The 72,089-nt window shown below is 34.2% G+C and overlaps 3 protein-coding genes across 7 annotated transcripts; 1 reads left to right on the forward strand and 2 right to left on the reverse strand.

The window, feature by feature from the left end:
• Positions 1 to 19,805: 19,805 nt before the first annotated feature.
• LOC139809594 (short-chain dehydrogenase/reductase family 16C member 6-like) lies at positions 19,806 to 29,974 on the reverse strand. 2 transcript variants are annotated; one of them, XM_071772579.1, is made up of 9 exons: positions 29,834 to 29,974; positions 29,507 to 29,636; positions 24,633 to 24,776; positions 24,110 to 24,252; positions 23,531 to 23,708; positions 21,748 to 21,877; positions 21,477 to 21,603; positions 21,231 to 21,356; positions 19,806 to 20,134 (listed from the first exon to the last, which is right to left on the reverse strand). In XM_071772579.1, the coding sequence occupies exons 2-9, from the start codon at positions 29,543 to 29,545 to the stop codon at positions 20,068 to 20,070; spliced, it is 954 nt and encodes a 317-aa protein (XP_071628680.1). In that variant the 5' UTR covers positions 29,546 to 29,636; positions 29,834 to 29,974; the 3' UTR covers positions 19,806 to 20,067. The 2 variants fall into 2 exon arrangements, with proteins under 2 accessions (XP_071628680.1, XP_071628689.1); XM_071772588.1 differs by lacking the exons at positions 29,507 to 29,636; positions 29,834 to 29,974 and adding an exon at positions 26,985 to 27,751.
• Positions 29,975 to 35,553: 5,579 nt separating this feature from the next.
• LOC139809587 (sodium- and chloride-dependent glycine transporter 1) lies at positions 35,554 to 54,098 on the reverse strand. Of its 2 annotated transcripts, XM_071772559.1 has the most exons (10): positions 53,877 to 54,086; positions 52,828 to 52,996; positions 49,839 to 50,117; positions 48,798 to 49,011; positions 48,460 to 48,653; positions 45,922 to 46,102; positions 44,729 to 44,966; positions 42,170 to 42,508; positions 39,369 to 39,524; positions 35,554 to 35,881 (listed from the first exon to the last, which is right to left on the reverse strand). In XM_071772559.1, exons 1-10 carry the CDS (start codon positions 53,901 to 53,903, stop codon positions 35,756 to 35,758), a joined length of 1,923 nt encoding a protein of 640 aa, XP_071628660.1. In that variant the 5' UTR covers positions 53,904 to 54,086; the 3' UTR covers positions 35,554 to 35,755. The 2 variants fall into 2 exon arrangements, with proteins under 2 accessions (XP_071628660.1, XP_071628666.1); XM_071772565.1 differs by lacking the exon at positions 42,170 to 42,508 and having other exon boundaries at positions 53,877 to 54,098.
• An 11,989-nt stretch (positions 54,099 to 66,087) lies between these two features.
• Positions 66,088 to 69,668, forward strand: LOC139811660 (retinol dehydrogenase 12-like). Of its 3 annotated transcripts, XM_071775992.1 has the most exons (7): positions 66,088 to 66,365; positions 66,672 to 66,753; positions 66,914 to 67,221; positions 67,326 to 67,445; positions 67,649 to 67,734; positions 67,826 to 67,862; positions 67,950 to 69,668. In XM_071775992.1, the coding sequence occupies exons 1-7, from the start codon at positions 66,248 to 66,250 to the stop codon at positions 68,069 to 68,071; spliced, it is 873 nt and encodes a 290-aa protein (XP_071632093.1). In that variant the 5' UTR covers positions 66,088 to 66,247; the 3' UTR covers positions 68,072 to 69,668. The 3 variants fall into 3 exon arrangements, with proteins under 3 accessions (XP_071632093.1, XP_071632087.1, XP_071632102.1); XM_071775986.1 differs by having other exon boundaries at positions 66,092 to 66,365; positions 67,649 to 67,862; positions 67,950 to 69,666; XM_071776001.1 differs by having other exon boundaries at positions 66,096 to 66,365; positions 66,697 to 66,753; positions 67,649 to 67,862; positions 67,950 to 69,667.
• Positions 69,669 to 72,089: the final 2,421 nt, after the last annotated feature.

Genomic DNA, 72,089 nt, shown 5'->3' on the forward strand with positions numbered 1-72,089 from the left:
GTAGGTGAACCCGCATTCTCGCTGAAAAACGTCGCGCTCGAAATCGATCGGACATTTAAATCAAATACAATATATCGATAAAAGAAACTGTTTGTTGACCAACGTAATTTATAATTTATAATATTATATATTTTTCATTTTCTTTTTTCTTTTATTTGTTATAAAAAAATGGCTCGGTAAAATCATGGCGCAACCGAGAAAGAAGTGAGTTTTATGAAAAAGTAAATAAAAAATATACAATAACATTATTTTAGCTTTGTTTTTGAGAAAAATAACTTTAAACAATAAAACATTAATAGTATTGTTATATTGTTAATATTATATAACATTATTTTGTTATTTTATATAATTAATATCATATAATGTTATTTTATATCTTAAGCTTGAATGACTTTTAATAAGTCACTCAAGTTTAAAAAATGTTATTATATGTTATCGAATTTATCAGTATAATATTCTATTACAAAATAAAAATAACCTTAATACGTTACGAAACTTTTTTACTAATTGAGATTATTTTAAATTATTTTATTCAATGTAATTTTGCAGTGTTTTATTTATCTCTATATTACTGTAAAGCACATGTCAATTTTTAACACACACATGATTAATTATCTAATTTTCCTCGAAAGCGTTTTTCTTGAAAAGAGAGAAATCTCGTATAGAATTTTATTTTATAATTTTGACTTATTTTCTTTTGTAAAGAATCACGATCTTCATAAAAAAAATCAATCTTTTTGATTATATCAAAATACGTAGTATGTGTATGTGTCTAAAATAAGATGTTGCGGACTGTCTTGACTGTTATAAATATAATATATACGTCAAATGTTAGTAATCAATGGATAATATGCACATACTAAATACAAATGCCACATAACGACAACTTCGAACGTTTCGATCTATGTACAATAGACGCACGCAATCATAGAGGATTATTGCACACATCGGTTGTTTTATCATTAGGCAGAAATATACGACCGGCGGGCGCCGCGGGCGGGTAGGAAAGACCGGATGTCGTGTGCGACCGAGTCCAGCTACGAGCTTCCGTCTCTGCTCCCCCGTGTTTGATTCTATGCACCACGGCACAGTTTACGCTACGTAATGCGAAACCTTTGAATTGTTCCAGGAGGATGTGCCACACGCGCGCGGTGGTCTGCTTGCACGCATACATTATGACGGGGGCTAAAATTTAACAGTAATAACCACAAACAGTAGTTACGTATGCATGGTTTACCAGCAGAATGAATCGATACTCGAGTCCCGGCAGAGCCGCGCGCCTCGCTCCCGCGCCAACTCCTCGCGTGAAAGTGGAGGCACAGAGAGTGAGTGAGTGAGTGAGTGAGTGAGTGAGAGAGAGAGAGAGAGAGAGAGAGAGAGAGAGCCGTAGAGCGCGCGCGGAATAACCACGCGAAAGTTTAGCACAGGTGATTATTTGCGCGGGATGAAAGTAATCGAATATTAATTACTTTCGGACGACCACGTCGCCGGCCGGCACCCTCGAGATAAAGCAGCGGCCTTGCCTTGATATTTACATGATTCTCGATACACAAACAACATAGGAATTTCAATGTACACAGTCTGACGCGCGGCCACCTCCTATTTTCCGTAGTGGCCGTTATTAAATTTTACTCTAGATAGTCCGAAATGCAAAACTATTTTGGTATATGAAAGCAATATGGAGCTTAAAAAAAAAGGTAAAAAAGAGTCGAACGCGCGCAGTCGAACCTGGCTACAATATTAATTCTTTACTGTAGAATTTTTCACTTTTCTTTTTGCGCAATCCCTTTATATCGGATTCGTTTATGAATAGTGATGCCTACGAATACGTCCTTTTATTTTGGGGAGCGCAAGAAAGGACAGCGAAACGCGCAGTTTAAATATCAGTACGATATAATTTTTATCGCCGTCTGATTGCCCGGCTCCGCGTACCGATTTTTCATTCGCGGCCCGATCGCTCGCGAGTTTTTTTTCCTTGATCCAGCCAGAAATTACATGGACTCGCGAATAAAAGTCGAGCGTACTCCCACAATTTTTCGCGGTGCATAAACGACGCAGCGCTAGTCGCAACAAAAATGGCATTCATAGGCGCCCCGAGCATACGCTGGCGTTTTTGCGTTCTCCACATCTTTTTTTATTTTTCACAGGTGTACACGTCACGTTCTCGTAGCCATAAAGATAGTCAATGAGAAAGAAAACGTTACAAATCTGACGGTGATTACGAAATGGGGACGAACGACCGCATGCAAGCGACAGCTATTTCCAAGCTGAAAATTACTGATTCTTTGATAAAAACTTAACACACACTGTTGAATAATAAACGATTGCTAAAACACAAAATCTTTCCATGCCTGTGTGCATCAAAGGTGCATTGACAGTAAAATCGACGACAAGACGACTAATTAATTTTTTGTATCAACGACACTTATCGTCTTGATTATCTGAAAAACATTATGCGCAAAAGTAATTAAACATAGTTTGCAAGTAAGAAACTAATTAATTTGTACATGTAATAGTTAAGGTATTTGGGTCATCTAAAATGTAGAGATTGTATTCGAAAACGTAGCTCTCGGATGAGAATTCTCGAACCAAGAAGTACGACCAAGCTGCGTCACAGTTTCATGCCTCTGTGACTGACTGACGTTATTTGACGATGCCATTTAACTAGTTTAGATAGGGCTGGTTCGACTTGCCTCGGCAAGAACGTAACAACGCGAGAAATTATTTAATACTCTCGGGGATGAACGCTACTCTCGCTAGGAGCGACTTTTAAAAGCGAAGAGAGTGGGAGACTTAACGCTTCTTGATTTTATCATGTAAAGTGAAATCTATTATGCTAGAATCATTTAAATTTCAAGATATTAATTGAAAGTTTGCTTAAAATATACATCCGCTTAGCGCAGATGTGCGATAAATATTTCCCCACAATTCGATGGACACACATTTGTAATGTGATTTTAAAATAAATTAGAGTACATTATATACATTATAAAATTCTTTATTCTCTAATTGATTAAAATTTTATTTGCGTGTACTTGATTAGTGAGTAAACATTTAAGTGATCAATAGTTTTTTATTTATAAACAGTTATAAGCGAAGTGCAAAATTTTAGTTTCAGAATAACAGATACTTTATTCAAACAAAGTTTCAAGTTTCAGTATAATATGTATACTCAAGATAACTATCAAGATTAAGAAGCAAATAATAATTGAGCACAACGACAGAAATGTTTTCAAAGTAAGTAATCAGACTAGGTCACACACGATCGCAACCCTTGAGCATTTTCTTAGTTTTAGTTCAAAAAGACTTAAAGGGAATGGCTTACGTTATTTGAGTCGTACTCAATCTGCAAGTAATTATTCAGCTCTCAATTACCTATTCAGCATGAGTACTCTAAGCGTTACATCGGTTGCGGAATTGCGAGTTATGGCCGGTCGACTGGATTGCGATGAGCACGACGGACTGGATACATAAAAATTTCATTATCTTGACCCTCTCGGACCCGTCGCGCATTACTTAAACTTACGATCCCCTGCGGTGGGTTTCCAGAACCCATGTCAAAGATTTCAGCGTGCATGTTTCCATCTACGGCGTTGCTTTGTTTATCGCATTTCTGCATCATATTTGCCGTACAAAGCTACCGGAGGGTACTATTACAACGAATGTATAATACCTGCGCGCACCTGCGGGCCTTGACGGATTTTTACGTATTTATTCAGTTCTAAGCGCAAATTCCGTCTCTTTGTGCATATGGCACTCGCATCTCCTCGCGGCGACGGAACCCAATTACTCTACCATTTTTTTCTGTTGTGTTAATTAATCACAGTGGTAAGCCGTAGAATTTTGTTTCGCAAATGCAAGAAAAATACATCGGAACAAGTACGGAACATACGATAAAACTTGATCCAATTGTTTTTGCTAATTAAAGAACTAAAATTGGATAAAATTAAATAACATGTAGAAGAAATTAAAGATTTCTTATGAGGATATCAAAACACCATGATAATAGTATTAACGATCCTTGTGAACGTTTATTCTGCAAATGCGTAAAGAGTACGCCATAAATTCTTTTCAAGGAAATAAATTTAATAGAAAATAGAAAATTTATGAAACTACTTTTATATTTTTGCTTAATTTTGTATATACCTATTTATTGTAAAGTAATTTCATCGATTTGACCCAGAATATTCTAACGAAGACTAAGTACTTAAGTCGAAACGATTGTTATTCTCGCTTAATAAATTTTATATTAAACCAACATCTATTGTTGTTTTGCTCGGAAATTGGCTGTGTAATCTTTATATTAATAGAAAATCTTAATGTTGGAGAATAAAAAGGTCTATCTTTAATATAAGAAATATTCCGGGCTAATGATGACGTTATTGAGCTCTTTGCAATGAATATATCCATAGAAGTAGCTAATTCTTCAACTAGCTGTTTTGACACTATTAAGTTCACGACGCGAATCCACTTCACTCTCACGATGCATAAAAGGAAACCAAACTAAGGTGTATCAGTTAGTATGCGTATGTAAGTATATCATATCATCAAAGACTTTCTGTATAAACGTATCGCGACTCTTATTGATATAATTTATACATAATTGAGACAGATCTTTTTCTACAGAAGATAAATTCGTGCGACGAAGGCGACTGATAAATAATTATTAATTCAGCGGGCGAAAATATCAGCGTAAATTAGAATTACTATTAAATCCATGTTAAATGATTTATTATTTGCATTAGCTGATTTCAGAATAGAATTCTATAATTTTATGTTTGTAATTCCATCTTGAAATTTAACACAAATTATAGATTTAAAATTTAATCATTATTCTAATCTACATTCTAATTACATTCTAATCGACACTCTAATTACATTCTAATCTATATAGATATATGTATATGTATATAGTCGTTCCGCATAAAAATATGAAAGTAAGATTATCAAAAAATTTATATTTTACGAGATATTTTACACCTTATTCTGGCGTATTTGGGCCACGAAATATAAAATATTTCAAAAAATATATTAATTTTTATATTAAGAAGGAAAAATGCACAGAAAAATGAGATGAATCGCCTAAAGCGGATTTCAAAACTGAGTTGTTGAATTTTTATTATTTGATTTAATGGAAATTTTAATAAAAAAGTTATAAAGTAAATTTATTTTTAGTAGAATTCGCGCTCATGTTGAAAAGCAGTTGATTTATTACGTTAAATAGCTTCACACCGAAAATAAAAGAACGATTTTTTGCATAAAATGATGATGGATAATATATATGGGTTAATAAATAATATGTACTTTTTCTTTTTTCTCTCTCTTTCTCTCTCTCTTCCATCTATGAATTTTTTTTATTACATATATAAATAACGCATCTGTGACGATGAGTTGTCTTCTTTTTCGTCAATATCAGGATATAGTATTCATATAAAAGAAAATTGGATTTCGCCTCGAGGAGCAGCATGAATGCAGAAGTTAAATCGCCACGTTGTGAATATGTTACTCTTCTCTGACGTCGATCGAAAGGAAAGGATTAATAAGGCGCGATGATTTCAGCGAGCAAACATTTGTACAATTCTAACATTATAGGTAAATATTACTTCGTCTGACGCTGCGGGGAACGTTCATTCTCTTTCATTGTTCCTCTTAAGTGATACAACTAAATATGTATAAGCGCACGTAAGTACGCACGATATGTGTATTTGGAGAGCGTCGGAGCTACCATCCGTGCCAGAAGTACCGCCCACACACATGGATCTCGCTTTGCGTGTATTACCTCTTTACGGAACAGTATTTGTCGCGCGTTTCTAGAATTTCACAGGAGGAAGGAGAAGGATCGCCAAGAACGGGGGGGGGGGGGCGGGTGAAACGCTCTACCGCAGACGAATAAACGACGTTCTCTCGGCGTTGGTCTAACTTTAGTATATCCTTCGGATGATTCCTGCGCTACGTGTGTTTGTGAAAAGCAGAACAATGTAAGTGCAAAAACTCATTTCTTTCCAGAAGAAACTTGCAGAGAGAAAGAGAGAGAGAAACAGAGAGAGAGAGAGAGAGAGAGAGAGAGAGAGAGAGAGAGAGAGAGAGAGAGGGACGGAGAGAGAGTTAGAACCGCGAATGTCCTATAAGATAAATTTCATTCTCACAATAAAATTGCAACAGCCAATGATTCAGGTTTTTCTAAAAATTTAAAAATTATTCTCATTGAAGAACAGAGAGGTGAATATATAATTTCCTGCCAGTAATACAGATATGTAATTGTAAATCAGGACCGCAGGAATATTATTATTAATTTTTAATGTAAATGTACTCTTCTGTCACATTTCCCGCAAATGGCACTCCATATTCCGGTTTTACGCTGTTCATTGCGAATGGGAAATCGTTTTGCGCGAGCGTGCATTTCGTCGCGTCTAACTAAACCGGCAAATACGAAGCTGGAAACTCATACGAGGAGGGTTGAAATCTCGACAATAATGGCCGTAGAACACAAGTGGTCGCACACGTATTTGGACGCCATTATTGTCGAGTTCTGTACACAACTGCGACTTAGACGGCGCATTCTCGTATGGTTGCCTCGTTCCACGCTCATCGTCCCGACTACGCAGAGGGATTTTCGACATTAGATGGAACGATCTGAGGAGAGGAGGAGCACGGTGGAAGAAGGGAAGCAAAGAACAAACGCAGAGGAGAGACTTACCCCAGTCGCATATGTATCCGAGCGACATATCGCTCCTTTGGGGATCACAACGAATGCTCAAATATCAATGCCATAGGAGAACAGGAATCTCGAAACGGAATGCCTCATGGCTAATTATATGTCAAAGTCCAGACGATGTCGTTATACGTACGGGCACTGTAAAGAGATCGGTCGGAACTTCCTCTCGGGGATATTTTCCTGAGATCTCTCCGCTTTTCTTAGTTCCATCGGTTCTGTCCTTCCCCCTTTCCGCCCCATCATGATATACGTAAAAGATAGGCCAAGCTGACGCACACTAAAGCGAAACGTTTGCTACTCTCGTATAGATAAGTCGACGTTAGTCCGTACTCGATGATCGCCCCTTAAACGGAGTATCCAAAATACGGATCCGGCCAACCTTCCCACTACTGACCGTCGTATTTGCGACTGTATTTGCCCAGTGGACAGTGGCGATCGTACAGGCTGATGAAATTACCAGCGGAGAGGGAGTTTGCCCTTTCCGGACTCAAATTAGCTCAGGAGAGAGTAATTGCGAAGCTTACTTTTGAACTATCTAAGATTTACTTAAGAAGAAAGAAAATATTTAAAATAACGGATTATAATTATCTGACGATGTAGATATATCGTTAAGGAGTATCGTTAAAGAGCGAGTTATACTACTTACGTTGAAATAACCTCGTTTAAAAAATTGAATTTAACTCATTTCTCATTATGAAACTTATTTTTCTAATTGCAATAATGTAAGAACATTAAAATTGATAATTTTAAAATTATTCATTTCTGTTGAATACAAACGGGCACAAACATATAGAAGACACCAAGGAAGACACATGTATACAAATAATATATGAATAAGAAAAAATGTATGCATAAAATAAAATTATTGCACGATCGAAAGCAAAATTTTACTCGTCATTGTTATCCGGAGATAATCTGTTCAATTATACTAGTTATTGCGAAATCTAGTTTTACACAAATCTATCGGACTTGATTTAGCCAAACCGACTGAATTAATTCCTTTTTTCCGTTTGTTATTGCCGCTCTAATTGTCCGTTAACCGCTGTTCCGATATTTGTAACCGGCATGATAGAATTTATTGATCCCCAGTATATTCCACTCGGCGCGCGGCGCGCGGCAGAGTGATTCTAGACACTCGTTTGGATTTTGCGTTAATTAAAAGTAATTAATTAAACTGTCCGTCAACCGGCGTCGGTAGTGAATCGATAAAAACTAAATTTTGTTATGCATTTACCGATCGTTGAATCAGTTCTTCCATCCCCTCACCCCCCCTCCCGCCCTGCCTTACTCCCCGCGTGCACGGATGCGTAGCGTGGTGTGTACACGGGGGGATGCTGTATCATCTCCTATGTATCGTATATGTTATAGTATATATACGGCGCGCGTATATATCGCGGCATACGACCGCCTTCCCAAGTCACATCGAACTCAATTATAGCTCGGAGTTTACTCTGTGCTCCCGTCACTCACCCGAACCTGTCTCGAGAAATCGATGGTGAACGATGGCTTCTTTCCTTCTTCCTCTCCCTCACCTGAGTTCCCGTCGGTCCCCCTCTCCTCCCCTTCTTCCCTCGTCCACCGTGTTCCCCCGTTTCACTTAACTATTTCATTTTCGTCTTCAACTTTATACTCGGCGTATATAAGCGTGACTTGCGCGATAACCGGCCGCGACTGTGTGTCCGATACGGCGGCGATGGGACGCCGATCCGTATAAATCCGAGAATGATGGAACAGGAGTCAGAATTCCCGATAAATGTTCAATACAGGCCATTTCGCCGATCTTCTTGAAAACTCACATATTTTATATGTTCTGAAGCGTAGAACATCAAATTTGTTTGAAAAAATTGTCACCCTCCTATATTTATATATTTTTGTATATTCTATTTTTCATATTTTAAACGCAATAATTTTAATAATAATTTCTAACTGCCATAATTATTTCTAAATATTAATAAAATACTACATTACCATATCAGGATTTATAAAGCATTCATAATTAAGCAAAACAAATGCTACATAAATTCTAAAACGGAGAATAATTTGTAGCTTATAAACAATACAAAAGTGAAATTTTGTTTTTAAGTACAATTACGTCAAAAAATACGTCGAGAGAAACAACTTTTTGAGGGAATTTAATTTTCTGCCTCAAAATATATAAAATATGGATTTAGAAAAAGTTTTACAAGACATACACTTATCATTAACAATATTGTACGCATAGGATTACTATGATTAAATACGATTATATAAAAACGCTACAAAAATAACAATTTTTTCGAGCAGATTCAATTTCTATCCTTCAAAAATATGTATAAAATACTTATGTCTCAAAAAATTCAATGCAGTAATTTTTTTTATATTTATCGAATATTTACCGAGTTCTTTTCTTGATGAAATGCTTCTCTGTTTTTATATTACAGATGTGGATCGTATATGCATTTGTTTATATTCATCTGTCTTTATTAATCTATTTATTCGATGAGCACGCGATAGCACGAAAAATATTACAGAAGCGAAAAATACGAGAAACAAAGTATACGTATGTGAAAAAAGTGTTTATGTAATTGATGTGCAATTCATTTCAACGTGTTGTTTATACCAAATTGCTTACTTCGTTATATCATGCCTCATTTCGTTCTTTGGTGCATCGCTAAAAGAGCTTGAAAAAAAAGAACAGTTTGAATGAACAAATATAATAAATGGGAAAGAGAGAAAAAAAAAAATATTCTGTAATAGTCGATATTCCTCTAAAAACAGGAACGCGTTATACGCGACGTTATATTATACTGAAAACAAAATTATGAATTAATTATTTAACTAATTTTTAGTTGACAAACTTTTGCTAGCAAGAATCTTTTCCTAGCTTTTTAATTCCCAATATGAAATGTTTCCGCGTCTTTAATTAAAATCCTATTAAAATTGCTTTTTACTTCTGAAGTAAAATTTTCTGTCTGCGTCGCTAAAGCTTAATTCTTGGAAAACTTATTTTCAGATATTTATAAATCGGAAGCTATTACTACCTCGACATTCAAGAAGAGATTAAGTGGTCACAGAATTAATTATTCATTTCATATATGTATAAGCTAAAAAGACACAGGTAATGATAAGATATTCTATACTAACTTGGCGACACAATGAATTAATAAAATTTTCTATATCCACGTTTAACAAATAGGACGTTAACCATTTTCTGAAAATATATAAAGATCTAAATTGGAAAAAGAAGAAAGAGACATATACTATTAGGTGCATAATACTATATATATAAGCTATACTGACTTGGCGAATCAATGAACTATATAAAATTTTCTATATCCACGTTTAACAAATAGAACGTTAACTATTTTCTGAAAAAATATATATTAAAGATCTAAATCGGAAAAAGAAGAAAGAGATATACTGTTAGATGTACAATACCTACTACATATATAAGCTAAAGAAACGTGAGTAATGATCAGACATTCTATACTAAGTTGGCGAATCAATGAGTTATATAAAATTTTCTATATCCATGTCTAACAAATAGGACGTTAATTAGGTATTTTCTGAAAATACATAAAAATCTAGATCAAAAAAAGGAGAAAAAGGTATATTGCCTCAACATCGGGCGTGAAGGATGAAGAAGAGAAAAGCACGGAAAGCAACTTCGACGTGGAAATTTGAGTATCTCTATTCGAGTACCTCTATATTCGAACGTACGCACGTGCGAGAAGAAAAGAAGAGTAGAGAGTAGAGAGAGAGAGAGAGAGAGAGAGAGAGAGAGAGAGAGAGAGAGAGAGAGAGAGAGAGAGAGAGAGAGAGAAAGGAAGGAAGAGAAAGATACGGAGCGATAAAACAACTCCGGTCGCCTCGTTGTGATTTCGTTTCCGCGCGTTGCGTTCGCGCAGGAAGCTACCATTAATTAAAATATGGACGGGAGAGAAAAAGGGCAGCGGAAACGGCGTACATAGAATGTATAAAAGGTTCTCGTTTAACCGAAGCTCGCGCGCGAACATTGCGAAATAACCGCGACACAGTCGAGTTTCTGACAATGGCCGTGTATTCGGGGCGAATGGATTTTCTACCGCCGCCGCCGCCGTTTGCCGTTCGTATTCTCCCGCCCTTACATGCCTCCTTTCTCCTTTCTTTTCTTCCTCCTTTTTCTCTTTGTTCTAAATGCCGGTGTCTCCAGGATGTTTTCCACTCCTGTGTTTTACACACAGCGTAAGGCGAATTTGAATTCAATGTATACCGTCCTATTCTTAGAAGTTCTAGCTGCAGACCTAAAAATTAAACCCTAAAAGTTAATATGCTTCGTAAACCAATCCCTTATCTTACTTAATCTCACCAACTTGTACCTATTTGAAGGTACCTATTTGCATACAATTGTTCCAGTTGCTGTTCGTCGCTGTTCGACAAATCAGTGTCGAATTCACCGTTGCTGCAGATGCGAGAAGCTCCGGAACGCTCCGTCGCTCCCGTTCGAGGGGGGACCGGAAGGAAGGGACTCCATATACCCGCTCCTTCTGTTAATATATACCGATATTGCGCTCCTGGCGTAATATGCAGTCGGCAGGAAAAATGTGAGGGAGACGCGCGGCCGCGACGAGACACGACTGATGCGGCCGACAGGGCGAAGGGTGGAAGGAAGGGTCTAAGGGGCGAGGGGTGGAGAACGGCGCGGAGATCATCGATGCGGAGTGCGCGATCGTGGATGAGGTGCACGCTCAGCCGAGAAGCGCTTCTGCGCTCGATGTAACCCGAATGCACGTGCCAGTCGCTCATTAACAACAGCCCCGCCCGTCCTAAACTCATTTGCATAATTAGTGCGTGTCGGTTGCAGCGTAACGCGTGACTGCCACTGCCGGGAGAGAGCGTCAGGCTCAAGCGCGATATCGTCACTAATGCGAGAGCAATAGGATGAGGGCCGGCGTCGCGCCGCGTCGCGTTTGGTCGAACCGCATACCGAACTGACAATTGTGAGTGGCATTCGTTAACTTTAGGGAGCATTGTCGTAGATCGCTGACTCGCTGACCCCTTTGACCCTCCATCGAATCGCCCCGAATTATTTGCGAACGATTCTCATGCGCACCCTCTTTTCAGCGGACATTGAAACTAAATTTTCTGATCTTCTTCAGTTTTATCGATTATCAGAAAACTATTCTCATTGTTTGTTTTACCAATTATTATCAGAAACGACAGAAACTATAATTATTCTGCAGTTGCAATTTTGCCAAACATTTAAATAAAAGTCGTGTCTGCCCTTATTTTGCTTGATCCTGATATTGGTGCGGAGTGTGAAGGTAATTTTATTAGATTAAAGACGGACGGAGCGAAATTTGATTGGATTTTTTTTTACAATTTATTTGTGAATCATTACCATTTTACGCCACCGCGTATGATGAAATATATCTTTTTTCCGCCAATATCGAGAGGGCATTTGTATAATATACCCTGATAATAATTCAATTTGTTTAATTAAGTGGAAAGTTATTGATAATTCCAATAAATATGAACGGAATGGCGGAAATGTGTCCTCAATATTGAGCCATTGAGATGTAAATTGTAACTCTGTTCGACAACTCCCGGGTTAATGAAAATTTCATCGAGAGCATTATTTTTCAGAATGTTCATAATTTTAAAATTATTTTATATTATTAGTATAAATTTGATGTAGATATGTGTTTAATGTCAAATACATTTTAAACAATTTAAACTTAGAAATAATATTTGCTGCAGTTTAGTTGAATTATTAGTTGACTTTATTTCGAATTTAATTTAATTGCAGAGAATTTGTCTAGCTATTTGTGTGAATTTATTTTAATACATAGTAAAAACTAAATTTAAGATATAAATATAAGTAATAGAAATTGCTGTCTTGCATTCTTATAACTATTACTATATGTGCATGCAGAAAGAACTAAAACGTTTAACCTTTGACCTTTTCGCATTAATTATTTTTATAAATTTGAATTCCATGAGGCTTAACTAAGTCTTAAAAAGATTACTTGGAAATGTAATTAAATTATGAAACTTTCTGATCGATTTTTACTAGTTCTTCATAGTAATCTAACTTCAGACTTAACTGTTCGACGAATCATTAATATTAAAAATTTGACACAAACAATAATCTCCCGCAAAGTTTTTGTCCAAAAAAATAAATTTTGTAAACATGAGAAATGAATTTAAAGATATATTTCATGTCGAAAGACATACGGATAAAAGAAGTTGGGTGATTCTGGGAAAACACCCCGTGTATACGTTATGAAAGCCAATAGATGATTTTTATGATAGAGCACGCGCTCGTATAACTTATGACATATCAGTTAATCACGCCTGATTGTTGAAGTGGCGATGGCATTGTGCCGAGGCCAAAAACAAGAGCAAATTGGAGCAAAGTTTGCGACGTTGTTTTGGAAAAACCACGAGCAATAAGCAGAGATGGCGAGCGGAGTCGCTGTTGATCCGTCACGGCGCGACGCCCGGCATCGCCTCATATCGATCCTATATTGGTATTTCCGTGGTATTCGTATTCCTGGAGAAAGCAAGAAGAAAGTAATCGAGAAACGGGCCCCAAAACATCCCGTATAGCTTCCCCCGCGACAATAATTGGCGAAGCCCGGACGGAGAGCACGCGTTCAGCGTGCTCTCATGAATTTCATGTTCCGCCCGTCACGCCTCTGCTCGCCCCGTTCCGGCCAAAAATTGCCGGAAGCGGAGGCACGCGAGCAGGAGAATGCAAATGCTACGGCGACTTTAATAGCACGGATTATAAAACAGATCCGAACACCCGGATCTCCGTCCGCGCCCGCGCGCGCGCGCGTGCGTTACGCTATACGCTTGAAAATTTAAATCCGCTCCACGGATCCATATAATTCCATTATGCCTGCATTTGTAGCGTGGAGCGGGTGAGCTTGTTTTTACCGAGCCTGGCCCCGGTGCGACGCGTGTTTGCGCAGAGTTCACGACAAAAAAGGGACAGTCTGTAAACTTCTATTACGTGGACAAAGATGATTGAAACCTGATGTTAAATTTCTTTCAGTCTATACCGGCTGCGATATTCGCAGCTTCTCCTTGGACGTAGATAAATGCGCGTACGTATGTAAATAAGAAATTTTTATTTGTATAAGGAACGATTAAGGACAAATATCGCGCTAAGATAAACAGTGTATTTATTAGTCAGTATACGGTAAACCAATTTTTAATAAAATTCTATCTTTTTAATCTTAATAAATTTATGAAAAATTTTATGTCGCTCAAGAATGCAATAACGATTGTTTGGAAACAGGGATATTAAAGATATTTAGTAACCAGGATTCTCAGCGCACTAATCTAAGATTATCAGAAAATAAGAACGAAACACTAAGTTTAAAACTTTTAATATTTTCATTTAGATTCTTCAACGGATTAACATTTCTTTGAGTTGTCGCGTTTCAGAAACTCCCAGCGAGCAATCGCATGCAAGTTGGCTCGTCGACTTATTACTCGATTTAAAGGGAGAAATAAGCTCGGAGAACATTTAGCAGCAATTCCGAGAGAGTAAACGTGTATAAAAAGAAAAGGACTATGGAGCGCGTATTGTTAGCGTGGTTGCCGGTATAATGAGGCTCGTTCATTGCCGACGGGAACGTCGTTCTATATCCTGACGTAATTGTTCCGCCGAATCTATCTCTGCGCCCCCTGCCATTATTCCTAGCCGATAATTATCTGATCCGAGCGGTGATATTCTTAATCAAGAGACACGGTAGTGTCTCGCGCCAAGTATACGCGGAGCGAGACCGACCGTGACTCTTTTACGCGACGCGACGCGACGGGTTGCGAGTACTCGAGATGTTGAGATCTCATATAACGAGTGAACGGATCAAGTTCTAAGTAGGCTTGATCGATAGCTTTGAGTCGACTTGGGAGGGGGGTATCTCTTATAATATTTTCCGCTACGTGCCCTACGAGCGGAGATATTGCGACGCAAAGTCGAAATGTGAAAATTGTATTTTAAGATACTTCTTCTTCTTCTTCTACTAACGCTCTCATGCCATATGCCATCATTTCATTGGCTGGAGTCGCGTCCTTTTCACTTTTTTGACACTGGCGGTGCTAGTATCGCCAGTTTCGATATGTACATATGTATTACAAAATTGTTACTTTATTCAATCCAAGTGATATCTACCTCAAAAAAACTTAAATAACAAGTGGTATCTATTAAATTAAAAAATAAATAAAATCTATTCTAACCTAGGTGGTAGTAGCTTTAATTTTTCTTAATTCATATAACGCGAAGTAAAATTTCTTTCTGTACTTGATTACAATTTTAAATTTAAAAAACGGGGTTACAAAGAAACGGTTATTCAATATTCTCAAATAAATAACAGAATTAGTGGTAGAAATATTTTTCAATGTGGTACAGTTAGTTTTTATAAATTAATATATATATTTTTTAAATTAACTTTTTGTTGTTTTTTATACAATCGATGCTCGTGTATAATTTGAATCGAACGTAATATTATCTTTCGGCGATGATAATGATCCGACAAGGAAGGAAACAAAGAATTTTTCTCCTTCCTTTTGATTTGGTCGAAATGTGACCAGATTGCATATGGCCAGGAATGACAAACGTAGGTCTGATCTGGCCCGAAGAAAGAAGATTGAATACGATAAAGGTAAGTCACATGGTCAACATTGACCACAATGGCGAAATAAGGTAACATAAAATGGTTTTATATATATTTATTTATTTTAGCTGAAATAAAGACATATATATATATTTATTTATTTATTTAGTCCCAAGAGAAGATAGTTCCAAAGGGCTATCTTCTCTGTATTTTCTCGCATGCGAGATTAGAAAAACCGCAATTAAATCCCAATCGCGCGCGTATTAGAACCCCCAATTCCATATTTCTCACATCTCAAGTGATCGTGTCACTTTGAGGTATCCCGTTTAGGTATCCTACTGGATTAACCAACAAATCAGGCCCTTTATAAATCGTGTCGCGGTTTTCATTAAAGTTTTGTATATTAGATTATAACACGGGTAGGTACAAGGAAAATGGATAGGTAAGACTATAGATTGGAATACGGGTAGGTAGGGATACGGGTAGGTAGGTAGGGATTCGAGTAAGAGGGACAAGGGGATATAATTCGATAGAAAGAATTGTAGACAAAATAAAAGTAATATTCTTAATATAATAATAAATATAATTATATTTATTATTATATTTTTTAAATAATGACAACTCAGATGTATATTAAATAATACTAATTTTTAATATAAAAATTAGTATTTTATATTACATATCAATTTTTATAGATGCTTATATTACATCGTATTTTGTTGTAAATATTATGTAATTATTATATGTACATATATATATATATATATATATAATGTACATATTGTATATTATGTTATGTATATTATGTAATTAAATTGTATATATTTTATATATCAAATCAATCGATAATTTTGTATATCAAAAATATAAAAATAATATAATACTTTATTATTGAAAGATTTTTTTGTTAATAAATTTGGAAGATGTTTTACTCAAAATTTTGTATTAAAACTTATTGCTAATATAGCAAATAATATTATTTATTAAATAAACGTGTTCGAAAAGGTTCGATGCTAAGACAATGATCATCTTCGTATAAAATTTTTGCTCACGAAAGTTGACATCCGCGTTTTAGATATTACGAAATAATAAACAAAATTAACATATTTTTACGAAATTACGGATTTTAGATTATTGTCCGTAATAAAAAAATCAGAATTTTAAACGTTACTTATCTCGTTCTCGATAAAACATTTTCGCGAATTTCGTATAATATTAAACATTTGTTAAACGAATTCTCTTAAATTACGTTCGGCGTTAAATATGTTAATTTCCTAAAAGTTAATGCAAATATTGTGTTATTGTCACGTTCATAGACGTGATTGCTGCCCTCGGTGATAGGGCCTTATCGCTATCCCTCACGTCAGGTGGACGCGAATGCGTGGTTTGTATACCGATGGAGAGTCGTAACAATCTTTATCGTAGAGAGTTATTTCTTGTCGGTTTCTATAGGACCATTTGCGGCGCCAGTTCGGTGCCCCCTTGAATCTAAGGGTTTTTGTTGCAAGGCCGAAATTAATTTCGAGTTTTCTTGACGGTTTCCGGAAGCGGTGGTTTCGGCAATAAGTTAACGACGATAACTACGTAATTTTTAAAGTAAAATAACGAAATTGATTGAATAGCATATTCTGAGAGAAGAACCTTTAATCTTCTTATTAAATATTCTTTCATTAATTAATATTAATGTTACTTTGACGCTAAAAAAATTTAGCAGATTGAACATGGATAGTTACTGTTTATAGACAAATTTGAATTATACTAAAGGCCATTGCACGTAACAATGTTTTAGTTGTGATCGTAAGGCTGTAAGAAAATAGACCAATCACGGGCGATTATTCTTCTCGCGCTTGAAGAATAATCGAGTGTGATTGGTTTATTTTCTTACGGCCTTATGATTAAAACTAAATCTTTGTTACGTGCAATGGCCTTAAAGAAATTAAAAGCTTAAGTGTGGTCGTTTCAAATAGATATATTTTTTTTATTTAACCTTTAGTTTCTTTTAAGAAACTTTTTCAGGCACTGGACATTCCAGAACCTTAATTAGTTTTTTAATTTTTCAGGTTATTTAATATATCTTCAAGTTGTTCAATATAATAAAATACATATGCAATGTATGACATATTACGTAAGAAATTTTTATATAACTTATTCAGTTGCTAAAATTTTATGACAAAAAGATTTATATTAATTGAAACAAACAATTGCCATTGTGACGAACGTATAATTAAAAACGTGCGGGCACTTAATAAATTCGAGACGAATCGATTGGGTCCCCTGATATCAGTAAGATTTTGACAGTTCTAATTATCTAAATGTTACACTCAGTATTTAGATAATTCTACTTAATTACTTGATTACAATTGATTAAATATCACAGAAAAGTTAGAAACACGAGTTTTATGTCTGTCATTAAATATTGAACTATGAAATTAATTGAAATCTCACTGTTATCGGTTCGATTCATTTCGAAGAGTCGGTACCCGAGAACTTTTGTATTCGCACATATAATAAACTACAATATAGACATATGTATTTTATTTCTAAATATAATTATTTTTTTACAACACCTCCACAGAAAGTTCGACTTTCCATGCCTGTAGAGAGAGGCGAAAGTGACCAATTTCACGCCAGGACGACATTAGCGGAACGAAAGTAACCACTTTCCTCCCTAGGGCGGAAAGTGATCACTTTCGTCCCGCTAAACAGGGACGAAAGTGGCCATGCACTTTCTTCCCGCTATGCCGCGCCGTCCTGGCGTGAAATGGCCACTCTCGCCTCTCTCTAGGCATGGAGGTCGAACTTTCCGTAAAGATATTGTGAAAAATATCGTGTGCACCTCGCCTTCGGCTCGGGCGGCAAACTTCACACTCGTCTGAAAAACGCTACTTTCGCCCCTTGGTGCACAATATACTAGTAACCACTCTTCGATAGGAATTGTTCTATCCATGTTTTTTGTAATAAAAAAATGTATAATTTCTTAATAATGGAAGAATATATTTTCGCGCTCGAATTTTGATCTGGTAAGAAATTTTGATGAATATTGATTAAATTATCGTGAAAATATTCGGGAGTTGCATAATACTTGCATTATGCAAATGTTTGGCAAGAGGTGATAGTCGTTAACTCACTGCCGAAATGACCGCTATCGGGAGCAGTGTGGAAGATCCGAGATTCGTTTCCTTTTGCAGCGGGGTCTTTGGTATTCAAACGGGTTATTTAACTTTCTTCGCGGATTGATGATCCCGTTGAACACGACAGAAGCAGAGTACAGCTCGCTCTCCACTATATGTGGATTGTTCTTCTCTATATCGGATATTACCCGGCGTGCTACTCGGCGGAGGGATCTTGATCTGGTCATTGGGCCAGTTATCCTTCATTGAACCCAGCGATAATACGGTTTTTGCTCGTGATTTTTTGAAGTTTGTCTCGTCGTCGGAAGTAAAACGGAAATTAGGATTCAAATACGCGATCAATTATTTCGTTCTGTTTACTCGATTATATAGATAATTAAAATTGTAGGCATGATATTGCGAAACGTTTAACATTTGTCAAATAACATTTAGAGAAATAATAATATAATTATAGGGGACTCGCGCGCGCATTGCAACGAATATACAAATTACATATATCGGAAGTGGCTTGGGCTCGTTTAATTCGTTGTGTATTTTTTAGCTTGATCATTGTCTTACATTGAAGCTTTATCTATTTTTTTTTGCATATTGGTAATTTCCTTTTTCGCAAAATATATAGTATAGTATGACAATAATTAATATTCTCTTTGATTGAGTAACATAAGTTATAAATTTATTAACGATCTTTTTGGTCATAATTGCTTACGTAAATTAAAAATAAAGTAAAATAAATTTTGGACTTGCTATTCTGTAATTAGTAAGAAATGTTACATAATAACCACATGTTTTATATTGTGAGAGTTTCGTGTTTTTGTACGCATACCGAATGTTGTATATGCAATATCATATGTTAAAAAGAAATATTATATTTAATTTTATTGTATATTATATTGTCAATTTTATAATGTAACTTTTTTATAATGTTGTATATGTTGTAAAATAAATTGTAAGAGAAATAAAATATATGATAAAAATGTAAAAAAAAACTTTGTAAATAAGAGAGGACCGCCGATCGAAATCGGCGGGGGTGGTGGTGGGCCTCTATTGATCTGTTTCTATCGGATGTAATCAGATAAAAACAGGTCACATATATCAGAGAACATTTAAAGATTTAAAATTTAAAATTAAAAATTTTAATTTATATATATGTATAAAGGATTTAAGGCGTTAATAGTGTAATAGTGAAATAATATTAAATTAAAGCTAAATAGCGCGTCTGTGATTGTGATATCTATATCCATGGTCGAAAATGCGTGACGTTTTTTCATGACGATTGTAAGTAATAGTTGCAGTGATTTATAATCATTGCCATTAGGGTCGATTAAAAGAGTTTTTATTGCTAATTAGGTTAAAAATAATTAATTTTTTATTTCATTGTTTTATTGTATTTTATTGTTTTTAACTAAATAAGAATTATATATTATATTTTATTTATGTAAACTCTGCAACATTTTATATATATATGCTATAAAACATTTCAATATATTAACATTAACATTAACATTAACATTAGTAATACGACTAAAAGAAAACTTATCACATAATCTCAAGTATTTCGTATTTTGCAAAGTTGTTTCATAAGTCTTCGAAATTTTGATGAAATGCAACTGTAAGATTCTTATATGTACTAAAGTTAGCTTGGTTCGACGCCAGAGTCGATGAAATCTGTTACACTAATTTGCGCATTTTCGGGAAAAAGCCTGAAATTAAAAATATATTTTATCATATTATATTTACTTATCTATACTTGTATACTAATGTAAAATAATGGGAATTGCAAAATCGACATTATGTTCTGACTTATTTTTTGTACTCTTGTACAATATATTATATATTATACAATCGATAAATAAATAGAAAGGGCAAAGAGCCGTAACAAGATCTTATTGTTATATAGTGTCGTAATCTTCAATTAAGTCAAATAATTGACAAACTTAAGAAACGTTTTGCCCTAAGCTATCTTCAGCAATGCAATAAATTAAATTAATTACATCAATAAATAAAACTTAATTTGCAGAACAAGCATTATTTTTAGTCGGAAACGCATATGTTTTAAAAGTATGAAATCAAGAAGAAATGTATAATGAATGTCGAGACGTATAAAGCTGAAATAAAATGTTTTTATTTTAGTTTATGCAAAAATTATACGATAATGCATGCTTGTTCTGCGACTTTAAGTTTCATTTATTCGTGTAATTAATTTAATTTATTGCATCGAGGATTTGGTCTAATGTCAGGCCGAAACGTTTCTTAATTTTGTCAACTATTTATCTTAATTAAAGGTTACGACACTAAGATCTTGTTGTAGCTCTGTGCTCTCTTTATCTATTTATTGATTTTGAATTATTTTATAGATAGTATATATCAAATAATTTAAATTATATATATATTATATATATATATATGTAGGTCTAGAGGTATGTTCCGGGACTGTTTACGTTTTTTGAAATGTACAGTCCTGGAATATAACGCATATATATGTAATCAGATTCAAAAAATTGTCCCGAAACGTGCCGTAGGACATGAATTTTTTCCAGGACAGTCCTGGAAACTGCCAAATGTCCTGGAATATACCGATGTAAAAAATAAAAGTCCCGGAACATACTTCTGGACCTACATATATATATATATATATATAATATATATAATATGTGTATATTTAGAATATTTAGAATATATATATGACGCCACAAGATATATGCATAATATATTAAATATTGCATAATATCATAATTGTAAACCATATTTAAAACTTTACTAGTACACATATGTATATGAATATTGCAATTTTGTTACCTAGCAAATGCCACGAGAGATAACCAAAATGATGGGATAGATTTTCTTCTTATATTTTGTCGTTGCGCTTTAATTATTTGTGAAGCTGTATCTTTCGGTGAACTTAGTAGTAAGAATGCTTCTAACCTAGAAGCAAGATTAAATAGAAATGTTGAGTATCAGTCTTAATAATCAAATTTATCATATTTGCGTGTGTGATTGCATTTATCTGTTTGTATTATTATATTAATTTCACTATAAACCTACATCTTATTTATTTTTGGCTTTTTGCAAAGTCCCGTATCCACCATGTAAGGATAGATGGTAGTGAAATTAATTTGGGATTTTTCCTTATTCGTCTTTCGTAATTCATTATCAATGGCATCCATTAAACCTGAAAAGTAGAATCTACATAAACTTGAACCACTTGAATATTATGAAGTTAAATCAGTTACTTCTAGTAAATTCTAAGTATACATTATACACACACATATATAAAGAATCGAGTATAAACAGGTGACACAAGACACAAGTTTACCTTGGACTGCATGCTTTGAAGCGGAATAAGGAATTAAGTTGGGAAGTCCTGCGATGCCTGCTATTGATGAGAGTGCAACGACGTGACCATAATTTTTTTCTATCATAATCGGTAAAAATGCCTGCAACATCTGAAAAAAATCGCGTAATAGTTTGTGAGAGCGCGTAATATTATGTGCGTACACTGTAAAAAATTTTTATGTAAATTTACACCTATTATAGTAGGTAATAAAAGGACCCTCACAAATGGGGTAAATTTCCTCGTGTTCGTAATTTTACAATACAAAGTAAAAGTAATGTCTTCATGTGTAATGAAACAGATTGTAAAAGTAAATTTACAAAACACGGGAATAATGTAGAAACGGTAATGCAATAATACTTTTCTTAGTAGTATTATTAAACAATCAAACATTAAATTTACGTACCGAATGGGAAATGTACAAAATGTTATGTAAAATTGTAATTTAATATTACAGTACTGTAAAATTGCAATAACTTTTTATGAATTTTCAGTTCGATTCGTAATGATACGGTAACATTTCGTACATTTTCGGTTCGATTCGCAATGATACAGTAACATTTCGTACATTTACGAATCGATCTGTAATCAATCATAGCGATATATGAAATATTACCATTGAACTACGTAATATTACAAAAATTGGATTAATTACATAAAATATGTAAAATATTACATTAGTTACGTAATTTTTCACGAAAAATAAAATATATTCACACAATAGAAGACAAGTTTACTCATTTTTTTGGTGTATTAACACAAATCTTGTAAAGTTACATATAAAATAACAAAAACGCGTATGATTGCTCTATATTTCATAGCGATATATGAAATATTATCATTGAACTACGTAGTATTACAAAAATTAGATTAATTATACAAGATATGTAAAATATTCCATTTCTTACGTAATTTTCTATCAAAAATAGAATATATTTACACAATATAGGACAAATTTACACATTTCATGTGAAATTGAAAAAATTTTGTATAAATACAGCAATTTTGTAATTTTTTATTAAATTTTAAATGTTTCGAATTAAACTTGTAATATTTACATCTATTATTGGTGTAAATTTTCATACATTTTTTACAGTGTAACAGCCCAAGGAGAGCAAAAAGTCAAGATAATGTCATTGTGAAAAAATCAGAGTTTAATCACTGATCATTTTGCACATTTTATTTTAATAACATTGATAGATAATAAGGTAAATTCTTTAAAAAATAATAATTTCTAAAATTTGAAGTATAGGTTCTAATGGAAATCCGTACGAATATAGAAAACGGGCTAACTAAAAACCAGGCGCGGTAAATAATGCGCAAAAGTTTCATTTTTATTATACTATTTTACATATCTTCCAACCTTGACTGCACGCCGACTAAATTTGTCAGACTTGAAACACAGCTCCGGTTGGAGTAGTAAAATCCCCCCTTCCCCCTACACCTAATTAAATCAATTCGGTTTAATTTTTGATGCTATATGGATCGGAGCTGTGTTTCAAGTCTGATCGACAAATTTAGTTGGCGCGCAGTCAAGGTTGGAAAATATGTAAAATAGAAATAAAAATAAAACTTTTGCGCATTATTTACCGCGCCTGGTTCTTAGTTAGCCCGTTTTCTATATTCGTAATAATTTCTAATTATTAAAAAATTTTAATTATCAAATAATTATTCCACAGAAATATAAAACAATTAAAATAGCACTATTTATTTACAAGAGCAGAAAGGCAACTTAATATTTATATAATAGTCGATTTTAACTTACCCAAAAGTGGGCTAGCACATTAACGTTGAAGATTTGTTCGATTTCATCGGCTGTATAATCTAGAAAAGTACGACATGGCATTATACCAGCATTGTTAACTAAAATTGTGACATCGCCGACTTCTTCCTTCACTTTTTTAGCTAGTGCAAAAATCTCTTCTCTTTTAGTTACATCACATCTATAAAATGGTAAAATCTTAATTAAAATCGATCATCGTACTATAAATATTATAATGACATTTCTTACTTTCTAAATTTCTTGGAGTGGAAACTTGACCGAAAGAGTGAGATTTCACTCTTTTGGAGTAAGATTTCACTCTTTTTGGACGCCAAGAAATTTAGAGAGTATACCCATATATTACTATAGTAATAAGAGAAAGAGAAAGAAAGACGTAGAACAATTTACGATGTGACCTTTGCGTTGCCTAATAGAAGAATTTTAATAATAATTGGAATATTTGTGCAATAGAACGAATTTATCTACTTTTTGCTAAATAAAAGAAACTTTGACTGTTGTATGTCAAAGTAATAATAAAAATTCCTGTGGTCGATACAAGAAACTAATATAAGAGTAACATACCGATAAGCGTATGCATTTTTTCCAATTTGGTTGGCCGTTTCCTCGTTTGTATGTTTATTCATATCTAAGCATACCACTTTCGCGCCCAAAGACGCATATTGAATCGCCAACTCCTTTCCTATACCGTGACCTGCACCTGTTATCTTGTAAATGTAAAGAAATATAATATAAAAACACATTGTTATTGTGAAAACTTATTCACTCTTCGTAAAGTGTATTATTATATCATTATTTAATATATCATCAAAGATTTTTAATATTACATTATATTTATATTTTAATATTACATTATATTTTAACATTGTCTTAACATTAAATAAACATTATATATTTATCTTAATTAACACATATTTGTTACTAATTAAAATCAAAAGTTTTCCATTATTTCTCATTGTTTCACATATAAATATATATGTGTGTGTATATAATTACGATAAATATATAAATAAATAAACAATTTTTTTACTAAAATATATATTCATTTTTTTTTAATTTTTTAAAATTAAAAAAATTTAATACGTACCAAAACAATCTCACCAGCCACTTCCTTTTCATGTAATCCGAAGCAATGGTGGTATACGCTTTGGCATATGTAGTAAAAAATTTGCAACGTAAGCCATAACAGGTTTACACAAAGTTGTACGATCTTGATCATACATATCATAAACTGAAAAGTTATTAATTTTCTTATATGAATATCGCGCGAGTATTAACTATTTACATATACTTACAGATAATAAATAAATTAATTAAAACTGTAAATTTTAAAAAGTGAAAGAAGACTCATTGAAAGGACAAAATATTTCACATTGTCTTGAAGAAAGCTGATGTTTCGGAATATATTTGATTTAGAATATATAATTTTGTTATTTTTAAGTGAAAAAGGTAAAATTCTACGCGTTGTTAAATGTATCAAGAATACGTGATATTGATGATAACAAATATTTTAGGAATTTGCTGTGTTAATACTTAACAGATGACCTCAGCGGTTCAGATGTGTTATTGATACATTGTGTAAGGTACATTGTGTCGATATGTACATTAAATTCTTAAAATATAGTTTTAAACGTGTGTTAACGTAGTAACATTTATTTTACAAAACTGTTTGACTTATTTTTCGCAAAATATCCTATATTCCATATTTTTCATATCTTATATTTTTTATATTCTAAAAATTTGTGTTAGTACATTATTAAATTGATTATCAATTTAATTATGTAATTGTATTATTTTAGTTTTAGTTTAATATTTCGTTTCAAGACGGATAGTAACGGCGCGTGGTTTGCTAAGGCGAAGAAAGGCACATAAATTATTCATGCGAATAATATTATTAGGTACAAAAAATCTAGCCCGACCGTATAAAGCATACTTCTATCTATTTGTGGTATTCACAGATCGATCGAGTTCATCTATATTGTTTATTTTGCAACTTCCGGTTTCAAAATGCGGATAGAATACTTTTTCGTTTAGCCGCAAAAAATTTTAAAAAATATTATATTAATAGTCGTTTATATATTAGCATTTATACCTAGTATAAGTACAGATTGACGTGACGCATAAGTAACATAGTACATAACGTGAAATCGATTTTCTTTCTAACAGCTATTTGCAAGAACAGCAAAGAAAACTTAGAAAACGTAAAATTTAAGTGGAGTTTAGCAATATTTTTTTCTTATGTTAATTTTATAATATATTAATATTTAAGATATAAAATCCAGTTTTCTTTGTATTTGCAAATCATAAAAAATATAATTTTTGTTTTTTATAATTTTTGGTACGAGGTTTTCTAATATTTTTGTATTTTAAATATACAAACATATGAATATACAAACACTTTATATTTTAAATATGTACAAGTTGATAATTAGGAAGTTGCTGAAAATAAATAGCTCTTGTTTTATAATAAATTGATGAAAGAATGTAATAAAGTAAGCAACATTATAAAAGATAAACATAGTATTATAGTATAATGCTATGTTTATTTATTTTTCTACAAGGTTAATACTATGTTAAACATAATATTAACCTTGTAGAGAAATAAATAAACATAAGAAGAAATGTAAAGTAGGTTGGTCGCATGATTCAATGGCATACGTTCAGATATTATCAGCACGAGCAATCATTTCCATGAGAAATATTTATCCGGAATTCTTCGAAGGCACAATATATAGTTATTGTCAAATATAATGTCATAAAAAATGTAATAATTTTCAAAAGTATCTTGATAACTGAGCAAGTTCAGATAATCGTCATTTCAAAAAAAAATTTATATTACTAGTTGCAAGCTATAAAATTAGCTAAATTGTTGGTTCTTTTTTATAATATCTATTTTTACAAGTTTGTGTATGTATATTTTATACTACTTTTTTTTATATATATTAATAGAAATAACAGATATAAGTAGACTTGACCGATATGTGAATAATACAAGTAGACAGAAATTTATAAGCCTTCTACGGTTGGACTGGATCTCTTTTATGCTTAATAATAATAATAATAATAATATTTACGTGAATTTATGTACATATTTCTTCGCCTTAGCAAGTCACGCACGGTTACTATCGCCACTATTATCGGCCTTGAAACGCAATCTTAAACTAAAGCTAGAATAATACAATTATATAATTAAATTAATAATCAATTTAGTAATACCGATATTACTACAAATCTAAAGAAAAAATAACAAATTTCTTCTTCAATATATATATATAGTATTAATGCATTTTATTTTATCCATTCTCTCATTATAACACTCCAAGAAATAACAGCTGTTTGATTTCGCACTTTCCGACTTAATGACTTTCCAACGATTGTCTCACTTCTTAAATATATAAATGTATAAATATATTTCTGGAAATGTGAGTGTAAGACTGACCATTTTACGAAGAAAAATTGTCCGAACGAGCTAATGTTTGAGCCTTTTGTGATCACGACACTTCAACTATGCCTTTCTACACTGTTGCGTATGAAGCTGAAGCTGTATTATAAGTAGGAAATATATGTTTCCTCGCACCAACGAAAGCGAAAATTGACGAACACGCTTGCGAACACGTCGACTATATATACCTGCCTGATTACAAACATTCACGCTGATTGATCGGCTGGTTATATAACGGCTGTCCTTTATAGTACGTTTATTACATTTTAAATATGTGCATCTTATTTCTCTTCTCCAATCGATAGATCAGTATCTCTAAATAATTTATGTATTTCTAAATAAAAGTAAAGGTTACTTGTGCTAAAATGTATTCTGGCAGATATCTAGAAATAGATTTTGGGCCTTGTGAAATCTTAAACTTAATCTCAAAATATTTATCAAGTCTCTATAACGTGCTTTGGTAAATGTTTACTATTAGAGTCCCACTTCCGATGACCTTGAATTTGACATATATTGTCAAGGACACTCTCCCGAGTAACATGCAAGTGATTTTAGTTGGGGATCGCTTTTTATTAAAAAGTTATTAACAAATAAAGTTTGAAAAATATAGCAGATATTTTGAGTATTGGAAGGCATAAATGACTAATATATATGTCGAAATAGTTCACGCATACACTTTTCACGCGAGACGAGTTGTTACATAGGTTCGTGGCGCGCTTTACGAGCTCGTTTATTGTATATCGCCACAAATATTCACACAAATGATCGACTAACTTATCTTGTTTGGTTGGTAAGTCAGAAGTGTAACATAATTCAAAATGATATTCTTTCGGCTTATAGTGACGCGCTTTAAACAGTTAAATACTTTTAAAGCGCGTTACTAACCTACATAGGTTAGTTAATGCGCTTTAAACACTTAAATACTTTTAAAGCGCGTCACTAATCTATATGCCGAAAATTTCGAATTATGTTACACTTCTGACTTACCAACCAAATAAGATAAGTTAGTCGATCATCTGTGTAAATATTTGTGGCGATATATAATAAACGAGCTCGTAAAGCGCGCCACGAACCTATAGGGGTATTCAAATAAGTTAGAGTTTAACGGTTTGACAGGTTATGTCGGGTTAAAGTCGGGTAAAAAGTTAATTTTTAAACTTTTAACCCAAAGATTAATGTGATAGGTTAATGAGTCACTTGTGTATTTTGCATAACCTTAAAGAGTAGCGCGCCCAAAGTTAATTAATTAACTTTTTACTCGACTTTAACCCGACATAACCTGTCAAACCGTTAAACTTTAACTTATTTGAATACCCCTAAACACGCGTACTCGCCGATTTATCGCGAGGGCAACTTCGAGATTCACGGTCGTCTCTCCACGTGTCGTTTCTTGTCCATTCGCCGCGATGCGTGTGTGGTGCGCGCGGTCTCTTCTCTCCCCCTCGCGAACCCCTTATAGTCCCCCATATCTTTTTTTTCTCTCGGCACTGCTTTCGCCGTGCTGTGTGTACCGAACTTCGGCTATGTGCGAAGAAGACGGCTTTGGTCTTACGCGGCCATTAATAGAGAAAGCTTGAACCACGATTGGCCTGTGAATTTTTCGTACGGGCGAAGCTGAAACAAGCTGGAGCCGATACGGCAAAACATATATTCGCTCGCTAGCTAGCACACTCTGCATTGTCGACCTTGACGAGGGATTGACCACCGTTCCCTTCCCTTAACCTATATATCATAATAAATATACAGTGTTTTTTATCTATATATCGTTTAGATATTAATATATATATATATATATATTATATATATATATATATATATATTCACAATTTTATTCACAAATCTCTCTGTTAACCCTTTAAGTTTAAGTATGGTGTCATTGGTTTAACCATGGATCCCCTATTTTTCAATGCATATTCTTGTGGCTAATCTCGAGAGCTTTTCGAAACACAAAAATAGGGGTTTCCATTTAAGAAATCAAAGGTGTCGTTCACGTGAGCTTTAAACGACCATCCATGGTTAAACCAATAACACCATCTTATGGCCCCCTCGAAACCAAACAACTTTTGTCTGAAATATGTTTCTCTCCCGGGCTTGGTTTTCGAGATATTCGACTGGATGGATTAGGCCGGCGGGATTGTAACTTTCAAGCCTTGTAACTCGAAAAGTACTTCATGAAAAAATACTCAAATATAGGGTTTTGAAAAGCTTTTTAGGTAATCTACAAGAATATGTAATGAAAAATAGGGAGTTTTATTTAAAAAAACAAAGTTGAACTCCATATGACCTCGGCACGTTCACTCAAGGTCAAACCAATGACACCATCTTATGTCCCCCTTCGAACCAAACAACTTTTGTCTGAAACGTTTTTCAGTATCTTTCATATTTTTCGAGATATTTGCTTGAGGCGATTAAAATGAAACACCCGGTATATTTTTTATTTATATAATTTATATTTGTCTATAAAATATTATATTATTCGTATAATATTATAATCGCTGAATGTAGAATATATTTATTACCTTTGACTGTGAATTTTGTAGGACAGTAAACCGTCCCATAAGGAGCGCCAACAAGTCCTGCTACTGATGAAAGTGCCACAATATGACCATAATTCTTTTCGATCATACTTGGTAAGAATGCTTTCAATGTCTGGAAGTAATATCCCTTTGTAAACAGCGGTTTGTAAATTATATTCGTCCAAATCATACAGTGCATTTCAATTATACGAGCAACAAGCTTATATATACATATATTTGTTTTAAAAAATGATAGCAATTGCATTAATGGTTATTTTTTACGTTTCGTAGTTTTTACGTGCGTGTCTCAGAGAGAGGTACATTACTTGCCCAATAATGCGCTGTCACATTGACGTCTATAACTCGTCTGATTTCATCGAGACTGTGATTCAAGAATGATTTAACAAACGCTATACCAGCATTGTTGACCAGGATAGTAACGTCACCTACTTCTTTTTTTACTTTCTCGGCTACCCGAAAGACCTCTTCTCTATCTGCTACATCACATTCAAAACGCGATCAAATTTTAATCAGTATTGATAATTTAATAAGGCGCTCCCACGTATTCGTACACGTGTAAATTCTATTTGAGTAATTTTTTCATTCTAACCTTTTATTAAAAGAAGTGCATCAACTTACCGATACGCATATACAGAGTTTTTTCCCATATTTTTAATACCATTCATCGTCTCATTGTTGATTTCTTCATTAATATCCCAACATACTACTGTTGCTCCTAACGATGCATATACTTATTCGCTAATTCTTTTCCGATGCCATGACCTGCTCCTGTTACCTGTAATGATACATAACATAAAATATTACAAATTACAATTTACAAATTACATTTCACAAATTTTTGAAGTTTAAAATGACATTGATATTAGATATATTTTTTTTAAATAAGTAATGCCTATGCTTATGCTAAAAAGAAATACCAAATGACCTTTTAATAAAATATGAAAATAAATGTCATTATCAAATGAAGAATCACATTCAGAATCTAAAATGCAAATCTTTGCATTCTAGTAGCTTACCCAAGGAGAACACATAAGTCAAGATAATGTCAAAACATCTTTCAAAAGTCATAGTTACACACACACACAAACACACACACACACACACACATATATGTATATATATATGTATAAAACTATGACTTATATATATTCATTTTCGAAAACATAATTTGTTTCAATCAGTTTCACAAATTGTTCTGAAAAAATGTGTTTTAGTAAATCTCTCTGGAAGCATATCTATAAACGGTTTTTTTTATTTCTGCGAGGAGATTGCCTCTGGCACTTGATTAAAATCATCATCAATATATATATATCATTTCAAATTTGTGAAACTGATTGAAACAAATTATGTTTTCAAAAATGAATATAAAAATCCTGAAAGTTAAATTATCATCATGTAATGATTTTATGACGAGTCACTGTACAGTCATTTTGGAGTCCTGATAGTTCAGATTTGTATTATTTTCAATGTTGAAATTTAAGAAGATAAAATAATTTTAATGAAGCAATTGACATATCTTATAATCTTGATTTTTTAAAATTTGATATTATTTTAATACAGTAAACCTTCAATACGAGTTCACATAACACGGATTCGTATAACACGGAAAATTTTTAATATTTGTTTGTTTTAAAGTAAAATAAAAAATATTTTAATATTACATGTTTAATATTTACTTTGCATTTTTTATATATAGTAAACCCTTACTTCTTTTATATAAATATGTGTTTCTATATACGTAATCCATATTAATATTTGTAATTAAAATGATTCTTTGTAATATTATAATTTTATCAAGGTGAATTAAAACTACTACCACTTGGGTTGATAGAAAGACCCCTAGGAATACAAAGATGCATACCACTTGGGTTAAGTTAGGTAACACAATTTTGTTTTATTTTTTAAGAGTAGTTGCACTACAATTATTTTTCAAAGCAATATATATATTCTCTTTGTAGTTGGCGTAATTTAAAGATTTTATATATTTTTTGGAAATAACATATCATTTAGGTTGAGTTAGGTAACGCAATTTCGTGATATAATTTTGTCAAGGAGAAATAAGGCTACTACCACTTAGATTGGTACATATCATTTGGATTGAGTTTGGTAACGCAATTTTGTGACATAATAATAATTTTGTTAAGGTATATATGTATATGTATACCTATATATATTCTCTCTTTGTAATTGGCGCAGTATTAAAAGATTTCACATATTTTTTTTAAATAGATACTACTTGTTATTTAAGTTTTTTTAGGTAGATATCACTTGGATTGAATAAAGTAACAATTTTGTAATATAATAATTTTGTTTAAAAAAATTAAAGCTACTACCACTTAGGTTATTAGAATAGATTTTATTTATTTTTTAATTTAGTATCACAAAGTACGGCGACGGGCAACGTCGTCGTTACAACGTCGACTTCATGCTCCGGTTTCACGCGCGAAAAAGAAACCGCGAATTCGAAGTAAAACTTGATACCGAGCCCCGTCGATATTCTCTCCCTCGCATTCTCGGACCGACTCAATTAACTCGGCTGAACGTGCAATGCGGACGTGACCGAATGCGCGAAGGAGCGAGCAAAGTGTGGGTTATAGCTAATGAGATTTAAAGATTAATCGCCGCGCGCGCGCTCTTATTGACCGACTTGTTGACCGAATACCCTCGAGTAAAGTTTCACTTTTGTCCAAGGTAATACCAAAATAGCCAAAATCTTTTGGCTATTCATGTAGAATTATTCACCTTGATTTGCTGTTTGGATTTCAAATAAGCTGTATTCATAACTTGAATGCATGGGTTTACGATTTATCGAAAAAGAAGGAAACGGCAATCGTAAAGCATTGTTCTTTTAGGATGCCCACATATTGTCAAAATTACGACAGAGACAATTCAACGCTATGAGAAACTTTGTGTCAGCCGCGGCCTATTCACTTATTTCTATGGCCCTTGACAATAATCTGCGTGAACAAGGATTTAAGAGCGATAGGGAAGTACAGGTTATTATAGAAACTTTCTTTTGTTCCGAAAAGAGACTTCTATAAAAGAGGTATTTATAAGATTCAAGACGGGAAAGGATAATTGAATCAAATGGAAATTACCTCGCTGAATACAATTAGTTTCGATATGAATTTTGCGCTCCCTTCTCTCCGCGAGTGCTAGAAACGGGCAAAAACTTTGGTGGTCACCCGATGCGGTCGTACTTATGTTGCGAATAATAAATGCCCCGTCCGTATAATCGTTGACGGGGGAAAAAAGTACGGGGGATCGATAAAATATTATACAACGTAATCTGCATTGAGATAGTCGCGCATCAATCACCGGCAGCGATAATACGCTGTATAATGCGGCACGAACACTCGGAAAATAATAACTCCAAAATTAAAAATACGCTGATGGACATCGCGCAACGGAAATTCATTTAATAACCCGAAAGTGCCTTGAGTTATCCCTTGCCCCTCTTTTAAATCCACGAGCCACGCATGTAAAAATCCTGAGAGGAAAATACGATTTCGAAATTAGTCGACGCGCGGGAAGTGTGTCGCGACGATCTCTAAACGCGGAGAGAAATTTTAAATCCGCGATGACAATTCCGCGGATAATGCATTTTCAGAATAACGCTCCATTTGCATATCTCGCATTTTTTTGCGACGATGGATTTTCATACGTTTAACATACTGTGCCGATTTCGAGATCTTGCCCTATTCTGATTTTGGGCGGAATATTTTGAGAAAATTAAATTTCCTGACTTATATATCGGCGCGTTGCGCGTTCCACATTTCTAATTTCCGACCGAGTGTACGTACATACGAATATTTCTGAGAGGCGCATTCTCGAAGTTAGACGAACGAGACGCTATCTTGAATCTCATCCTTAAATATATCTGCGCTATATTTGTCCATACGCTCTCTGGCGTATTGTCCGATTATTTATTAGTGCATTCAGAGATTCTGTCTTTTCGAGTCTTTGACAATAGGCATGGTTGCTACTGTTGGATATATCGTTATTCCGTTGTTTAAATTATGCGAGCCTCTTTTGGCATTTTCCACGCTGCTGCAACACCGCGTCTCACGGTATCAAATCCCTCACATCGATCGGCATATACACGGCATACGGCGCAGCGCGATTCCAACCGCCCGTAATTTTCATTAGAGATGCGCGTATTTGTCGCGTCCCCGCTCGCGGACCCATAAGGCAGCTTATAAGCGGCCATCTCGTCTGATATTACAATGTGCAGAGACACGGAATCCGGAGTAGTAGCCATGTTCGCTGATATTAATTAGTAGGAAGGACAGCACGCGCGCGCGCGAAGCACCGAAATAGTTCTCGCTTTTCAACGTTGCTTTGTTGACTCTGCTACCGTATCTTTCTCTACGCAAATTATTTTATAATTACATTTTTAGTACTAGAGTAACTCCAGTATATACGCCGCAGCTAAGGGAAACTTAATTTATTGAGTACTATTTACTATGTTTAAGGAAAATGAATTATACTAATAAAAACGTTATACTGTCTACTACTATAAAAAAATAGAAATATGAAATATTCATTCTTTGTATTTAATAAAAAAAAATTTTTTAGAAACTTTTGCATTTTTCCATAGGGGTGGGATATATGACATTATTCATGGGTGAAATATATATATATATATATATATATATATATACGCCTTATAAAAAATTACAAGTAATGTTTATAAATAAGGCAATAAAATGTCATAATGAGTTATAATGTGTGTGTAAAAAGTTTATTAAGATGTAAGAATAATAAATAAATTATAAAACAAAAAAATGTTTTAAAGAAAATAGAAGAACGATAGATACATTAAAGGTTATTGGTATACGATCCAAGAAAAAGAAAGAAAAAGAACACATAGGAGATTTCGATTTTTACAGAGCGTCTGTACTATGGCATAAATCCCGCATGCTAAAATGCCGTATATCCTAAACAGAAGGGATATATAAGATGTCAAGCTAAACAGAGAATATAAGAGCTATGCACTTGTATTTTGCTGTATTCCATCCTTTACTATCCCTCTACACTTATGTATTATGAAATAACCATTAAACCTTTTACATTCCCTATCAGTAATCATTTTACGTAGGTCGTAATATATGATCGCGCTACTTACTACGGTGAGAAATCGATTCAACTCACGATGGTTTCGTTAATATTAACAGTAAAGAACTGAAATTACAACACAATACTAATATGGCACATAACACAGTATGATTTGCGAGCAAGTATCTCTATTCCTTCTATTTTTTTCTGACTTCTGCGGCATAAATCCTCGCGCGGCGTAAATACCAGAGTTACCCTATACTTAATGTATATAACTGTAGATACTACTATTACGAATGTATAATGTATGCTGAATTGTTCTGAAAATTTGCATCAATTTTATAATCATCATCAAAATAAAAATGCAAAAATTATTTCTTAACTTAATACGACAGAAGAAAATGTAACTAAAAGAGCAATTAATTATTGTTATTATTAATATCAAGTTATGCTTAATTAAAACATTTTTGAGGTGTTTTAGTTAAGCATAACTTGATATTGTCACAAAACACCTTTGAAAAAAGGCAAGAACCAATTAAATCTAGAAGCATAAATTTCCTAAAGAAATAAACAAACATGCTGCATGTTTTTTAACATAGGTATATTAAATTAAAAGTTTTACATAAAATGCGAATGTTATTTTATAATATTTAATATCATACAGGAACGATAAATTGGTATATATCAGGAATGTTAACTTTTTTATTCTCATTATATACCTAGTCATAATTATATTTAGTATTATAAAATAAAATATCATTGCCTATATTTTTATATCTGAAAATATATATTAGTTTTACATAAATAACAGTAGCAAATCATATTTTAATATGTATTGGAAAATTTCTCGCTAAATATTATCAAAAATGATCAAAAATGCAAATATTTTTTTGTAGCTGTCAAATAATTCTGGGAATGAAAATTAAGCTAAAGCCAAAGTTTTCATTAAAAAATATCATTATGCAATGTGAAAATCTATTCATTATATTTATTTTCTGCATTATATAAATTTATTCACATTCTATTCTCAGGTAAAAGTAACTTATTCCTAAAACGGAATGAGTTATCTTCTCAAAGATTGCCTGCATATTGGAAAACGATGTTCTCAGAACATCTTATATATTTTGGCATTTCTTCAAGTTATTATTTATTGCGTATATCAAGTAATTAGATTTAAAATTTATCCAAAGAAACGTATGCCGGATTGACCATCGCAGTGGTGATGCTACCGTTATCCAGCGTATCCTGCTGCTCAGCCGCCCTCCATAACTTCGTGGGCCGGAATAAACTCAGGAAGCTCTGCGAACAATTAAAAGGGCACAAATTAAATTGTTGCGGATCCGATAATGGGCGAGATACGTGCCGACGGCGCCGTTCACGTTCTCGCGAGGTCATATCTCCTTGCGCGAAACCGCACAAGTACTTTCGAAGTGTGCGAGGAACGCCCGAAAACAACGGGAGAGGGAGATAAGAGTAATGTTAAATTTATCGGCTAACAGAAAGCGGAAGCGGTCAAGAAAGAGGGCAGCCTTTCCCCCTCTCTCCTTCCTTCTCTTGGATAGAAATAGGTGCAGTTCATACAGGGCCGCTCTCTCTGTTGACATAGAGTAAGTAAAATTAAAAATATTACGAATTGTTTTCTTGGAAATTATTGAGTTTCTCTTGCCTGAGCGGTTTATCAGATATGATGTCATAACATCTTATGAATTAAAGAAAAAGCTTTAGTGAACTCTAAAATATTAGAAGATATATTATCTATCATATTGAACTATAATAATTCCAAAGAAAATAGCTTATAATATTTTTAATACAGTGCCCTGCGCAAAGTGTTCATGCAAAGTGTTCATGCAAAATTTTATTTAGCACCTCTCATCGTATATAAAAAAAAACAGGATTTTTACAGGATACAAAAGTGACATTTTGCAATTTAAAAATGCGAAAAATTCAATATAAAGATTCGAAATATTCACGCATTTATTTGCAAAACAATTTATACAACGCGATACTCTCCAGTTGCTGGGAAAAATTCGAACGCGTATAGTGGATCGTCAGTTTAATCAAAAAATTTAATCCCGTAAAATGTTCTTTTAAACATATGTCAATTTGTATATTTTCAATTTCGTTAAAGCTCGCAATTGGCGACTCTCAGCGCTTTGTACGGTTGCGCCCTTTGTGCTATGCATGCACCGCGATTTGCACTCTGGGCTTTCGGCGGCCCTGTATATCTGAAGCGATGGAGAGTGGCAGGCTCCCTTCCTCACCATGAAGAAAACTTTTCGTTTCAAAGTACGATTACCGACGTACTGTGGAAAAACTTGTATTAAGACGTCCCCGAGTTCTCCGAGATTTTACGACGCGGACCGCAACTTCTAAATCGGCCCGTAACCGCTACCGTGCCGACAGCGGCACGTAGCTTTCAGGAGATTCTTGCTCTAATCGAGATATCGAGAATAGGGTGATGGAATAATGCAGGCAACGACATTGACATCGCAATTTTCATTTTCGATAGAAACCATTTTTTAATGCGTTATATCCAAAGACTTACATTATATAATAAATTGAGCCTTCCCATTGAAGAGCTGTAGATCTAAAAATCTAAAGGACAGAGATATGCTTATTGGGATGCTTTTCTTGTTTAATTGTATAGTCACCAACTGGTGGGGAGAAAGAGAGCACAAGGAAAGCATCCTATAGTAAGCATAATTGTAGTCACCAACTGGTGGGGAAAAGAAAAGGTGGTGAGAGGAAAGGTACACAAAGAAAACATCCTAATAAGCATAAATGTAGTCACCAACTGGTGGGGAGAAGGAAAGGTGGTGAGAGAAAAGATACACAAAGAAAACATCTCACAATCAGTAAGCATAAATGTAGTCACCAACTGGGAGGTAAGGGAGGGGGCTACACAATTAGACAAGGAAAGCATCTCAATAAGCATATATCTGTCCTTTAGGGCCGGTTGTTTCAACCTGTTGGTAAACTAACTAATAGTTAAATCATATATGTATCTTTGTTTTTCTTTCAAATTAAAGAAGGATAGACGTATAATTTAACTATTAATTAGTTTGCCAATAGGTTGGAACAACCGGCCCTTAGATCTTTAAATCTACAGCTGTCCAATAAGAATGTTTAGTCTATTTAGTCTATTATATAAGTCTGTGGTTACATTCTATGAATTAAGTAAAAATCTTCAGTAAAATATTTAAAAAAATTTTAAATAAATGAGGCACGGCCGATATAATATATAATTAATTAGAAAAAAACGGTTAGGACTGGATCTTACAATTAGCTTAATAATATTATTCGGGTGAATTTTATGTACATTTCTTCGCCTTAATAATAAGATTAATAAAATAATAATAAAATTCACATGAATAATATTATTAGGCTACCAATATCCAGACAGTAAATGCGTTTTCCCTAATTGATTAAAAAGAATTTTGTCCATCCCTAATAATCCTAAAAAAGAATAATTTATAACATTCTTTATGCCGGATGCGTAATGGCTAAAGTTTTTACTCGCGTTTGATTAATCGATCGTACATAGGAAATGAGACAAGTTGGTCAAAATTGTTGGGAGATCCAATGATTCCGCAGCCGCTTCTACTTTCTCATTAGCGAAAATTAATGACCCCGATCTCCTAATAAAATCTCCCTTTCTTGAAGACGGCCAACCGGTAAGTCATTAAGCAACAAAGAAGAATACTGATTATTAAGAAATCTCAATTCGAACTTTTCTCTGAAAGGTCGACGTCTTTCATGCCTGTTTGATAAATGTGTCTTTGCAGAAAATAATTTATTTTTAAGCTTTAACTTTAAATACATAGTCATATCTGAATCATTGGTTAAAATCAATTATTTTTCTTATTTTGAGAAATATAATATATATACTACATCCAATAACTTTTCTGATATCTTAATAATATTAAAAATTTTTCCAAGAATTTCCTTAACATGAAATGACTGAACAGTGAATAAAGAGTTAATAACTAAAAAAATAAGTGCTTTTAAGTAAATTCTGAGTTAAGTAAATGAGTTAATTAAACAAAGACAAATAAATAAATTTATTTTACTTTGCGGTTGTGTATTGTATATGTAGATGAGCGTGATAATTTATTGCAGACAGAAATAATTACGGACAGAGATTAGCTATTAAAAGCGGTTATTAGAATAAAGCAGTAGACATAAAATAATTTAAGAGAGTACTGTCTAATGTTTAAACAAAAGGAAAAGCAAAAATAGTATTATTATTTAACTACATTTTATTGGTGAGACATTATATTTTATTAATAGCAATATGTCTGTAAAATAATGGTTAAACAGTAATAATGTAAAAAGAATTAATAATTTTTCAAGTAAGAAATTTTCGTATTGCAAATAGGCGTAACAAATATTATACTACATCTTTGTGCTTATCTGCCCGAGGGAAAAAGGGAAAGCGAACAAACCGTTAAGCAGTTATTCTGCGTCAATAAACAGCTCACTCGAAGAAATTTTCAAAGTGGAGGGAAGAAAAGAAGCTTTAAGATAAGCTTTGAAAAAATCTTTCACAACCAGACTTGACTTTCATGTACATCTAACTCGCATGAATTTCTACCTGAGCCCGAAGACAGCTATTAGCAGACCAACAAAAATTTCTTTTATAAAAGTCAAGTCTGGTTGTGAAAGATTTTTTCAAAGCTTATCTTAAGGCTTTTTTTCTTCCCTCCACCTTAAAAATTCCTTTGAGTGAGCTATTTACTGTGCTGATTTGTATTATTGTATAGAAGTTTGGGAATAATTGACTCACCTCGGATTTCCAGACTCGTAGGATAAAGAAGACCGGCATTGGCACCAAGGTAGCCAATCCGATCCCGATCCCGATTGCTTCTGTCCAGGCGGGAAATACGTACGAGCCGTACTTTCCCCGAAACACAGTTTGAGCCATTTGATATCCAAAGATTCCCTGCAGATATAAAGGAAGCGCAATTGGTTAATTGCTCATAGTTCCTCATATAGCAGCTGGAACTATGCTGCGGTGGATGATATACGTGCGGGAGAGCGTAGTACAATTAAGCAATTAAGGGAGATTTCGAATTTTTAATCAAAACTAACTTTCGCAGGGCGTACCGTTCGGCGGCCGTCGCGTCGAGGGAAATATTTCGATCCCCGTGACGGTGCGGACAAAAAATTTCAGCCGTTATAAATAAAAATTTGCTCGGCACGCCTCGACAGGCAGCCAGATTAATTAAGCAGTTTGGTCGTGGGGAATACGACGCTTTGTCTCTAAGGGACGCAAACCACCAGAGCTGTTGAGTTTTGCAAACCTAACTTAGTTAGTAATCTTGCCTAAAAAGTCCGATAGAAATAAAAAAAATCAATATAATGCATTATATTTACTAATTCATAAAAGTTGAAAATAAAAATATTTAATTATTTGATCTGCATTACATTTTTTGATTCATAAAAATTCAAAATACAATAACAACAATAAAATAAATAATATTTAATAATAATAATAATAAAAATATTAAGTTTTTTAATCTGTTTTTATAAATTCTTTATCTGTTTTTATTTTATTTCTATTCTTAATAAACATACAAATTATTCATCAATAACGATTTATATCTTTAATTTAAGTTTTAAATTGTAATTATAAACATATGATATTTTACTTCTATTACATAATAATAATATATGCGAATGTATAAAAATATTTGTGCCTAAATGGATATTTAAATATTAAATTGTCAATTCTTTAGTTACATAGAAAAGTATGTTTCCGAATAAATTTTCAACTAATTGAGATTGATCGTATTTATTATAAGTATGTAAATTTATTATATTACTAAAAATATATACTTTGATTTTGTACTGCTTGTAACTAGGGAAACCGGGGCTATATATACATATATATCATATATATAATTGGTACATTAGGCAAGTTGATACACGGTAACTATTGTAAAAGTGACAAAAGATAATACTGCATAAAAAAAATAAAGTATTTCCGCAAAAACATTGCGATAATATTTCAGTTAGTTATTTCAAGCTAAAGTAGCGTATTTTCACAAACAAAAAATATTTTTAGTTTTTTTTGTATTTTAATTTTGTATAGCCGAAAGTAAAATAAATCAGTGATATATTAAATGTTATATTTATAAATCTACTAGTCATTATATGTCATAATTCTAACTGTTTCTTTAAAATCTTTACTTTAAACGTGATAACTTCTAGTTACGTCAATTACTACGTTTACGCGAGCGTTACTTTTGTAGTAACTTACGATAATTCACTCGAGTGAATTATCGTTATACCTCCATATTCGGCTAATTGTTACAAAAGTAGTTGCCTTATAATTTTTATTGGTGCAACACAATTAATTATACTATTTAATTTAAAAAATTGTTTTTGTATAAGCATGCGGGGCTATTGAAAAATTCTTTTGTGGCTTGTATTCCATCCTTTTGTGGCTTACATTGTGTTACATGTAAAAAAATTATTAAAAAGAAATGTACCAACTAGCCTCGGTCTCCCCTATTACTTACAATCATGATATTTTCAAACAGAATAGTTTTTCTGACAAATTATTATATATTTATTATAAAGCTTGTACAAGTTGGAAAATTATCGGAATATTTCTGAACCTTACACGTTACTCTACTTTAACAAGCTCTTTGACGATCGATAACCTAAAGCTTTAGTTTCATTACTTTCCATATAAATTCGATTAATCGTCTCCACGCGATGGGTCGGGACTAATTTACGGTTTATTCTCTCTCACTGTGTCGCTAAACTTTCCGCAAAGTTTACAGTCAATAAACGTAGGCTCCTTACCTCGACGGGATTAACCATCGTCTTCCTTTCGTTTACTACCTCCGATTATATCATAGCGATAATATACATTAAAGTCGTTAAAGTTTTAATTGTTGTTTATTCGCGATCGTGTAGAGATAAGGATTATATATAATAACTTATTTCAATTACAATAAGGAATCAAGGTGACGCAAAATCACGGATTATATACCCGAAAGACCGTTTCATTGTCTTGCACGCTAAACGAAAGGGTTCAACCATAGATTTTCAATATGTGGATTTTCCATACTTTGAATAATTTTGTTACAGATATAAAAAATGTATATCAATTATATTTTACCGGTTGGTATATTGATTATTTATGTAATAGATCAAATGTTTGAACATTATCTGAATTAAATTTTTTATTTAAAATAAAACACTTTCATGTACAGGTACACAATTATTTACATGAGGATGACCACGAAAGACTCGACTATTTATTATTCTAAATCCATTCAACTAAAATTATTTAATTATTTTTACTGAATTTTATAAAAGTATCAACATTAAAGACTTTTTCCGATACCATTTTCCGAATTTAGCAAATTTCCATAATTAAATACATTAGGATGGTGCAAGTTTAAATTTAAACCTGCCATTGAAATCACAAGATCCTCAATAATAAGATCCGCTGGTGTCGGGATCCTTTGTACCTGACCCTTTCTACCTGAAACATCTGCTCTGGCAGGTATCCCAAGCGAAAAGGGTTAAGCCTTTGACAGAGACACACTGTAGAAGATAAAATATACTTACTAGACAAGTGACGGGGGCGAGGACGACCCAGCAGAGCCACCAATATCCGCGAAGAAAACGGCCAAATTTAATTTTCATCTCGGCGATATTACCCAGAAATCTGTTACATCCGTACAGCCAGGAGGGCACAATGAGTTCGGCGAAGCCGATCAATAGGATAGCCCAGGAGGCGGTATGCCAGTCCATCAGCTTGAATAGGTAGATACCGCCGTCGAATACCATTGGAACCGCCAGGAGCCAGCAGGTAGCGCATATAGCCAGCACCACGAAACTCTCGTATTTTCGCAAATCCGGACGCCTGTCCAGTATGGCGGTGTTTATCGCTTGCACGCCTGCGAACTATATCGTAAAAAGTAACGACCGTGGCCGCGCATTTTCCTCCTTTCCTCGATTCCCCTCCCCGCGCGCCCATTTCCTCTCTTTCTTTCCTTTACTTTCTGTTTCTACATCTTCTCTCTCTTTTTCATTTACTCTTGTTTCTCGTAGCGATAAGTACCGAGTTCTTAATCCAAAGAACGTCTAAATTTAGGACGCGAAGACGTGGAAGAAACGAAAACCGCGAGCCCGCTCTCGATCATCATTTGCATCATAACGAATGTACACGCTCGATTGTGTTCGCATCTGGCAATATTCACGGTGGCATTTTTTATACGGTTTCTCGCTCGCTCGTGGCCGCGTTTCGGTTATCATCGGCGAAAACGCGCTGGAAAACGGCGGGAGAAGAGAACAGGGGTTGACGCCGCGCGCCAAGAGGAGGCGAAGAAAGTGTAGATTTCACTCTGAAACGGCGAGACCATAATTCCTTCCGTGATATACGAGCTTCGAGGTGAAAAGATGGGAGTCTCGCGATGCAAAAGCAACGCAAAACGATCGCCGTCCGGCTACTCCGCCGGGATGAGGCGCATCCCTCTCTCACGCGCATCCCTCTCTCATCTTTTGACAAATACGCCGGCCGTTTTTCAGGCGCCGTTCTGAATGGCGCCTTCTTAGCGCCGGATCGGATGTGAAATCTTCGTGAAATAACCATGTCGATGAGCGATGTCGAACGCTGGTACACCGTGACCGTATATCTGCTTTGCAACTTTTTAACGAAGGCGTTATAACTACGAAGATCTATCCTATCCGTGCAATTGCATGCGCTGAGAAACCGGTTTATCGCGTGTCTAAAGCACTTTATGATATATTATAGGTCGAAATGGCCGACATTCGACTAGCTGGCGATTGATTGCGAAAGTTAGGGTTATAACATTTATAACGCCGCGCTTAAGAGCATGGAAATTATCTGTACCTACCTTATAGAGACAAAGAATCGTATCATTATATAAAAATTTAGAAAAAACTGGATTTAAAGTTTGTTATTTCTATGAAACTTTTCTCAACACATTTTCTAAATAATCTTAAAAGGCTTCTATAATTAAAATCCTAATACGAAGAATAGGGCATAGAGCCGTAACAAGATGTTCGTGTTAAATTATTTTTAATAAACAATCCATATTTTCCAATCATAATAAACATTTTCTAAACATTGTATCTTAGGAACTAATAGGGGAGAGTGGGCAAACTGCGAATACGGAGTGAACGCGAACGATTACTATTGTAGTATAAAGTATATTAGAGTAGTGATATTCTCCCACTTCTCGAACCCAGCGATAGTTCGATATACGCTCAGTGGTACGAGTACGAGAGAGAAGTGGGAGAATATCACTACTCTAATATACTACGATAGTAATCGTTCGCGTTACCCCACTTAGGGGTGTACGCAATTAGGTACCCCACTCTCCCCTAATAATGGACATAAGACCCTTTACCATTATACAACTTAAACTTCTGGAATATATTGGAAAAAGTAAATTTTTACACAAACTGGAGATAAGATTTTTTTACCTCTAAGATACAGATAATGCGATTTTATAATTTTTTAGAGCGAAAAGATGCGAAAGTCTCTTTCTCGGCGTCTCAAAACACCAGTATCTATCCTTGTTAGAGTGATGGAATGAAATAGCTATTACGCTTTTGATCTCAAAGCCAATGCCTCTAGCATAAAATTGTATTGTATTTTATTTTCTTCTCGGTATATTTGTTTGTAAACTTTTATGTATTAATTAATTAATTGAAATGAAAATTTCGAATTATATCGCGAGAAATTCGAGCCGCGTGATCATTGTATACATGTCGCACGCATTATTTTGTTCCCCTGCTTTTGTCTTTACTATTCTAAATATAACCAGAGAGTCGCGCGAAGTGCAAGGTGGCAAAAGTCCGACCAGCTTGCAAATATACAACTCGTTAGGACAAATGCAGTTAGCGCGGCGATGTTTCTCGTTATGCGAAGGAAAATTGAAATTCACATCTCTCGCTCTCTTCCTTCTCCTCCTTCGCCCTGCTTCCCTTATCTCAGCCGAGCTCATCGCATTAATAAGTATTTTTTTTTCATCACTGTAAGTGACGAAGAGCGGAAGCGGTTTTTGCGCTTGCATGAAAGTGGAGAGATAAAATCTTTTTATAGTCTCCTTAAATGTTCGTGCGATAATATGTATGTTTCGCTTGCGTGTGCCTTACCTGACTACCGAGGCCGAGTATGAAGAGCATGAAGAAGAACAGGATGGCCCAGAGATTCGACCACGGCATTTGTACCACCGCCTCTGGGTAAGCGACAAAAGCCAGTCCCTCCGCGCTCTGGATCACACTGCCGATCGGCACTTTCATCTGCTTGGCCAGAAATCCAACTACCGAAAATACCACCAAACCAGCGAAAACAGATGTGAATAGGTTGGTGAATGTGACGATGATAGCGTCTCTGAGAACAAAAGGATAAAATTCAAATATCACCACATGCTTGACGAGTACGCATATCGTATTACTGCCATTACTGGAATAAATTTCAGAGATGAAATTTCTTTTTACGTAGAAAATTTGTATATGCAAGAAAAATGCTTTTATTTCTGTTCTCTCTAACATACAAGCGAAAGGCTCTCGTAAATCCATGACTATATCGAATCCTTTCCCGTTTTCCTAATCTTCAAGGAAATCCCAGAATATATTTTTCATTTTTTCTTATACCTGCAGAAGACGTACTCTCTAAGGGCTTTCTCTCTTTCTGTTTATAGGTATCTTTATAGATATAGAACATATGCTAGGCACAGAACATGTACTATTTGATAATATTACGAGATATTTTTCAAAAGATAGGCAAGTAAGAAACTGTTACGATTACGATATTATATTTGTAAGTCATTCTTATTAGTCGGATTATTATGCGTACTTAATTATTTAGAATGGTTATCTTTAGCGAAATCGTTATTATTATTATTATTATACGTTATACTCGAGCTAGTCTCGGAATTGCTCCAGCTGTCGCAACGGCACACCCGGCCACCGCCCGTCACCGAAACGACGTCGTCGAGTCCCGAGTTAAAATAAAATATGCAACGATTGCTGTGTCGTAAAGAGACTGAAACGTCGCCGAACGATGAACCAGAAGATTAATAGGCACTTGAAGTGCTTAGTCAGTGTAGTTAATTAAATACAGGTCTTGCGATAAATTATTCGCGCGATTGAACGCGCGACGAATTTGTACATCCATCCTATATGGGGTGGACGCGTATAAAATCAAACATTCTGCTTTTTAAGGACTGCTTTTTTCTTCCCGTTTTGCTCTTAAGGTATCCCTTAAGGTATTCGTAAACGACCTATATAGTTTTTTTTCTTCCTTTCGTCCGAAATGCACACGTTCCGTTTTAGTATAATCGCACCTGTGGCAATTGTTGCTGAAGTTGCTGTAACTCGCAAGAGTCACCAGGGATCCGCAGGCGATGCCGAGCGAATAAAAGACTTGAGAGGCTGCGTCTGCCCACACATTTGCGTCTTGCAGCTTCGAAAAATCGGGATATATGTACCACAGCATGCCAGAATCAGCGCCTTCCAACGTAACACCTACGAAATTATCTCCCATAGATCTCGGCAGAGTTACCTGTCCTCGTAACTACTACTACACGTATTATCGCGCATAGTACTATAATGATAATGATTTATCTTTACAAATCTATGTTGTCTAAGTGAGCGATACAATTTAAATATATCGGATACGTGATACAATTGTAATTAATTAGACACTTTTATTACTTCGTAAATTGCATCCATCTGCTTGGAGTAAAAATTTTAACCACACCCTAATTTTGATTATATTTTATTCTACTTTTAAAAGCAACGCAGATATTTCACGTGATTAATGTTATATAATAGAATTATCAATGTTATAAATATGAATACCCTAAATATATTTGTATTCATCGAAACAAATTATCAAGAATTTTTATCGTACTCGAGAGTCATTGATTCATAAAAGAAGTTTGATAAGATTTAAAAAAATTTATTAAATTTATCTAAAAAATTGCACTTTAGAGTACTCGGAAAAGGTTGTTATTAAATAATTTTAAGTTGAAGAAAATAATTTTTCACAACACCTCCACGGAAAGTTCGACTTTCCATGCTTGTAGAGAGGGGCTAATTTCACGCCAGGACGGCATAGCGGGCGGAAAGTAACCACTTTCATCCCTAGGGAAAAAAATTGATACTTTCCGCCCGCTATGCCGGGTGGAAAGTATCAATTTTCTTCCCTAGGGAGGAAAGTAACCCCTGGCGTGAAATGGCCACTCGCCCCTCTCTAGGCATAAAAGTCGAATTTTCCGTAAAAGTATTGTGAAAAATATCGTGTGCACCTCGGGTCGAAAGCTTTTTCAGACTCGTGTGATTTCTTCCCTTGATACACAATATACTATTTATATTCACACATTCACACACTCTCACACACACACACACGCACGCACGCACGCACGCACACGCACGCACGCACGCACGCACGCACGCACGCACACACACACACACACACACACACACACACACACACACACACACACACACACACACACAAGGTGTAACATAAATGTAGGCTGCTACTTCAGGGGTGTATTTTACTCGTCAGAATACTCGTCAAAATAAATTTATATAAATGTACGTCCAAAAATGTATCATTTTCACGTTACAGTCATGTTTAAAGGGACACGAAGGATACCACCAGTGGTTTCTTGGTGTCTTTATGTTTTTAAGGACACCTGAAACAAATTGTCTATTATACTCCCGGCCTGTTGAAAATATTAATAATCTTTGTCAGTGCATTAAAAACGGGTTCAATGAATTACGCAACACGCCAGGTGTTCGTCAAAGGGTCGCTAAGAAGACGGGTGGAGCAGTGTATTGTGGTTGAGGGCGGTTACTTTAATAAGCATTTGCTTTAAGGAGGTTTGATGGCTACAACAAAGTGCAGAGAGTTTCATGAAATTTTAATATGTTGTTCTGGAATGCAAAATATAATTATGTGAATTTTTTAGGAATTTTTCACCGTCCCGTTTTGAAAAAAATCTACTCCAAAAATTTAAAAGTACAATTTTTGGATTAGATTTTTTTCAAAACGGGACGGTAAAAAATTCCCAAAAAATTCACAGAATTCTATTTTGCATTCCAGAACAACATATTAAAATTTCATGAAACTGGCTGCATTTTTAACATAGGTTTTTATGGGAAATGATATATTGCATATAGCTTCAGAATGAAATAAGTGCAAGAAAAAATGCAAATAATAAGGGAAAAAAATATGCACATGTAACTTAATAATTTACAAATAAATGAGCGAAAGAAAGGGGAAGGTTACCTCACATTTCGTAGAAAAATTAATTATTAAAGCATAAATTGCTTGATTTTTCGTCTGCTAGACTGCCACGGTCGTGAACGATGTGAACAGCAGCACGCATTATACGCACGCGGCGACCAATCAGAGCAATCCCCTTCATTCTCACTACTTCAAACGCTAGTGCGCTGTTTCCAGAACCCCCGCGTCCCACTACTCCCTCCGATGAAGCCATCGAACCTCCATTTGTTTTATTTCACTTTTATTATCTGCTATTTTGTATTGTTAAAAATAAAATAATACGCTTTGTATTGTCTTAAGTTTTAACTCAAACATGACTGTAACGTGAAAATGCTGTAACGATGCATTTTTAGACATACGTTTATATGAACTTTTTTTGCTTATTTTGACGAGTAGAATACACCCCTAAAGTAGCGGCCCACGTTTATGTTACACGTTGTATATAAACTAATTGTAAGACATTAGCCGTGTGAGTGTGTGCGTGTATCTAATGAATTAAACCCAAAACACAAAATATATATCTACATTTAAGAACGCCTTAACATTACAGTTATATAGGAGAGCCCGCTTTATTTCTGTTTCTTACCGCGTACTAGCAGAATTGTGAGAATGACGTAAGGGAAGAGCGCGGTGAAGTAGACGACTTTGCCGATGGTCTGGATACCGCGTACCAGGCATAAAAAGCACACTATCCAGGCTAGCGTGAGGCACCCGAACAGTTCCCACCGTATGCCGCCGAAGTTCTCCCATGTAGCTCCACGCAGACCGAGAACGTAGTCACTAGACGCAATCGACAATTACACGCTTTGCAGGCGCGATCCTCACAACAATTTTTGTGCTCGCTCCTCAACGCTGAACAGCGGCGTAAGGCTCGTTACCGATCCTCCCGACACGATGCAGCGCTGATGGCAATGTACACCGTACCTGAAGTACTCCTCGGACGACAGTACTCGGTCGTAGAGTTCACCTAATGATTTGGTCTCGCCATTCGGGCCACCCCAACAGTGAGTAGTATTACCATCGTTGTAGCTAAAGCTGGAACAGACCCTGTGGATGGCCATGCAGGTCTTATTGTAAAATATCTGGGTTTTATTACTGTCCTGTTGACATTTCATATCCTGAAGATTGCTGTAACAATCTGTCGACATCAGCATTAAACACAGTTCAAAAACGAACGATCGTGATAGGATAAGTAATTTCTTGCTCCGTCAATAACATCTTTTTATAAAAATATAATTATTCGATTAGGCTACGTGTTCGAAAACTTCACTTGGGCGCACGCCAGCATCGCGCGTCTGTCCTTGTTCAATTTTTAGTAAGTAACAAAGATAGAACGACACGCTGTGCATCCGAGTAAAGTTTTCGAACGCAGCATAGAATCCAAGTTATGTAATATGTAGTAGGTGACGCCAATTTATATTACTTTGTATCGCTGGCGGATCCATTTATTTGGAAGAGAGAGTTTCAATCCCAATCCCCCTCCTCCTTCCAAATAAAAGAAATCAAGTTTTGCTGGATCTGTTTAAAAAATCTAGGGAAAAAATGCATTAAACGTTAAAGCAGGACCAGAAGTTTCACCGCGTTCTCATCGTCGATCCTGGAGTAAAAACTAGATACTAATAAGAGAAATATCAAACCAAATAATTTTGCCAAAACCTCTCCCATTATCGACGTAAAGATCCGCTAGTGCTTCGTATGATAAAACAATTAAGTCCCTTGATAAACCAAAGCATTTTTCGACTAGATTATTTTGTGTAAATTGTTCTTTGTGCAATCCTAAATAATGTAAATAACAATAAAAGGTAATAGCTGTGCCTAAGAACTTATGTCTCACACCAGTAGACGTTTATTCACGGTAACAGTTAACTACTTCCTAAAGTTAAAGTTTCGTTAAATCTTTTGCTTGTTTAAGTACGACGACGATAAGTTAAATGTTTGTCAACGCGCTAGTCTATTTTTACTTACCATTCGTGTTGAAATCATTGTCGCAGTACGCCCAGGCGAGTTTTGACATGCAAGAAGCAAAAGTGTAGAATAAAGTCCACGCGACTATTACCATATAATATGTCATCACCAAGAAGATGACGACCAATGTGCAATAACCTAGGCCATGAAAAGCTGGCGCCATGCGGCTGAAAGCTTTTACTGGCCCCAATCCAGTATACTGCCCCATACAAAGCTCCAGGAAGAATATAGGCAGACCCATTGCGAACAGTATGATAATGAAGGGTATTAAAAAAGCACCTGTAACAATTAATTATAGTCACAGTTTCTTATAATAATTTGAAGATACTTTTCTATTCAAAGCGCATATACTTTTACACTTTTATCATTAATGTGCATCAAATTTAACATAAAATATGCTAAAAATTGGCCAAAATTAGCGGGATTAGATATGTCTTACAAGTAGATTTGAATCTTTTATGAATCTTTTACTTTACTAGAATTTTTACGTTTTTTCGAATTAAAACGATTGTATAAAGCAACAATTATTTTAATATATTATTCTTTTATTACAAATACTTATTAGATTACCAATCGTTAATATTAATTATAATAAAAGTATAATTAAAAATAGAATACAGAAGAAAAGAAATATAGAGTAAAAGTTACTTAAAAATCTTACACGTTTATACATTCTTTAAATTAACAACTTAGAGTTGGAGTACCATTTGTAAAAGATTCTGGAATCTAGAAACTACTAAAAAGTACACATTTCGCGAATCCTGCAGATACTCTAAAGTAAGATATTCTAAAAGTCGAAACTAACTATATATAAGGATTAATTACTTCGTAAATACGTTGTATGAAATATTATTTCTTATAAATATTATTTGAATTTTAGGAAATGAAACTTGATTATTAGATTTGATGCAGATTTTCAAGTATACATATCGAACTTGATCCCATTCTTAGTCAAATTACAATACTTATTATAATTATAATAATTAATATTCTCTCTCTACTAAATAAAGAAAGTATAATTCTCCTACTAAAAGTATAATTCTATTACTTTCATTTTATCGTTATTATTATATAAAGATTTTTTGTGGTTTAAAGGATGATATAGGAGGTTTATAAGAAATAATCGTTTCGTTAAGTTTTGCAGATTATTGTAGTATAACTGTTTAAAAACAGAATGACGTTGATTTGATTAAAATCACGAAATTGACGAAATTAGAATTGAAAATCCGAAACGGCGCAAGAAATCGATTTCTTCGCAGGTAACGGCGCGCCAAACAAACGGTACCTGCGGATGGCTATTGTTATAGTAAGGGATCTTTCTTTAGAAATGTCATCCTAGGTTACAATAGAGTATTTCAAAAGTCTTCAAATCTGATTGTATACTGTTACATTTAAAAAATGCAGTCTTACGCTATTGCGTAAAAACATAATGTTCAAAACTTTAAACGCATTTTCTTGAAAGCAGCATTTTTCAAAAGTTGCCCTGCTTACTCCGAAAACCAAGTTAGATATTGATTTGAGCTTTACAAGAGTTATCGTAATATACGTATCTTTACTGACTGAATCTATACAATGAAGTTTATAGAAATTATTTTCCGTTGTTGTTATAAATAACGTCAATTTTTACGCAAAAATTAGAGTTCTACGCTTATATGTTGTTACTATTTTGTCATAATATTTTTCTAATAATCTATTTTAGATTGTTAAATCTAATAGAGCAAAGTATCCTGAGGAAAACTGGACCAGAAAATAGCAGATTGCTTCCTTAGAAATTAATCCTGGCAAAACGCAAAGCATTCGAAATTTTCAGGCCTATCTTTAATGACAGAAAATTCCTATCTTTTTTAATAAGTTTTGTATTACAAATTAATTTTCTACATTTTAAATATAGTAGTAAACAACACAGAGAACACACACTGTGTCCATTTACTCCTTTCCCTGAAATAAATTCGTAAATTTTAGCTTCAATTTGATCTTCACTTTATATAAACCTCCTATCTCTCCTTAATATTATTACGTTTCGAACTTATCTATATCTTAACGAATCCTTCATATTATTTCTTCTACAATCAACTACTTGAAAACTTCTTTCTTGCGAGGATTGAGTATCAAAGTGATACCTACTACATCACTAGTTTAAAGAGTTTGATAACTAAAATCTAATTTATTAATTAAAAAGTACTCATTCTGAATCACTTTTGTAGCTCCAAAAAATCTCATCTCACATTCTTATTTATTGTGACTATTTTTTTTAAATCCCCGGCGCGCAATCTTAAACTTCACGTATTAGTTTCTCAAAGTTTGTATCCATAATTTTTCGACGCCCCGTATAGGAACGAAGATACCGTGCACGTCGCAGTATAATATACAGAGCGTTCCAAGTTTTAACAAACTGTAACTAAACTATACCAGCGTATTTTACAAGCAAAGGTAAGAAAACGATTTAGATAAATATAAATTTTCGGAAACTTTATTCAACATAGCTCAAACATAAACGGATTAGAGAGATGGAAATATTGTCGACTTATTCTATTCTGAATCTCAATTATAAATTTTTAATGAAGCACTTATGAGTAGAGACCGGATCGTGGTACCGTTTTCTCTACTCCAAGCGTGTGCTAGCGCCGTGAGGAGTAGTACCGTCCACGCCGCGCCGGTCTAACGAAGTAACGTAGCAAAAGGGGTACCGTCGCGTATATAAATATAAATATTTGTGTACTCTATGCGACGGTGCCCCTTTTGCTCATGGCGCTGGGTCGCTTGGAGTGGGGAAAACGGCACCGCGATCCGATCTCTGCTTATGAGTCTTTATTTATGTAACATTTTCTTCTACCTTTACTCATTTTAACGTGCTTGCGCGCAATTTCGTCGTGACCTGGGACACTCTGTACAATTCGACAGTCACATCTGAGAAGCACGTATGTATTTTCCATGTATACCATGGGACAGATACACACGTGGACCACGGTTACGTACGCGCGATACGTACCACCGCCATTGCGATATATTAAGAGAGGGAAACGCCAAACATTGCCGATGCCAACAGCATACCCAATGCAGGATAGAACAAATTCGATCTGGTTGGCCCAGGCGCCTCGCTTCGGCTCGTCTGGGCACTCCACCAAAACGCCGCCAACTCCCAGAGAAACCCTCTTCACCTGCCAATAACACATGGGGAGCACATTATATTTGCATCATATAAATTATCGCCAAGTCGACGATGGAAAGATCTGACACGCGGACACGCGAGCGGCCGAAAAGAATAGCGGAAAAGAAAAGCGGACCTCAACCGCAACATTGATTCGGCTTTCAACATCAATTTGGCCTTTAACATATTTGCGCAAAGAGACTAGATCACTCGAATCGGCTCAAATGCATCTCTCGAGTTTAACAGCAAAAATATTTAATCTAACCACGGAGGATTAAAAATAAGGTTACATATATAGAGAGCAAAGAGGTTTATTAATTTCTTAAAAATTAATTCTAATTTTATTAATTTGTTTATAGAAAGTACAATAAAGTGTCGTTTTAGATTAAGATGAAAAGATTTGTGATAAGATTAAGATCGTATGTTCCTATCTTCACTTCACTGTCAAGCTTCCGCATCTTGTGTACTAGTGAGAAAGATAAGCATTAACATTTCTTTGTCTATAAAAAAAATTTCTATAAATGTTTATTTTAATCTTTCGATGAATATGCGAAACTCTTAAGAATAATTTTACGAAAAGTACAAAAATAATAAAAATGAAAATTATACTCATATCTAAATTTGGTTTGGATATGGATATTTTAAAGGATCAAATTTAGATACGCTTCCAAATTGTTTACAACATGGTAATTGCGGTAATTTCGACGAATATAGAAACATATTTATAGACAACTAGCATATGCGTCTTGGAAAGTATTTATAGCTTTCCAGGTGATAAGAAGCGAGGCCAAGTACTGACCTGTTTCTCTCTTCTGTATTACGAAATCGCTGCAATAATTAATCACAGCATATCGCTGATCAAGACGTGTTTGTATAGGAAAGTGACTAACCTGGGGCGTTTTCCTGGATTCTGCCATAATGTAGTATCCGATTCGACCGATCCTTGATTCCTCTTCAAGACCGCGTTGACGTCTGACGTCTGATCTATAGGCGTCGACGCGATCAGACGGCTATAGTAATATATAACGGCGACAAGATAATCCGAATTATCGAAGTGATTATATCGAAAGATAATTTCCGGATCCACTCAATCGGCCCTCACGCTGAACAAATAAGTTCGATCTTCTCGATTGGTCCGCGCAACGTTCGATGTTTTTTTTTGTTAAAATCCGTACTATGAAATATCGCACTTGTCGCGAAAAATCTGATAAGACAATAATATCGCCAGATTTACAGATAACGAAGTGCATTTCTGAGAATGCGAATTCATCTCACAATCAGACACCGGCGCTGAACTGAAAGATCGAGTGTGTATGACATTCCTTTAATAATTGCTACCTTAGAAATCCTATAAAACGCTTAGAAAAGAAGAAGAAATGTTTTTTATTTTATTTTAAAATCAATATGCCCAGTTTTAATATACAATAACTTAAGAATTCTAATAACAGTTAACAATTCTATATAACGTATTCTTCTTGCATTCATAAGCTAAAGAGCTTCAGGGAAGCCCACTACAGAATCGTGTTATCAGAGGTGAGATCAACTTTCGTAAATATTCGAACAGAATTTACAGCCATCTGCAACGTTATCTAGAGATAAGACTGTAAGAAATCTCCAAGAAAGTCGTCTACTTCCTCTACTTTTTCTTTCTTTTACTATCTTGTGACGTATAGATAGAGAATGCTTATAAGAGCCGCAGATTTGTCGACTAATTAGAAATAAATTCTTCGTCAACTCACGGAAGACCATGGAATACAAAAACCGTAGTTAAATGGCAATTTTCTTTTCAGATCGTAAAACGGAAAAATGCATCAAAATAATCAAAATGGTCAAAATAATTAAAATATCAATTTAAAAAAATTTTTTTTAAGAAAAAAGAGATTATTTTTTTAGCACATTTTGAGTTATGTAGAATAATTTTTAGATATGTCTAAATGTCTAAAAAAAGAAGTTGAACATGTAATCTTTTGCGGTCTGAACAGATAGAAGCGACTGATCTACAAGCTCGAAAAAATTTATTTTAAATTTTTATTTAATTTGTTATCTGCTGATGGAACACTCCTTGTTAAATAGAATAAAGAAACTCAATGGATAAAGACAGATTGAAAACTGGATTTAATTTTCTCACAACACATGTGACTGTCACTTGTGCAAACGTGGACCTACTAAGCAAAAGGATTACCGATTATGCGGAGAAAGCAAGAACAACTCATATTTTATGCCGTTGTTCCGTATTTGTTTGCGAAAGATACAGATCCTTAATCCTGATATGTTTCATAAACTAAAGAATCTAAAAAAGAGGGTGAGCAGTTTCAGCAGCATAAGCCTACTCATAACTTTTTAGATCTTGGCAGCTTCAGGGACATCTTAGCCCCATTCACTATTGCTATTACTACTACTACTACTACTACTACTACTACTGTTATCTAATAACATTGTCTATTTGTATCCTCAATTTGAAATAAACAGAAAAAAAAGAATAAATAATTACATAAGACTGTGACGCCACATCAAAATCTTTGAAGTGCTTTCCTGTAAAATCATATTTTTTGGCCTTTACATACTAGGCTATTGTCTATGTGTTTTTAAAAGGAAGTAATTCTTTAATGAAATTTTATTTATTCATACGATCATTTGACACTAAAATAAGTTAAAAAACGAAAATGCTATTAAATTAAGGGGTGCACTTCTGAGATATTAACAAAAAAGATCATTTTCCATTGTTTTTAAAATATCTCGAAAACGACGCAAAATACGAAAAAAATACAAGACAACTTTTTTGTAGGAAATAAAATTTTACATAGAATACGTATATAAAAAGTTTCTTTTGGATATCGGAAACCCAAGAAAGAAAATTAAAACAAAATTGAAAAATAACGAAAATTTGGGAAAAAAGATTTTTTTTATATTTTTGCGTATAACTTTTTTTCTAGCAGTGTAAGTGATTTTTTTGTTCTGAGATGAAAGAAAGTAGACATTCTAACGAAAAAAATGCGGGGTTGAAAATATTTTTACGACCAATAGTGACCGAGATATCGTTCATGCAAGTTGAATGGTTTTAGTAAGTTTTTCAGTGTTTTGCTTTGATTTTAATTTAATGTTATTTAAATTGTTTTTTTTTGCAAATATTAATAAAAATACATTACTTTTATGCGTCATCTACAATAGCATCGATTTCTTCGTCCACATCATTGTGAATATCGTAAAAACACAAAAAACAGAAAAACACTGAAAAACACTGAAAAACTTACTAAAACCATTCAACTTGCATGAACGATATCTCGGTCACTATTGGTCGTAAAAATATTTTCGACCCCGCATTTTTTTCGTTAGAATGTCTACTTTCTTTCATCTCAGAACAAAAAAATCACTTACACTGCTAGAAAAAAAGTTATACGCAAAAATATAAAAAAATCTTTTTTCCAAAATTTTCGTTATTTTTTAATTTTGTTTTAATTTTCTTTCTTGGGTTTCCGATATCCAAAAGAAACTTTTTATATACGTATTCTATGTAAAATTTTATTTCCTACAAAAAAGTTGTCTTGTATTTTTTTCGTATTTTGCGTCGTTTTCGAGATATTTTAAAAACAATGGAAAATGATCTTTTTTGTTAATATCTCAGAAGTGCACCCCTTAATTTAATAGCATTTTCGTTTTTTAACTTATTTTAGTGTCAAATGATCGTATAAATCAATAAAATTCCATTAAAGAATTAGTTCCGAATAGGCGTCATTTTTTAGCTCCAGGCAATAGCCTATACCATTTTCTTGAAAAAAAGGTACCATACCAATTTTTATATCATTTTTAGATCTCTTACAAAATAAATAGTTTATAATTTAATTGTTTAGTTTTAAACATTTACAATTTTTTTACAAATTGTGAGCATTAATGATTACAAGAGACTGACATTTCGAACCTAATTAAAATTCAGAAAAAGCTTATTTAGACAAAATAAAACTAATTAGTTAAAATATAACCAACTGTATGAGAAAAAGAATTAAAAATAATTCTCTATGTTGGTTCAGTGATTAGAAAAGGGAATATAATAGATAGGTAGTTTTGTCATATGATTTCGCAACTACTAAAGTCTCACTCTCACTCTTGTTCATTCCTTAATTTTCCTATATTTTTGCAACGGCTACGGAATGTAAAAGAGATTCCTCATACTACGATGTAACAAATCTAATATATTTGTCTTCGGCCACTATTGATTTTCCAGCTTATACGTTGCGGACCGCGATAAAATTCAGAAATGAAAGGAGCGACCGCGGGCGAAAAAAAGGGCGTGCCACTTTATCGTGGAAATGTCGACGACGGGGGAAAAAACTGTTTTATTCGGGAAAGGACCGGGGAAAGAAATGATCTCGCTATCGCCTGATCGCGTATGCTGGAGCATCGTGATAAAGGGAGAACGATTCTCGAATGGGAAAAGCGAACAAATCTGCTCCCACGGAGTGCCCGGGATAAAAGAGACGATTTGCAAACTTGCTCTCGGAGTGACACATACGGAAGCTCCGATTCCGTTCGGAAGGCAAACGCAAGCACGAAGTTATCGTTTATGAAGATCCTACCCGACAGAGAGAAAGCCGCGACAAACTTTATGAATTATGGAACAATCCCGCGACGGAAAAATAATAGGCGTCGCGTCGTTTCGTTTCGATTCGATTCGATTCGACTCGATTCTCGCGCTTTATGCGTCAGCTAAGCGTTTTTAATCTGGATCCTATTTTCGAGGTCCTATTTCCGATTCCAAATTCGTACCACGTGAAAGATTCGTGGCGAGAGGACTTCCCGGACCTCATTGTTGCGACATACCTAATACGCGCAACTCGCACTTTTACGAAGCAACAAAAAACTGGACTTGCATCCTCGTGTTGACCTTACGCAAGTTGGATCTAGTGTGACTCTCGTAACTCTGTTTATTTACAATGCAAATAGCCGAAAATAGAAAGTGACGTGGTACAGCACGTAGGTACGTACTACCGTTTCGTCGGGAAATTGCGCGTTATTGCGAGGCAATTTCTCCGACTTGGTCAATTCGACAGTTTATCTTTGGTCGCTTTATTGCATTTGCCCGGGCGCGGGTGGCACGCTAATGCAAACGTTTTTCTCTAAAGTTCTGCCCCACCTGTCCGCATTCGCCCCATCCCTCATTCCCTTTTATCTCTCTCGCCCTCCCCCCCGCTCTCTCCCTTTTGCCACCAGCGGGGGCGACCAACTATGCTGAGCAGATGCGCGATCGATGTTACCAATGGGCCGACCGCTAAATCGTAGCGTGTGTACCCGGTTACTCGAAGTCACGGCGCACTAACACTACGGATGAAATTAACAGAAGCGACCGCGTCGAAAAGGGTACTATCGGCAAACTTGCTAAGCTTGCGTCAGGGTCAATATAGTCATCCTCTTCCCCGCAGAATGTACACGCCTTGCGCATATGTGTATCCCTTTAAGCTTCCAGATTTTCGACGTCTGGACTCGTCTAGTTATGCCGCGCACATAAATCCTAAGTGCATCTCTTCCGATTGCGAATCCTATGTGCTTTTCCTTTTTCTTCTTTTCTCTGGATATCCGCGTGTCTCTGAATGGGACCCGGTGTCACGGATTTAGACTTCCATTTCCTAATATTTCCATCATACATTGTGTCGGATCCTTTTACAACAAACGGACGAGTTTATTATTTAAATATACACGGGAAAAAATTAGCTGAATTTAGTCGCAAAATATGGATAACTAACATTTTTTGCAGCGAGAGCTCTAATTTAGTAATGGTAGCAAAACCTTTTGTTCTTGCTGCAAAAAATATAGCTCTTACTGCAAAAAATGTTAGTTATTAATATTTTACGACTATATTAGCAATAGTAGCTAATCTTTTTTTCCCGTGTATATATGAGATAATACACAGGGTGGCTGATAATAAGTGTAATATCCGTAGAGTGGGCAGAATGAATTAAACTAAATAGAAAAGTCCGTTTTGCGATTGTAACAATAAATAATGAGTTATTAATTAATAAAGATCTGCGAATTAGTATGTGCTCGCGAGATTCGGCGAGAAGAGACAGCTCAGCGTTTACATTGATACGCGCGCGGCGATGGTATTAGAAGTGTAAATAACAATGGCTATACATGAAAGAAATTCATGCATAACCGTTGTTGTTTATAAAACGCTCCTCCTAATGCTATTATTTACACATTTTATTGCAGGAGATGCTCAAAGTGCCTACCTTGCACCTGATTATATCTGTATAATAAATTCCTTATCCTAAATCACTTTTAACATATCTCTAAAAAAAGAAACCAAGGGGGCATCAGATGATGAAAAACTATTGCTGGTGAGACGCAACAAATATGGGGCGTGGGGTTTTCTTTTCCTCCCAAATGTGGCTGTTTTTGTTGCTGAAGGAACAGCAGTCAAGAGGCATTTTGAGGACCTTCTATAAAAATGTGTAAATAAAATTTAAGAAAAACAAGAAGAAATACAAAAATAAAATTAAAGAACGTGTGGACTAATATTGTGACATGTCATGCTGTCGTGCGACCGATTACCTATGTCACAGGCGCGGCGATGTGAACAAGGATGCGTAACCCCTCAAGAACGCGTCAGAAGACACGGGTTAATATAAACGATTCTTTTGATAAAATCTACCACACTCTAAAATTTGTCTCACGGGGTACTAAAACATCCTATACATGTATAATACGAAATATTATATATTCGGGTCTCTGAAATGTCCTATACATATATACATATACAGTACACCCACGTATAACACAGGGAATGGATTCTATATTATGTGAATCCGTATTATACAGGTTGTATTATACAAATTCTGTATTATACAAATATAGATTATTATATGATTATAATCCGCGAGACGTATTTTTAATGTGACGACGTGAATGCAACGCGTCTTCGATCTAGGTATATGTGCAACTATATACGTGCAAATGGACCATCAACCGTCGAAAACACAAGTGGACGGAGAGTGGGGCATTTCCGGTGATCGTTGATAGCGTCGAGCACAACCGGGAACGATAATATCGCTCGCGCAAGCGCGATATTCCGGTCTAGGAGGAAGGTGAAGTAACCGGTCAAGTCACCTTCCGATAGTTAAGCGATAGCGCAAATACTCCCTCGACTGTTAAAACGCCACGATCAATAATTAAAGAACCACCGATAGCATCCATGTGTTACACCGTTGCTATCAGTGTTTCCACCGTAAAAGGCAGATCTTATTGCGAATATGTCGCGCATCCGGCGCGGGCGTACCCGACGTATCCAGGACGACGCGACGCATCCGGATTCCGGAGAACTGTATCGCGTAGGCACTATAGCGGGAAAAGTTGGTGGGGAAAAGTAAATAATAAAAGCGTTTGTGATTTTTTTACTCCGACCGAGAGAGTTTCCAAACGTTGTTGTTACGGGAGATCGTTACAGTGCAACAACCAACCACCCCGGCAATTTTGTGATGTAATCAACTGACACCGATAAGTTACTATTATTATAGTTTTTTTTTTACAAATTTTGCTATTATACTTCTCCAACTTGTGTAACAAGTGTATAAAAAGAAAAAAAAGAAAAGTCTGGACACATTTAATCATTGATCCTTGCAATATCGTCGACGCCACGTCGTCATTTGGGTCTTCTTACTGTGTCGTTGCGACGAATACGATTACGACGGGATGACCCAGCAACATCTGGAAAACGGCGTTCCTGATACTATAAATACGAAATCATGCGCAAATCGAGGGGTACTCTTCCAATACTGGCCCTTCGCGTGATCGCCGGCCGTTCAGTTGTGAAAACTTAATTCGCCAATTTTACTCCGCCGTTTTATCCCTTGGTTTATCGACCAAAGTTTAGGTTTATTACGCATTTACATTTGTGGGCCTATTCTGTAACTCTTAACGACAGTTTCGTTATTGTTATATATGCGTTGCGCAGATATTATACATGGTAAAGAAGCTGCGTAATGACAATATAACGGTAACGAAACTGTCGTTAAGAGTTACAGAATAGGCCCACTGTTTACATCGAACTTTTACGTAAAAATAGAAATTAGTGATTTTATATTTTATAAAATTTCTGCTACCTGAGATGTTTAATATACATCCCAAATAGCAGAGTGGTGCCAATTAAATGACGTGTTAATAACGTCTTAATGACGTCTCAAACGTCAATAATACGCCATTACAGCTGTGATTTGATATTCACTGCCAGTACTGAAAATCTATAGTGTACGTGATGTAAACTATAGATCTTCAGTACTAGCAGTGAATATAGGAACGCAGCCTACGTCTTTAGACGTCACCCTGCTACCTGGAAAATATACAACATATATTATGAAATTGTAGGATATTCCATTAATTTGTTTTACAGTGGTAGCCAAATTTCTTCGCGTCTGCTGACAGCCCAGATACACGATAAGATTATCTGTATAGATTATCTACAATAAAAATATAATGAGAACTACGGAGCAAGAGAAAGTAATGCTTCAGAAGTGTAGATATAATAAAAATGACTGGGGCGTGCCCAAATAAGAAGGACAAGCTAGCAGATTTAATTGTTTATTTTATATTATTGACACTGATTCCAGCGAATTCCTATCGTGTGTAAATTGTATAATTTATGGTGTCTGCATGTTGCGTTGTTGGGTGATGTCCATGCTTAAATCAATAATGTACTTCGTGTTTTTCTTTTACGTTATTGTCTGTATCCCGTCTATAAATAACATACCGTCCAGTCATTTGTTGATTCAAGATTTTGACATTTCAAAATTTATCGAAAAAAGAAACTGATCTTGTTTACAATAAAATATGCTATTTGTATACACATTTTTCGTACTCACAAACCGCAGCACATACGTGTGAATTAAATTTAGTTAATTATTTTAACTTTCATTAACTTTTATTAACTGTTAAATAATATTATAATTATATTAAAATTATCTGAATAATTTTACATATAAGTTTCATATTATTTTATACATAATTTTACCAATTTTACTTTATTTGCCTTTGTTTTTGCATCTCTGAAAATACATGCAAACACGTGATACAGTTGCACGAGACATACAAAATACAAATATGTGTACAATCCATGCTGAATAGCGCATCGTTGTTGTTGATCTGTGTTGAAACTATTTGGTTGCCTGTTCAGTTGCATGTAAACGCGTATATGCATGGGTAGCTTAAGATTGCGTCCTTCGTATTCTTGACGCTAACGGATTAAAACGTGCGTCGTGAAATGTGAGCGCAGTACTCATAGCGCGAACAACGAAATGCGATATATATCTCTTCCTTCCTGCATTGTTAGATGCACTAGAATCCCGTATTTACCGATTACCCGCATGTTCCATTTAAATTAATATTTTTCCACAAAATGTAAATTTTTTTATTTACAGCACTGCGTTTCGCGCAAATTTTGCGATGTGATATTCACGATGTAAACAATGATGCAATTTCTTGGATTAATCTAGTCGTGTCAAGAAAAAAACGCATTGTTAAATAATAATTTTTAAACTTTTCTAAATGCTAACTCGAATCGATTTAATTAGGTGTAGGGGGGGATTTTACTACTCCAACCGGAGCTGTGTTTCAAGTCTGACAAATCTAGTCGGCACGCAGTCAAAGGGGTTGGAAAATATGTAAAATAAAAATATAAATAAAACTTCGCGCATTATTTACAGCGCTGGTTCTTAGTTAGCTCGGTTTATTCGTACGGATTTTTCATGAGAACCTATACTTCGAATTTTACAACAATAAATAGACCATAAGAGTAAGGAGAGGTATCTCTTTTATAGTGTAGAGCGGAAAAAGTGATCACGAAAAATGTTCCATATGTGGCCAGGTTTGTCGAATGAAATAACTTAATCTATTTCGTGATCTGAATCTTCATATGTGTCACGTTCATGTTGTGTTTAGTTGGACTAGTAAGTGTGTAGTGTTGGGTGATAAATAATTTTGATAATACATTTTAAAGTAAGTGTAAAGGATCTGGACCGGTTTCACGGGTCTCGCGTTAATATATACGGGTACCCGCATCAATACGGGTATCCGAATTATCCAGGTACCCGTGGAACCGGTCTAGATCCTTTATACACACTTTAAAATATATTATCAAAATTATTTATTATCCAAACACACTTACTAATACTAACCCAACTAAACCTAACACGAACGTGACACATACGAAGATTCAAGATGACGACGAAATGGTCCGAATTATTCCATTCGGCAAACCTGGCTATATACGGAACATTTTTCATGACCACTTTTGATCTAGGTAGATACCTCTCCTTACTCTTACTTCATGAAATACCTCGATTTTCGCGATTATTTGACGTAAAAAAGCGACTGGAGGAGAAAAATAAAAGAATAGTCTTTTGTTCTGTGTGTGAGGGACAGAACTGTTCAAGCAAATAAAAGTTTTCAATTGGTAACCATAAATAATCGGATATTTTCATGTTGATTTAGAGTATGAAATTTTGGATTGTATCGTCGCGGACTAACTACCTTAAGTTTTACTAAATCAAAGCGTTTTCTTTTGTTGTTATAAAAAGTGAATAAGTAAATCGCAAATGTAATAAACCTTATTTTTGTTTGTTATTTATAGTGCATGTAATAATTAAAAATATAAATGTGAATAGCAACTGCATTCTTCTTTACTTTCTAAAGATTTTTTGAAGTTAAGTCCATTACCTGTCAATCACTTTTTATTTTAGTATTTTAGGGATGGGATAAGCTCCAAAACTAATTGCAAGAATGCTATGCGAAGAATGCGTTGCGAAAACAAAATTTATACCTAACAAAAAGTAAGACCATTAATCTATCGTGTATAAGATTATTGAATCAAAGTCACTGGGAATTCATATTTTATGTTAAAATAAATGAAGGAAGAGATGAAATATTTCTTAAAAGATTTATTTGCTGTTTTCAGAATTAGCACTTTTGTATGCAGAAGACGGAGACGACTGATTTATGACATGTATATGCTTCCAACGAAAAAAACGAAGGCTTACGTCCCTGCCTATTTTCTTTCTAAAGAATTCGGCAGCTGTAGCATGTGACAGACCATAAAGTTCTATTAAATCATAAAAGAAAGTGCAAAGGTAAAAAAGATTTTATTGTTATCTCTAAAAGCAATAGAAATCTTTTGTACCTGTAATCTTTTACCTTTTACTTTTTTTACCTTTAGCTCTCAAAAATAGCTCGTTTTATTTACTTTTAATTTTATATCCTGCGCGTGTATATTATAAATTAATAAAACACAACGATATATAAAGTTTACAATGTTTATTTGTTACAATGTGTATTATTGTAAGTCACATAACGTTACAGCGGTTACAAACGAACTGTAAATGGCGTGTCGTAATTTTCCACCGAAGTTACTCTAATCTCTCATGCAATATGCTGTCAGACATTCAATTGGAACTTAATATCGCAGTTCCTAGAATAATTAAAAATTAAAATTTTTTATATTTTTGGAACATTCCGGAGGCAGCGATAACAGAATCTAATCTATGGACTGAAGTATATAGAAAAATCTGATTAGATAAAATGACCGTAGCATAATTATTTGCTCAAATGTAAAATAAACAATTATAGATAACTTTATAACACAGTTCTTCCGTCAATTGTGTATGTATTAATTCAACTTATCAGCACGTTATCAGTAAAATAAATTTTAAAATAATAAACAGATATATGACAGACGTGTTACGAAATAGCGCCAATAACCGATCCTGATTATATTTAGATGATTAACATAAAAAGCATAGATTCGTAAAGTTTATTCGACAAAAGTAAAATACGTCAGAATAAATCTGTGAAAATTTATAACGAAAAAAAATGCGTGCGTATTTAATATAAATCTACATCAAATTCCCCTATTCCAATGCCTATAATGCCATCTTGAGATTTATTTTGGTAACGTTTATGCACGCAACATAATTCAAGTAAACCTAAATGGATTAACGACGATGGTAAACAGTATCAGAATTACAAAATTACAATTTTATAGAATTTTCGTAATAATCAGATATTTTGTTTTTGTTGACTCGCTTTCGTAACATAGGCGAGTGTTGAAAACACTTGGCCATAGGCGACATCTAACTTTAGGAATTGTTGTTCAAATATATAGCTTTTCGTGGAATTTACAATTTGCCAGCGGCATCCCGTGGATTCCCGCTGCAGTTACAAACGAAAGATAGTTAGCACAGACATCAACCTTATAGTATGGATTGCGCGATCCCTACTTTACTCGTATACGAAACACGATCCTACAAAATATGAGTGAAATAGAGCGCATTTGCAGCCAACCTCTGTCTCTTTTCGACCAGTATTATAGTGTTAAATAGAAAGAGATAGATATTGGCCGTAATCGCCTGCCGTCTTTCTTGCACATTGATATCTAGTATTATAAATGCGATGAAATAGCAGCTAAATAACTTTATAAATGTTAGCAAGGTTTTAAATATTTTGAAAAAAAAAAATTTCAGTGAAAGTTTTATTTGCATTCGGAAAAGTATTCCAGCAAATACAGACATAACTGCTATATAATATTATTACAATATTGATTATTGTAATAATAAAATATTAATATAATAAAATATAAAAGTTTATTGTATTTTGTGAAAATTTTCTTATTAATTGTATTAAATTCGTCTATCTCTATTTATTAACATATACTTTGCATGATTCTTTTTATTATTATTATTATTATTATATATTATATATTTGTCTATTAAATGTTTGTCTATTAAAAATAATAATTCAACACAAACATCCTGTTACGGCTTTCCTTGCCCTATTCTTCATATTGAATATTATATATTATTTGAAGTAAAACAGGCAACTCACCGATATATTATAGTGATTAGTGTGTAACATTAGAAAGGCCACTTATATAGTTATATATAATAACTTTGATTTTTAAAGTCGCTTACCGCTTGCCAATGTTACCAGCTAAAATATTATCTATAAAATACTTTTAAATGCTACTGTACATCACGAAACTATACATTCAAAATTATCATTTACGCACATTTATTTGCTTATCTCAGGTCATCATTTTTATAGTCAAGTATGAGCTGCAGTGTATATATAAGAACACGAAAACAGAGCCTGTGACTATTCAATAAACAAACTCGTTCAATCGAATATAGCGTGTTCAGTGAAATCGATATAGTGAATAATAATAAATCTCAATAAAAGTAGTTATAATCGCATATTGGTGACATCGTGGATAAAGAAGCACCATAGAATGTGGTTCTTCAATAAAATGTGTACGAGCAAAACGCGTCTTGACGGTAAAACTGTTGTGATAACGGGAGCAAGTAGTGGTATCGGCAAGGAGACTGCCAGAGACTTATACGCGAGAGGTGATTTTATTGAAATAATAATTTAAGTTACCCTAAACCCTGTTAAATTTAAGTAGATATTATATAACATTAATAAAATATAAATTTGTTATTCATTAAGAGATGACAATAATGCCAAGTGTCATTGTTATACAATCATTGTTATAACGATGTTTCATGAGAACACTATATTCATTTCTTTACTGGAATATTTCAGTTTTTTGATTATGTTTGCTTCATTTAGAAATCCATAAAATTTTCTTTACGACTCTATAATTAAAAAGTATACCTCTTAAACACATTCGTATAAATAACGTATGCATTTAGGCGCTAGAGTAATTCTGGTTTGTAGAAATATGGAAAAGACAAATGAAGCAGTTGAAGATATAAAGAACAATCCACCTTCATGGTAAATATATAAACTTATATTATAAGAAGCAATTAAATTAATTGTACTATTTATTTTAATTTATTCGTTTTGTGTCTTTATGAAACTATATTTATCTTAATTAAATTTTTTATGATGGAAAAAATGACGACGTTGTCTGTAAATCAATGGTTACTTTTAGGGTCACAAAGGTTGAATATAAAAATAATGTAGGTGAGCTTGCGATTTATTTATTGGATCTACGTAGTTTTAAGAGCGTGGGCGACTGTGCTAAAAACTTGCTGACAAACGAAGTAGCTATTCACATACTCATAAATAATGCCGGTATGGCTGCTGCGTCTTCGTACGAGAAGACGGAGGATGGAAATGAGACGACACTACAAGTCAACCATCTTAGCCACTTTCTTTTGACACTTCTGTTACTACCAAAAATGCAATCGTCTTCTCCCAACTGCAGAATAATCAATGTCTCATCATTAACATATATTTGTATGTAAAGCGATTGTGGTGACTTTAGAAATAGACTAAAATGTTTTTTGTATACACCCGGCTTTTGTTTGAAGTACAACTATAACAAAATTATTCTATTATAGGTGCTGACATAGATTTTGATGATATTAATCTGGAGAGATCCTATGCACTATTTAAAAGTTATGCACGAAGCAAACTAGCAAACATTCTGTTCACTAAGGAGCTCGCTGATCGATTGAGAAGTATGCTAAAAAGAATAAAAAGACGTTATCAATTAGAACAAGTTACATTTATTTAATAGTGGCTTATTAATATTTAACAATTACTAATCAATTGTTTGTTACGCAATGAAGAAAAATCCCCAGAGGATAGATTTTAGTTATACAAAATATATTTATAAACAGTTATACAAAGTATAAAAAGTTAAGCAAGTTTCGATTTTCAGAGGCAAACATTCACGGAATAAATATGTACTGTATACATCCTGGTATTATACCGACTGAAGTATTATGGCGTATGTCCAATAATGCAGCATGTCCAAATTTTTGTTTTACTACTATAGCACGATTGATTTTTAAAAATGCTGAACAAGGAGCGCAAACTACTATATATTGTTCTGTAGATGAAAAGACAGCAAATGAGACCGGTCTTTATTATTCGTAAGAATATACTATGTGCTATACAAAATTATTTTGTAATATATATGTTTATATGTTTCTTTTTTTGTACATTTTTTTTGTACATAGAAACTGTGGCGTTTCCACTACATATCGAAAGGCAAACAATCGTCATTACGCCGAAAAATTGTGGAATGTATCCTGTCGTCTTTTACATCTGGAACCAGAAGAAGATTTCGCCACATTTTTAGAAACCGTTTCACGTCAAATGCTTTAAAAAAATTTCTTTATTTTTAAGAGAATATCGCGTGAATTTTTACTAAATAATATTTTATGTTTTTATTTTTAACAAATAAAGTGTTAATAAAATAATTGAAAATAAAAAATATATAAATATAAATTAATTTATACAATTTATATAATTAAATAAATTGTATAAATCATATTAATGTTGAAATAGTTTAGAAAATCTTGTTATGTGTGTGTGTCGGACTTGTAGATGCATATTGGCGCACTGAATGATTTTGAACGGTATTGTGGCTAAATAGCATAATAGATATCACACACATTTTTTAAAATAAATGGCTAATTAATTAAAGACTTCTCGATATTAAACGAGTTACAAAGAAAAGTGGGCTTTGAAAGTCAAACGCAGTTATATAGTTATGTGTGAGTTAACGTTATATAAAATTTAATGAATAATTCAATATCAATTATAAATCGTACATTTCGGCTCTATTTTCAACCATATTCAGCGACGCGGTGACAGATAAATTAAATAATCTCAAGTTCTCCGACAAGCATTAGGTGAATATTTAAAAACAAAAAAGTATTTATTTCGACAACCTATGGCAATAAAAATTAAAAATAAACGTCACAACGTTTCGACCCTCGGGGTTTGGGTCCTTCTTAACTGACCTAATATAACAAATATACAACGACCATCACTATCATACCAGACATCTTTTGATATAAAGATTTTCACATTTGACAGCATTATATCCAAATTGTTTCTTGATCTTGTGGAAAAATCGTTTGGTGTTGTGTAACATCATTGTTTAGGTCGATGATGTGTATAAATATACAAAAAATAAAATTTTTACTTGAGAAGGACCCGAACTCCGAGGGTCGAAACGTCATGACGTTTATTTTTAATTTCTGTTGTCAAAGGTTGTCGAAATAAATACTTTTTTTGTTATTAAATATTGGCGGAACAAAATTATTTATTGTATAAGTATTTAAAAAGTTAAATGTACAAATTAAGATAGTAGGTATAAACTGGTCAAATTATCGCAACACTCAACTATTCTTATCAAAATTTCGCTATCGACTACTGGCCATCACTACCACTACCATTACTATCATCATCCTCACCACCACGTCCACCACGACTACCATCATCACCACACCTGCGGCACCAGACGCCACAAGCACAAACTGCCTGCCGATAAGCAGTGCCTGCTGGATGAACGTCACCTTGCAGTATCTACACCCTCGCCCCCGTCTTTCTCTAAAAGATATCTTAAAAATATCTTAAAAATCTTTAAGACGTCTTATGTCCCGATTGAACATGCGTGCTGTCTGGGTTGCTTCTTTTGTATACTGAAAGTAAAATTATTATTTCTTTATAGTTTTTGGTCTATAATATAACATGGTAATTAAAGTGACTATCAAAAGCCAGGTAATTTTTTTTAACATAAGTAATTATTACATTTTTTAACTGTAATGTTCAACTTGCTGTTTTATTTATGGTTTTTTAGTTATAACAAAATATTCAATCGATACATATTGTATGAGGCTAGTTGGACCAAGTGTCCCAAACCAAAGTCCCAACCAACTAATAAAGATTTTCTTTTTGTGATTTTTATAACATATTAATTTTTATTTATTATTTTTGTAGCAATCCGTCTCAGTAGCATAGGTACCTTGTTTACGACGGCCGCTAGCTCGCGGCTCGATTACGATATATAACAACAAATGTCACCGCGAAAATTGCGCGTCGGATGTCTTCGACAAATACTTACCAGGGACCCGCAAGATCAAGTTCGGGATCGCTCAAGTTCGGGATCTTGACACCCTGTGGAATTTTATTAAATCCTCCCACATTTTTTATTTTATTTTTGACGATTAAATACCGCCAGCATTAACTTTGCCCGATTAGCACCACAGAGAGGGTGTGGTAGGATTTGTCGACAGATAATTAGGGAGGGAAGAGCGCGGTAAGAGCAATGGGTCGACGAGACGATGAGACGACTCAACGGCATATTTTAGCAACACGAAACAAAAAGCCTATTTTTTTAGCTAAACTTCTTCCACGGTTTATCTTCTCTCTCTTTCTCTCTAACGTGAAAAGAAAAAGAGAAAAAATGAACTGCGCAAGTAGTTTAGCTAAAAAGAACAGGCCTATTGGCTCTTTTAATCCAGTAAACCAAATAATAGATACAACATAAATAAAATAATTATGAGGCAGTTATCATATCCACTACGCCACAAATTGCAAACACATAAACACGATAGATAAGAAGAAAAGTCCAAGCGAATAGTAAGACTAACTAATGCAGGCCGAAGGGGCTGGCAACCCCAACGGCCCGGTAGCGCCGAGACTTCCTCTTTCTTGTTAGATGTAGATTATTATATTTTACGCGTAAACGCGGAACTCTGATAATAATAATAATCGTGGTTAATTATTGGATCACCTGTGCGTGATGGTCATCATTGACCAATAGTCAGCCATTGGTTAGCTTCCTCGTTGCATGTATCGCACGAATGCACCGCTTCGAATTATTGTGACAAAAAAATACTACGAAACTGCTATAAAAAGTGCTATAAAATACTATATACTATAGATACTCTAGAGGATTTATTAACAATAGGGGTATTCAAATAAGTTAAAGTTTAACGGTTTGACAGGTTATGTCGGGTTAAAGTCGAGTAAAAAGTTAATTAATTAACTTTGGGCGCGCTACTCTTTAAGGTTATGCAAAATACACAAGTGACTCATTAACCTATCACATTAATCTTTGGGTTAAAAGTGTAAAAATTAACTTTTTACCCGACTTTAACCCGACATAACCTGTCAAACCGTTAAACTCTAACTTATTTGAATACCCCTAATGATTTAGATTAAGCGGATTATTTCAAAAAGTAGACACTATCCGCATCGATGACTTTTTGCTAATGCTCAGGTAGATTTCGACAGAAGTTTCGCGAATGTTCCGAAACGTGAACAGATTTTTCGTCAAGTTCTGAAACGGCCAGGACTTTCTCAGCGCAACCCAAAATAGTTTAATATTAATTTTCTCCAATTTAACTTAATAATTTCGAGTGTAATATATATTAATTACTAGCTTTTGAGATATAATATACTGATGGTTACCCGAGGCTTCGCACGGGCGTTTTTTTTTTAAACGACTTTATTTGTGTTATTACATTTGTGTTCTAGCTAATTTTATCCACCAATGTATGATTCATAAACACATATTTTCAATAGATTTCCACATCACCCATGAGGTACTATTATTAACGCGTTTTTTTTTGTGATCTCTAATCCACTAATCGTTTCGACCCTTTGAAATAAAGATAATTCAAGTCAACTTTTGAGACCTTTTACGGGCTGCGCGCGGACCTACGAAGTAAAAAGAATAGCGCTAGGCGGAACCAGCTGAAAATTTGCCAAAACGTGCATTTGTTGCCGAGCTCTGACGTAAGACTTATAGGACTTCTGAATATACTATATTTTTTGTTTTATTTCCCTTTGGTATCAAAATATATTTGATTTTCAGCGTTTCCTATTCTAGATAAACCAACGTAAAATTGTCCGTGTGAAAAACACTCTTTTCTTAAATCTATGCCCACAAATTTGAAAGTTTGTGATGTATTAATTGTTAACGCAAAAGAAACTTTGACTGAAAATTGTAAACGTTTAAAGGAAAATGGTAGGTCATTTGCATGGGATCATCGGAATACGCGGAATATGCGCCAACTTTCCTTCTGCGGTGCCGGTAAATATAGTGGCTTCAATGATGTTGTTAGGCAATTTTTTTATTTGAAGTCTGGTACCATTACATAAATTCGGTGGATTTAAATTGCGCAACAAGATGATTGGTATACCATTCTTCAAAATCAGACGGTGAAAGACGGTGTGGTGAAAGACCAGACGGATTTAAACTATTCAAAATTTTTTTAGGATAATGTACTGTGTCTTCCATGTTAAGGACGTTCTCCGGTGGCAGTTGTGCTCAACTCAGACGCACGGAGTAATGATATGGT

Source organism: Temnothorax longispinosus, chromosome 1 (genome assembly GCF_030848805.1).
Source record: "Temnothorax longispinosus isolate EJ_2023e chromosome 1, Tlon_JGU_v1, whole genome shotgun sequence".
Classification (NCBI taxonomy): Eukaryota; Metazoa; Arthropoda; class Insecta; order Hymenoptera; family Formicidae; genus Temnothorax; species Temnothorax longispinosus.

Bases quoted from the DNA above. Each gene is read 5' to 3' on its own strand.
- LOC139809587 (XM_071772559.1), bottom strand. From the start codon at position 53,903: ATGGCAGAATCCAGGAAAACGCCCCAG. The intron at 49,012-49,838 runs GTAAGTAAAAAT...TGATGTCGACAG, and splicing joins CAATGATTTCAACACGAATG to ATTGTTACAGCAATCTTCAG. The intron at 42,509-44,728 runs GTAAGGCACACG...TTTACGATATAG, and splicing joins TACTCGGCCTCGGTAGTCAG to TTCGCAGGCGTGCAAGCGAT.
- LOC139811660 (XM_071775986.1), top strand. From the start codon at position 66,248: ATGTGGTTCTTCAATAAAATGTGTACGAGCAAAACGCGTCTTGACGGT. The intron at 66,754-66,913 runs GTAAATATATAA...GGTTACTTTTAG, and splicing joins AAGAACAATCCACCTTCATG to GGTCACAAAGGTTGAATATA. The intron at 67,222-67,325 runs GTATGTAAAGCG...ATTCTATTATAG, and splicing joins CTCATCATTAACATATATTT to GTGCTGACATAGATTTTGAT.
- LOC139809594 (XM_071772579.1), bottom strand. From the start codon at position 29,545: ATGGGACGGTTTACTGTCCTACAAAATTCACAGTCAAAG. The intron at 21,604-21,747 runs GTAAACTTGTGT...TCTACTTTTCAG, and splicing joins TTCAAAGCATGCAGTCCAAG to GTTTAATGGATGCCATTGAT. The intron at 20,135-21,230 runs GTAACAAAATTG...TTTTAATTTCAG, and splicing joins TCTCTCGTGGCATTTGCTAG to GCTTTTTCCCGAAAATGCGC.